Below are 71263 nucleotides of genomic sequence, written 5' to 3' on the forward strand. Positions count from 1 at the left end.
TTAAAAGGTAAAGGTTTCTGACTTTTTCTTTTTAAAGAGGATTTATATGCTTTCTTTGATTTATTTTATAAACAAATGCATACTTACCAGACAGGGACTTCACCTCTGATTTGTAATCTGCTTGCTTTCTTCACTCAGTAAGGTCTTGGGTGTCTTTTCATGTCAATCAATATTTTTCTTCCCCCCCCAAATATATCATTGTTAGTGAGTACCTGGTATTCCTCATTGTACCATAATTTGTTTAAACCAATTGTTTTATCTGAAGTCTGTTCGTTGGACGTTTAGGTTACTTTCAATTTTATTACATAAATTTTAATAAGCATCTTTTTTTAAAAAATAGAATCTATAGATTCTTCTTTTTTTTTTTTTTTTAATGTTTATTATTTATTTTTGAGAGAGAGAGACAGAGTGTGAGCAGGGGAGCGGCAAAGAGAGAGAGGAGACACAGAATCCAAAGCAACTCCAGGCTCCAAAGCTGTCAGCACAGAGCCTGATGCAGGGCTCGAACTCACGAACGCAAGATAATGACCTGAGCTGAAGTCAGACGCTTAACCGACTGAGCCACTCAGGTGCCCCAATAAGCATCTTTTTTAAAAAACATCTTTGCATGTGGCTTTTCTTGAGGTAATTGTAGATTTATATGTAGTTTTGAGAAACAGAGATCCCTTGTGTACTTTGCCCCACTCTCCCCTAATGGTAGCATTTGTAACATTATGTAACTAGGATATTGAGATTTCCTGTATTTCTGTGTTTACATGGTTTTGCATGTTTCAATTCTTCTCTTGACCTAACTTTTTTAATGTTTATTTTTGAGAGTGCGCTTGAGCAGAAGGGCAGAGGGAGAGGGAGATGAGAATCCCAAGCAGATTCAATGCTGTCACTACAGAGCCTGATGTGGGGATTGAACCCACAACTGTGAGATCACAACCTGAGCTGAATTCAAGAGTTGGACACTTAACCAACTGAACCACCAGGTGCCCTTTGAACTAAATTTCTTAAAGTGAGAGTTTTTGAGACAGAGTTTGGCCTCTTTGCCCAGATTCTGATGAAAGGGATCATTTTTCCAGATCTTTGTCAACACTACACTTGGGGATATGTTTTGGATATCCCTCTGTAACTCAAGATTACTTTTCTTCTGGTACATTTCTAAATGGTTTTGCTTTTGACATTTAAATAAATATCGTCTGTTTGAACTTAACTTTGGTATAAGATGTGAGGAAGGAATTGGATTTATCTAACATTTCTCTTTTTTCTAAATGGTTAGCCAGTTGCCCTTATTGAGATCATCAAATAGTTGTCCCGATTATCAAAATAGTTGTAAAGGAATTAAAAAAAAAAGACATGCATATTTGAAACTACTTACTGATGTAGGGCCAAGGCCTTCTGAGTATGAAGGAGATGGAAGAACTTTGTACCCATGTATAAAATCCCAGGAAAAAACCTGATTGGCTTTGGTTAGGTCATGATGCCTATCTCTTAGACCTGTTACCACACAGCCAGGGGCTGTTAGGTCGGTACATCAGCACATGATCAGAATAGTTCTCAAAAGGAAGTGAAGAGGGATATATTTTAGAGTAAAGTAAAGGGTATATTGCAAGCCCCCCCCCCCCAAGGGGCAATCAATCAACGGGTTGCAATGTTTAGAACATTTTATTAAAGTACAAAATTGTTGAAATTAAGTGAAATGGAAAAACATAGTAAATATTTACAAAAACATTGATAATACCACTCAAGTCACACAACATGTAAAAATGCAGAAAGGCCTTAAAAAGTTTGTAAGTTGAAAATTATAGAGATTTCCCAAAGTGGTTATAACTGCTCACTGCTGAGTATGGCACTCATAGAAGATCTTTGAATGCTGTCCTCCACTTTTCTGCAATCCAGTGCTCCCTAGACATTTGTTCTTTGGGAGATTTGGACTTGGAGACAGCCCAAGGGGACAAGTCAAGAGCTGAGACAGTCACATAACTTATGGTCTAATTTTCTTCATCCTATTGACTGTGTTGAGGTTATGCAGACACAGCCAAGGTGTTTTCTTCAGCCTCTGCTAATATTCAAAAGGATATAAAGAATATGAGTAATTGCTTGAGCCGAAATTCAGCACATAAAAGGCTGAGTGGGGAGTATTTGTATTAGAACTATAAAGTTCTATCTGATGGAAAATTACCTAAATTTTAAGGTAAAACAGAATTAATCATGCTCTATCTCATATTTACGGAAAGTAGGAAACTGAAAGGAGACAGAATAGACACTTTTATAACAATTTTAGCTTAATGAATGGTCAGTAAACTGTATTATGCTGAAGTGACCACACAACTATCTCTAGAGTCCAGAAGAATTTAAAATCAGATTCTAAAGACAAAAGAAAAGACAGTCAAAACATAGACAAAGCAGAGAAGAAAACAATGCCCATGAGGTGGTCACTATTTAGACAGTATTATAAAAAGGGAAGGGATACTTGGGCTTTACACACTTCACTTTGATGATTCGGCATTAAAACTACCTTCCCCAAATGAAATTCAGAAGGGAGGAAATTAAGGGATTCAGGTAACTCTAAAATCAGTCTTGGGCTCAATAAGACCATTACTTAAAATAATCACATTTTAGAACAGATCATCTTCATCTGATTCTTCGAGGTACTTTATAGGTTTCTTTGCCCGTCCAGATTTGGCCCGAGGAGCCACAGCTGAGTCTAAGTCCAGATGGAAATCCTCACTCTCCCCCTTGGATTTCTACAAGAGGAAGTCCATGTAATTTGCACAATGTTAGTCTGACAGCAACATTTCACTGGAAAAACTATATCAACAGACTATAATTCAAGAAGTTTCCCACCTTCTAATAAGTAGTAAGAAATAGATCTAAGGCTAGTCTCTCATTGACTAAGTGGCATATTTTTAAATGTAACTGTGATACAGTAAGTAAAAGCTAAATGGATTAGGAGATTTAAATTTATTTTCTTAAAAAATGTGTCAGATTAAGAGCAAATCTTAATTATGCATTTTAAAACAGCTATAGCAAACAGACGAACTAGGATAAATACTCACCTTGCTTGTGACTGTCTTAGAAATCATTTTCTCAAAATTAGAGTCAGAATCATCAGAAGTGGATGGCTTCCTTTTGCGGCGATTTTTGGTTTTGGGAGGATCAGGCTTTTGAGAGACATCAGAATTCAAGCCTGGCTCCTTTTTGGTTCCTTTTGGTGCAGCCCTTTTTTTGGCACCTGTAGTGGAGGTGGAAGACTGACCTGCAAGTCAACACAGGCATTCATTCATCATGTCCACGCTAGATGGATTATTCTACTGTGGACTTTCTTTAGCAAGCTGTTGAATGCTTACATTTAACATAGGAAAAAATCTAATAGAGCTGAAAGTACATTAGAGAATCAAAACTATTCTTAAGTATTTTTAAGTAGGCTCCTATTTTACTAGGCGGGGCTTGAACTCATGCCCCTGAGATCAAGACCTGAGCTGAGATCAAGAGTGGAACACTTAACCAACTGAGCCATCCAGGAGCCTCAGCATCTAATTTTTTTATAGGTATGTTTTACATTAAACCTTTGCAACTGTTTATAAACCTTATCCCTGTCATAGATAATGAGATAGATAACACCTGGCATTTTGAGATATATGCTGATTTTAGACCTTCTGACCACCAGTTTTGATCACAAAGATCTAAATATTTGCTTTCACTTGGGAAAGGTTTAATTTCAATATTAATAGTAATTTTTGGGAATAAAAAATTGAATTCATTTGTGGTAGCCAGCTTCTTAATCCTAACATTAACCCTTTTGAAAGACTGAGGCTCACTTTTTGCTGCTGTCTTCTTCACCGCTACCTTCTTTTTAGAAACAGGGTTTATGATTTCAGTTTCAGCTGAGAAATCAGCGGCCGGAGAATCTAGAGAAGGTGGTACACTGTCCTTGGCACCACCAGCATCAAGGTCCATTACTTCAAATGGAAAGGAAAATAGCACATATAAGCAACACACAAAAATCCATTTCCTTCTCTGAGTTCCCATTTAAATACCAAGTCTGTGACTTTTCTAGAATATTTAAAACATACTCTTACAACTTTGTTCTAATTTCTGGATTCTTCATCAGCAGATATTTTTTGTACCTCTAGCACCCAGCAAGCATGTGATGACTTTCAGTATATTAAGTATAGAACCTGTTTCTGTGCAAAACTAACCCTAATGAACAACATCAACGCAATGCTAACAAGAACCCACATTTATCTTCCAAGGCAGGACTCGGATAACGTAGTCCAGATTAGAACCCACTAGACCCAAGTGCCCCAGTGAAGCAGACATCTCACTATTTTTAATTAAATACATACCTGATGTGGCACTCTTCTGTGGCTTCAGTTCTTTGTTAGTAGGTCTAGAATAAAGAAGAAACCATCAACATCCTGACAACCAATTCTACATGTGTCAAAGAATGTATCATTGACTATTGACAATAATCACGATGATAAGATTCATGTTAGAGAAGATACTTACACTGGTGGGGAAGTTTTGGTCTTAACTGGGCTAACATCTGATGGGACAAAATCCTCATCTTGAGTTTTTTCATCAAAATCTGAGAAATCATCATCTGAATCCAAATCCACTGTAAATTTGGTTTTTGCTATAAAAAACATACATCAAAGAATAAAAGAGGGGCACAGAAATATGTAATTCACAGATTGCTATAACAATTCATGAAGATTTAAGCTTTAGTTTAATATCCTAAAAGATGCTGTAGTTTTTTAAAAACTTAGTAATTACCGCTCTAGTATATAATAATTTCTGGGATTTGTGCCCTGAAATACACTGGCCCAGATCTTGCAACATATCTAGCATGTTGTTCGCTTGTGCTTACTTGCTGCTCTCCGTGGCTCTATCTCTCGTGGGGGAACATCAAAGTCACTTTCATTACTGCTCATATCTGATTCTGAATCAGACCAGGGGTTTCTCTTCTTTCCTTTTTTGACTGGTTTAAATGGCAACGTAGTTTGCTTCTTTGTCTTGGTACCTAGAAGGGAGATAGGAATTAACCACTTTCATATATTCTTAGCCACACTTTTCTCCATCTACCATCCATCCATCTTTCAAGTATTTATTGAGCTCTGTGCTAGTATTGAGAATACAACGGTGAATGGAAACGGATAGTCCCTCTTCCTATCGAGCTTATATAGCTTGGTCATCTAATCCCATAAATAAATATAATGTGTCTATGTAGGGTATGAGGCATGTGTGTATGTATTTAAATAAGAAGACTGTTCCAAGAAATGCTTGAGCTGAGACCTCAAGTTTAGAATGAACTAGTTGAAGGCAAGTGGGTAATGAAATATTACAGCGCAGAAAATAGCATGTACAAAGGACCTGTGGGGAAAACAGTACATTTAGGAAAATGAAAGAAATCCATTATGGCTAGAAAACAGAAGTTGCAGGGAGAGAGGCTGGTCTTGTTAAGCCTTTACATTTTTAAATTTTTATTTATTACTTATTTAAGTAAGCTGTACATCCAATGTGGGGCTTGAACCCATGACCTCAAGATCAAGAGTTGCATGCTCTACGGATTAAGCCATTCAGGAACCCCAAGGATTTTGTTTTAAACAGGGAACCAATATAACCAGATTTGAATTTTAAAAAGTTCTCTCAGGTTGCAGGGTAGTGATTGGAAAGGGGCAAGAATAGATGCAAGATCAACAGAAGGTTATTGTTGAAGTCAAGGCAAGGGAGACAATTCAAACAGAAAAGAATGGCTAGGATGAAACCTTGAAGGTGTTTAACGGCCGAGTAAGGAGGTTTAAAGTCACTAGTCCTGGCCCAAAGAGAAGGGCAGCACCCTCACTGATCTTATACCATCCTTCATATTCTTGTCAGTATACCTATCTACGTCAGATTTCCTAGTTGAATCTAATCTTATCCAGCATCCTCCAACAATCTGGTTTTCTATCTCTCCATCATCTAGTTTAAGTTTTTTTGTTCTGTTTTTTTTACTATTTCCCAATATGAGCGTGCCCCTCGGCCCCCATTGAGGAGGTCTTCTCATTGTCCCATGCATATTATATGCCCATTTTTCTTTTCCTAATCTAGAATACCTAAATCTTATCCACTCTTCAGGACTGTAACCCAAGTTTTACCTCTCTCACAAAGCCTCTACAATGTACATGCACCCACACTGATCTCGCCTTTCTCTCAGTTCCTACAATGGCTAGTATATATTGCTTTAACTTTCTTGATAAACCTCTTGAAGGTAAACACCATGCTCTCCCACTTCTTGTGCCCTCACATTATTTGAGAGTAATGGGAACATGAATGCTCAAAACATTCAACTGATTCATTGGTTTTATATGCTAACCGACTGCTAGCTAGGTTTAAAGTTAATATAATTTTGCACAATTTGGCATGCTTTTATTACTTCTTTAGTTTGATACTAAGATGTTTTCATCTGTTTTATTCATCTTTTCATTCCCCACAGAACTGAGCACACATTATCTATTAAAAGTAGATATTTGGGGCGCCTGGGTGGCTTAGTTGGTTGAGTGTCTGAATCTTGATTTTGGCTCAGGTCATGCTCAGGTTGTGGGATTGAGCCCCATATCGGGCTCCACACTGAGCATGGAGCCTGCTTGAGATTCTCTCTCTCTCTGCCTCTCTCCCCCTCTCGCACATGCTATCTCAAAGTAAAAACAAGTAGACAGTCAAGGTTAGATTTACAGATCAATCAAAGGAATTGAGTTGAGAATCCATAAATAAACCTTAATATTTATGACTAACTGATTTTTGACAAGGGTGAAGATAATTTAATAGGGAAAAAAGGTTTTTCAATATGGTGCTGGGACAACTGGATATCCACATGCAAAAGAATGAAGTTGGACTCCTTCCTAATGCCACATACAAAAATTAATTCACAATTCATCAGAGACCTAAAAGTAAGAGCTAAAACTAAAACTCTTAGAAGAAAACATAGGGGTGAATCTTCATGACCTTGGACTTGGCAAAAGATTAGATATGATACCAAAAACACAAGCAACAAAAGGAAAAAAAGAAGATAATTTAGATTTCATCACAATTAAAAACTTGTGCTTCCTATCAGCAATAGGCAAAGTATGGAAAGAGCCCAAATGTCCATCAATGGATGAATGGATAAAGAAGATGTGGTGTGTGTGTGTGTGTGTGTGTATGTAAATTAAACTAACTTGTATGTAAATTAAAAAAATAAATTACATTAAAAACAATAGAATAAACTGTTCTTAGAGGTTGAAAAGTTAAAAAAACAAAACAAAACTTGTGCTTCAAAGGACATCATCAAGAAAATAAAAAAAATAATCTATAGGAGAAAATATTTGAGAATTATGTATCTGATAAAGGACTGGCATCTAGAATACATAAAGAAATCTTACAATAAACTCAACAACAACAAAAGACAACTCAATTAAAAAAATGGGCGGGCTGCCTGGGTGGCTCAGTCAGTTAAGTGTTGGACTTTAGCTCAGGTCATGATATGGCAGTTCGTGAGTTTGAGCCCCACATAGGGCTCTGTGCTGACAGCACAGAGCCTTGAGCCTGCTTCAGATTCTGTGTCTCTCTCTCACTCTGCCCCCCACCCCACCCCCACACTCTGTTACACTCTCTCTCTCTCAAAAATAAATAAACATTAAAAAAAATTTTTTGGGGGTGGGTGCCTGGGTGGTTCAGTCAGTTAAGCAACTGAATTCGGGCTCAGGTCATGTTCTTGCAGTTCGTGAGTTCGAGCCCCGCGTTGGGCTCTGTGCTGACAGCTCAAAGCCTGGAGCCTGCTTCAGATTCTGTGTCTCCCTTTCTCTCTCTGCCCCTCCCCTGCTCGCGCTCTGTCTCTGTCTCTCTCAAAAATAAATAAACATTAAAAAAAAATTTTTTTTTAATAAAAATAAAGGGGCGCTTAGGTGGTTCAGTCGGTTGGGCATCCAACTTCGGCTCAGGTCATGATCTTGCGGGGAGTTTGAGCCCCTAGGTGGGCTCTGTGCTGACAGCTCAGAGCCTGGAGCCTATTTCAGATTCTGGGTCTCCCTCTCTCTCTCAATAAACATTAAGAAAAAAGATTTTTAAAAAATGGGCCAAGGGTCTGAATAGGTATTTTTCCAAAGAAATATAAAAGGCCAACAAGCAACATGAAAAGATACTCAACTCAATCATTAGCTAATAGGGAAATGCAAACCAAAACCACAGTGAGATAACCACTTCATATCCACTAGCATGGCTAGAATGAAAAAGAGTGACAATGAATTAACAGTGTTGGTGAAGATGTGGAGAAACTGGAACCCTTCTACATTGCTGGAAGGAATGTAAAATGGTGCAGCTGCTCTGAAAAACAGTGCAGAGGGTTCTTCAAAATGTTGAACATAAAAAATCCTATCACCCCACACAATTCCACTCCTACGTATCTATCCAAAAGAAATCAAAGCATTAAGTCCACGGGGGCACCTGGGTGGCTCAGTCAGTTAAGCACCTGACTCCTGATCTCAGCTCAGTTCTTGATGTCAGAGTCGTGAGTACAAGCCCCTGGGTTGGGCTCCACACCCAGCGTGGAGCCTACTTAAAAACAAACAAACCCATGAAGTCCACATAAATACTTATATGTGAATGTTCATAGCAGTGTTCACAATACCCAAAAAGTGGAAACAAGCCAGATACCTATCAACCAATGAACAAATAAAATGTATATCCATACTGTGAAATACTATTTGGCAATAAAAAAGAATGAAGTATTGATACATGTTACTACATGGACCACCCTTGTAAGTATGCTAAGTGAAAAAAGCCAGGCACAATAGACCACGTATATATGATTCCATTCATATGAAATGTCCAGAGTAAGTAAATCTAGAGACACAAAGTAGATTAATGATTGCATAGGGGGAGGGGAAATTGGGAGGAAACAGAGAGAGTGACCATTAATGGGTAAAGTGTTTCTTTTTGGGACAAAAAAGTGTTTTAAAACTGTTGAGTATACTGAAATGATTGAAGGTATACTTTAAATGGATGAATTTGATATGTGAATTTTTTTTTCTTAATTTTTTTAAATCTTTTTTTATTTTTGAGAGAGAGAGAGAGAGTGTGAGCGGGGGAGGAACAGAGAGAGAGGGCGACACAGAATCTGAAGCAGGCTCCAGGCTCCAAGCTGTCAGCACAGAGCCCGACGTGGGGCTCGAACCCACAAACTGTGAGATCATGACCTGAGCTGAAGTCGGTCACTTAACCGACTGAGCCACCAGGCGCCCCTGGTATGTGAATATCTTAATGAAGAACTTAAAAAAAGTAGATACTCAGTGAGGGCATAATCAAATGGCTAGTAAAATTCTTTTTTAAAAAATATTTATTTTTGAGAGAGAGAGAGAGAGAGAGAGAGCAAGCGAGCGCGCACAAGCTGGGAAGGGGCAGAGAGAGGGGTGGGGGGGGCGGGTGGAAGACACAGAATCTGAAGCAGGCTCCAGGGTCTGCGCTGTCAGCACAGAGCCCAATGAGGGGCTCGAACCCACAAACTGTGACATGACCTGAGCCTAAGCCGGACACTTAACCAACTGAGCCACCCAGGCGTCCCTGTGTAGTAAAATTCTTAAATTTAATTTACTGGGTGCTACTTATAACCCAGACATGGTTATATGGTATTCAACTATAGGGGTAATACAAACATGACTAAGATGTGCTCACTGTTCTCAAGAAGCTTTATATAATATACATCAAGGCCTTTTAACTGGCTAGAAAGTGAAATCTAATAAACTGAGTGTGTTTTCTTTAGATTCCCAACTAAGGAATTCAAGTTGCCAAATTAACGAATTATTTCAAAATGATCTCTTCTAAAATAAATCAAATCCAAGGACAGTGTTAGGGAGGTTCAAGTAAACTTCAGACATAGTCCTCCATCATGTTAGTACTGAACATGTATGCAGAATATACTAGGTAACAGACAAAATTTAATCTCAACTCTATAATTTTACTTAAAATGTTTTAATACCTGGCTCTCTTTTCTGTTTCTTCTCCAACCTTTGTTTCAGACCTTCTAGTTCCATACCATCCTCTTGAGGGCTCCCTTCAGTGTTTTCACTCTAATAAGAGAGAGCAAGACAAAGATGGTCAAGTTCTGTCAACTTATTATTTGGAATAATGTAAGGTCAAATATACAAATATATATCTGGTCAAAGAGTGATTTTTTTCTTTAAGTTTTGGTTAAGAGCTATGAATAAAGGTATGGGCATGACTTTTTCAAGATACTTAAACACCAAAAAAAAAAAAAAAAAAAAAAAAAATTAGGTTCACAGGAAAGACAAGTTTTGATTAAATATAGGATAACTTACAAACTATGGGCTTAGAAATTTTATAATATCATTTATTCAATTTTAAGTTGAAATAGGTTTCAAGTATTTTAGTGTATAACTTTTCAAGAGTATTACCTTAATTTTCTTTTTAATTTTCTTTTCTGCCTCTGCTTTCATCTCTATGGTCACTCGGGGGATGACTCTTTTCCCACATGGAGAAGGCAAAACTTCAGCCATCTGTATTTTTTTCCCCTTTGCTTTCCCCCCTTTCCCAGGGAGTCCTATTTGCTCTTCTTGTTTTTCCTTTGTTTCAACAGCCTACAAAGGGGTAAAAGAAAGCAAGTTTATAAGCCAACAAAGACAATACAAAATCTAGGCTAGTTATAGGAATAGAATAAAAGGCAATAGTCAAACTGATTTCAATCTGTACATCTTAATATAAAAATTTTTAAAAATTTTATGTATGTATGCAATCTCTAAATCCAGTGTGGGGCTTGAACTCAGGACTTCAAGATCAAGAGTCACATGTTCTTCTGACTGAGCCAGCCAGGCACCCCACATCTTAAGGTAAATTTGTGATAAACTATACAACTAAGTATATCACCAATAATAGTGAATATATAACTAAGGCCCACTTTGACAAGTGTGGAGACAGAAGATTGGGTTCTACTCTTGATTCCACCATTTAAACTGCTGACGATAAAAAGGGGAAACTGGGTTAGGGATAAAATACATAGGTACATATATACATATTTGTAAACTTAAATAAGAAGTGAGAAAGGGTGGAACTCTACTTGTACATCCATACCTAAGTGTAATAATATAAAACTGCATGGTAAGCATTATAACTTAGTTTATGAAATGCTTTTCTTATCTTAAAGTAATATTGGAAAACAAAGCAAATTAGTGAGATTTAGGTAACAAAGTATCTTCTGAAACTGATTAGCTAATCCTGAAGGTAAGTATCTTTGTCCTTTTAGGTTGACTTGGGGGACTGGGTTGGTCTTCTTACACATTTAAATTCTTTATCTTCTCAGTTTCAATAAGTCAGAAATCAGCTCTTGCCCTTTGCTCTCTTTGTCCAAAACCTTCTAGGTAGTATGCTTCCCAGTATCATTTACTTTATCCTAACAATCCGTTCTTTTATGTGTTATCTTGGAATGTTTCCTTATGCCTCTTATATCCTTTCTATTTGCCAATTGTGAAATTTCTTGACAAAGAGGTATACTGCTGGAATGTACTATTTCATTAATAATAACTCTTGGGGCACCTGGGTGGCTCAATCTGTTAAGCGTCTGACTCTTGATTCGGTCTGGTCAAGATCTCGCAGTTTGTGAGTTTGAGCCCCACATCGGGCTCTGTGCTGACAGTGCAAAGCCTGCTTGGGATTCTCTCTCTCCCTGCCTCTCTCTGCCCCTCTCCCATGCTCGCTCTCGCTTTCTCAAAAACAAATAAATAACCTTAAAAATAATTAAAAAAATAAAACAAAAACTCTAACGCAGACATTATAAACGACACACCTCCAGCTCTTCAATAAAAGCAGCTAGGTCTTCTTTCCACAAATCTGATGGACTCTTTCTCTTTAATGTTTCTAGCTCTTGTTCCTTCATAAGATAGTCAGAAAATTAAGAGTTAATTTATGGGCATAAATAAATAGTACATAATTTTCATGAAGCAGTTTTTACTTTCACTACTAAAACAACTAAGCGACATGTACCCTCTACCAATAACTCACTTTTTCATTTCTCAGCTTGCACAGTTCATCCTTCTTTTCCTTGGTGAGATACCAAAGAGGCATATCAAGAAGGTAGTTGAAGGTTGGTCCAGAATCTTTTACAGAGTCACCCTTTTCGGCTTCATTTTCATTGTCACTCTCTTCATTTTCTTCTTCATCTGGTACCTAAAGGAGGAATTAAAATGTAGCTTTAACAGGACATGTGAAACAGAGACAGATTATACACAGTCTTTGATAACATAGAAAAATGCTAACCAAGAGATTACCTTTTGCTGGGCTTCTTTCCAAGCCTTCACAGGATCAGAATCATAACCCCTCTGAATCAGAACTTTAATTAATTCCTTCTTTGGCTTATTTTCTATTAAAATAAAAGTAAACATAGATAATGGGTTTGAGCATGAGTTGTACCATATTAATTCAAAAGATTAAAACTAAAAATTAAATGGTCTTTGTCTTACATAAATTTGTATATCCTGGTATAGAGAGAAGTCTTCTCCCCAAACCACTGTGGATGTAAATTACCACAAGGCAGGCAGTCAAATCATGTATGAGACTGTTAACCTAATCATAACTCTTAAAAGAATAGAAGACAATCATACCTTTATTTCTGATAAGTCTCTAGGTCAATTATACTCCCTTATTAACGTTTCAACATTTCGTTGGGCAAGTTTTTAGTGCCACCAACCCAACCATTGGTTTCTCCATGCTGCATCCATTTCCTTTTTCTCTTCCAAGGACTATTACAGCCAATTTATTACTCTTTGAGGGATATTGATATTTCAGAATGAATTTCTGAGTGCCATATTTTATTAATTAATTTGATACAGATTACATGTTTAGGCCCTCTACATTTTTATACTCAAGAAGACTGGATAATCACATTATTTCATCTAAATACAACCTTTACTTTTAGTTTTCTTTGAGTCATGTCCAATATTACTCATTTTAGCCTCGCCTTAAGCAACAGTCTTATGAAATTAGGGAGCTGACAGTTAATGTTATTAGTTTTAAAAATATTCATGAAATTGAACATTTAACTATGAAGTTAAACATTTTTGTGTACCACCAGAAAATTATTCTGTGATCACAAGGAACTCATGTTGCCATGTTTTGGGACTTGCTCCTATAACCCATAAGTTAGTTACCTAGCTTTCCTACTTAGCCCTGGACAGGGTTGAGCTATTTCTTTTAACCTTCCTTATGCTCCAGCTTTTATCAAAACTGTTTACTTCCTGGTTACTTAAACCCTGACTTAGGTGCTTCTAGAAGGTCTTTTAAAAAAAATTTTTTCTGAGACATAACTCAGTCTTCAGTACACAATTTACTTGTAATATAAGCCATTTATAAGCTTCCTTCTAGTCTCTTTTTTTCCCTATCAGACAGACCTAACTTCTCTTCTCTTTACACAGGTACTTTTTCTAGCTCTCTATTCTAAATGTCAACTAAATATTGATTTCTCAAGATAGTCTAAGAAGAGCTATCTTTTTCAAACTATAAATGCCTAGGTATTTAAAATAAATGCTTGTATAAGTAACCAGTTGAACTAAATGGATTTTGCCCTCCCTCCCCACTATTATTCTCTCTAAAAATGTTTAAAGTTTGGCATAATTGTATAGACAGTTATTATTCCAAAAACATACCAATGATTATTTTGCCATCTATTTTCTCTAAGATAAAGCGAGCCTGATTGTTCAGTTTAGCAGATTCAGCACCAAGCATTCCTAGTAGCCATTCTTTTCTTAATCCATAATACTTAAGCCTGAGTTCAAAGAAGTCTCTTAGAATATCCAACACTGTGTCATATTTCTTTAAACATCCTACATGGTCAAAAAGCACCTAGAAAAGAAAAACAAGATTAGAGACAAGAACAGATAAATTGGCTAAACTTTAATGGTTTTAGAGAAATGAATTTATTCTTCGGAAATATAAAAGTATTCTAGGATATCCTTTTAAAACTGGTGGATCTTTAATACAAATCGAAACATATGGATCTCTCATAAAATAAGACATACCATAGAGTTGCATGTGAGACTAGTCTGGAGTTTGAAGACTTTGTGTAGTCCCACTCTCTCTGCCTCTGCCAATTTCTCTTCAGTCATCTTCACAACAAACTTCACAGTGGTGTCTGTATGGTATTCCCTATAATCGGTTATGAGAGGTGGTGTCTTCTCAGTGCCATTCAACATGGGTTCTAGAACCTGTTCTTTATATGTCTAAAGAAAGATAGAATAATCTTTTTGTTAAGTGTCTAAAACACAGGCTTATGAGTATTTAACAAGCTGTAGTACAAAGTGTTTCCTCGATCATAAAAATCAAAGAAAAAAAACCCCACAGTTACGTACTTGGGTCCATGTTCTGATGGGAAGTTCTGAGATTTCAATGGTTGTGGAATTAAGAATAGCCACTTCACCACTAATCACATATTGATTTGGAGCCAGCTCTTCAATCGTACCCCTGAAGTTCTTGTAACTTGGAAGCTAAATTGGTATTTTAAAGAAGAACAGGTTTTCTAAATGTGACACTAAAAACAGAAATCCCCACAGCATTAAACAATAAATCTAATGAATATTAAAGTATGAAATAAATTTTATGTGTCCTCTTTAATCATATAGCCTGATGAATTGAAACCAGATGAAAACGAAGGATCCTGATACACACAGAATACTTACCATTGGCAAAGGTTCTTCTCCATCCATCAGACGCCTGATATTATTTACAACTTCACGAATATCAAAGTTCGGGATTTTGCAGGACCACCCAGTACCGATTCCTTCAGCACCATTTATCAGCACCATGGGTATAATAGGAATGTACCATTCAGGTTCAACACGTTGATTGTCATCATATAAAAACTTTAATGTATGATCATCTTTTGGTGGAAATAACAACCGAGCCAAAGGGCTAAAGAAAACAATCAAAGAATGTTATTTTATAAAAATACTGGCTTTGATACTTAACTTGTGAAGGACAAGTATTGTCTCATATCTATGCATAAAACCTTCCATATTACCTTGGCTTTAATTGCTGACCAGTAATTGTTTAACAGTATTTATTGAGCGCTTTGTATGTGCTAGGCACTGCAGACATAAAGTCTCTAAGGAGCTCACAGTCTACTACAGGGAGATAGACAATGCACATACATTTTGTCAGGTGGTGGGGTAAATGCTAAGAACAAAGAAAAAGTAGGTAAAAGTGATTGAGTGTGCTAAGGAACGGTCACACGTTCTGAAAGGATAATATTAGAGCAGAGAAGAAATTGAGAGAATGAGCCATCATGCGGTTATCTGGAGAAGGAGTAGTGTAAGCAGAGGGACCAGTAAGTTAAAGGACCTGAAAGGTGTGCTTGGCACATTTGTGTATAGGCAGAGGCCAGGTGTGTTCGGAACAGCAATAGTATGAGATGGAATCAAACCATATGGGGAGTGGGCACATAGATCATGTAGGTCCTTTAGATTTTGCTCTAAACGAAGCAGTTGGAAGGTTCTGAACCAGAGTGGCCTATTTAAAAAAAATCAACTGGCTACTATAAGGATGAAGCATGAAGGATAAAGAACGAAAGAAGGATGGTAGACTATATTAAAATACTTTAGGTAAACAGAATGCCTTAGTATTTTTCTAATGCAAAACCCATAGGATTTGCTGATGAATTGGATACCAATGTGAAAAAAGGTGACTACAAGGTTTTTAGTCTGAGAATTAGAACGATAGCATCCCATTTACTGAGACAGGAAGGCTAAGAATTTTGTTTTGGACTTCGGTTTGAGATGCTTATAAGATATCCAAGAAGTAAATTTTGAGAGGGTAGGCAGCTCTACGAGATTCAGGTTGGGACTGTGAGTCTAGATGGATGGGCTATCATCCATGGATAGGAAGTTGAGTGTAGCTAGTGGAAAGAGAGCTAATGAAGGAGCTTTGGGGGCAGGCCAGAAGTTAGAGGCTGGGAAGATGAGAAAGACCAGCCAAGAAGACGAATGAGGAAAGCCAACAGTCTAGTGTTTTAGAGTCCAAATAAAGAAGAGTTTCAAGGAGGGTGAAGTGATTAAGTATCCAATGCTGCTGGAAGGTTAAATAAGGTGACAGCTGAAAATCGACCATTCATAGTGTACTTTCCATAGACTTAGAAAGGAAGTAAGATTTCAGCTGTGGTATTTCAGAGGAATTAAACTCTTTACTCTGACTCCAAGTCCACAGCACGGTTTTTCAACCTGAGCATTGACATTATGGGTCAGATTATTTTTTGCTGTGGGGGACTGTCCTATGCATCATAGGGTGTATCTCTGGCCACTGCCTTCTAGATGTAGCACAGCTGCCCTAGTCATGACAATCAAAAATGTCTCCAGACACTACTATGTCTTCTGGGAGATGGGGTGGCAGTGCAAAAATCTATCCTGGTTGAGAACCACTGCTCAATAGGATGAAAGAGAAGAAAACATAAGAGACGGAAGTAAAAACATTTAGTTTGGCAAGGAAACAACTAAGAAATTCAAAGTCATGGCTGTCAAACTGAAATAGAATTTAGACTTTCTACTGATCATAAAGAGTAGCATAATTAAACTTTAATAAGCTAGTTAAAAAAAATTAATACTCTAAGCATTTACATCTAAAGCACATTTTCTGATTAACTGAATTTATATATTTTTGGCCAACTAATTATTTCAAAATTAGAAATGGCAATTCACTAGAAATTGAAAGCATACCCACCTGAGCATTGTGAAGATGTATCGAGGACTAGCAGAATCCTTACCACCATGCAGCCTGGTACCAAACTGACCAATGGGTTGCAAGAGGTTCAGATTATTGCTACCCACAAAATTCTGAGCCAAATTGATAATGGTCATCATTAGTGACATCTGGAGGTGGAAAAAGATTCATTAATCTGATCTGTAGGCTCTTAATAATAAAAATATCATTATAACTAAACCTCACTATAATTGTGTACGGTTTTATGAGGCATAGATGTTTATTGATTCTTCCCAGATAAATACATGGCAGACGTACCTAAACCTAAGACTTCTGGCTCCAAGTTGAGGGCTCTTGCCTTCTAATAGTTTTTATCAAGTCCTACTTAACCTTGAAGGCATAGCTCTTCTCTTCACCCTCAGCAGAATGAAATATTTCCACCTTTGTGTTACAACACTTTGCTCATTTCTATTCTAGCATGCATCACTTTATTCTGTAGTTGCGTGAATGCGTGTTGGTCCTCTGGTTAAATTGTGATTATACTTTGAAGTAAAGAACATATTTGATTTTTAAATATATACCTGGTGCATGGTAAGCATTCAACAAATGTTTGTTGTGTGAACATTTTGATTAAAAGTGACAAGCAAGACAATCATTACATTTTAAAGTACTAGAAACTGTGGCACGTGGGTAGCTCAGTTGGTTAAGCATCTGACTTCAGCTGAGGTCATGGTCTTGCGGCTCGTTAGTTTGAGCCCCACATCATGCTCTGTACTGACAGCTCAGAGCCTGGAGGCTGCTTTCGGATTCTGTGCCTCCCTTTCTGTCTGCCCCTCCCCAACTCATGCTCTGCCTCTGTTTCTCTCTCAAGAATAAATAAAACATTGAATGCATGGGTGCCTGGGTTGAGTGTCCAACTTCAGGAGAGGTCATGATCTCATGGCTTGTGAGTTCCAGCCCTGCATTAGGCTCGCTGCTGTCAGTGTAGAGAGGGCTTCGGATCCTCTTTCCATGGCTTTCCCCTACCACCCTGCCCCTCACCTGCTTGCTCTCTCAAAAACTAATAACATTAAAAATATGTATACATATGGTGAATGCAAAAATGGAATTTAATCACAAAATCTATAAAAAGGAATATGTTTGTGTAAAGTCAAACAATTCAGACATATAAAAAATTGAACAGTTGTCCTTTTCAATTGACAGGGATAACCAAAGTTAACAACTGGGAGGACACCCTTGTAGACATTTTGCTTAAGGTATTGTTTTGGCATTTTCTCTGCACACACAATGGGCTGGATATTCTCAACATTAGTACACACAGATTTACTTCAGTTATGTCATTGACTCCAGGCATAGATGTGTCACAATCTAAAACAATTTGCCAATTGATAGCCATTTTCGATGTCTAAATTTTAGAATCAGTTATATTAAACATCACTAAATATCTCTGAATATTGATCTTTGCAGATTTATGAGTAACCTATCAGGATATCATTTTTAGAAATAGATTTGTTAGGTCCAAGGGTAAACACATTCATAATTTGACAGATTTCAGCAAATTGTCCTCTACTGTGGATGAACCAGTGTTCATATCACTAAGTACTCTCATTAAGTGTTTGGAAAATGATATTACAGGTATTAATGTTATAATGCTTTCTGGAAACATTATGGATTGTGTTTACCTCACCATGATGATAAGAGGACATCTCTGCCACTGACCCAGCTAACTGAGCAACCTTCACCTCTCGCTTGTCATTCCGTTTGAAACAGGTAAACAAAACCTTTCTTTGACCTGGTTTCAAACCTTCAAAATGAAAGAAGTGCAAATATTAGTATCCTCAGTTTAGCCATTTCTGGACATTGATCTCTGTGTATGATAGAAACAGGCTAACGAATTGGAACTCACCATCCACCATAGATGGAATAGATCTCTCGTTATCAGAATTTGAGAACAGGATAAGTTCCTTGTTTATGAAGTCATTATATGTCAGATATGTGGTAGTTTGCCCATACAAGTAATCCTGAGGGACCAAAGAGAGTATTACATGATCTAGTTTAAAATAAAAAAGATTAAAAAAAAAAAAAAGATCACTGGTCTTAACAATATTTAACACCAAAAAAATCTTTCAGCATATTATTTTTTTTCAATATATGAAATTTATTGTCAAATTGGTTTCCATACAACACCCAGTGCTCATCCCAAAAGGTGCCCTCCTTAATACCCATCACCCACCCCCCCCTCCCTCCCACCTCCCATCAACCTTCAGTTTGTTCTCAGTTTTTAAGAGTCTCTTATGCTTTGGCTCTCTCCCACTCTAACCTCTTTTTTTTTTTTTTTCTTCCCCTCCCCCATGGGTTTCTGTTAAGTTTCTCAGGATCCACATAAGAGTGAAAACATATGGTATCTGTCTTTCTCTGTATGGCTTATTTCACTTAGCATCACACTCTCCAGTTCCATCCACGTTGCTATAAAGGGCCATATTTCATTCTTTCTCATTGCCACGTAGTACTCCATTGTGTATATAAACCACAATTTCTTTATCCATTCATCAGTTGATGGACATTTAGGCTCTTTCCATAATTTGGCTATTGTCAGCATATTATTTCTATGATAATTCTTAAGTCTCTCAAAGATACAGAATTATGCAGACATATTTTACAGGTTTTAAAGATAAAGCCAATGTAATTGCTACACAATTAGGAAAAAGTGCATTGCTTTTGCAATTTCTTTCAGGCCACAAACATTTATGTAGTAGTCTAAACAATCACATTTATATAGTTATCCATTATTAAATTTTTTACTGAAATAACTAGTCATCATTTTGTAGGATATGTAAGATTTTTTACCTCAGGAAGGCCAAGTAACTTCCGTTGCCTTCTGTCCTCCATGAAATGAGTTAACCATTCCTTTCGATCATCTATCTGTTTCTTGCTAAAGGCCTACAAATTAGAAAAAACTGATACGAATAGGTTCTAAAATATCTCTTGTATACAAACTAAGCAAACATATGGTCCCTTTCTCTAAGATATGCTTACCAAAAACATTCCATATTCTATAAAATATTCTATTATATAAAAATTTATGTTTCAATTGACTAGCTAAAGTAGTGATTTACAAAACCAGAATGTATGTATGAAACAGAACTCAAACTGACCAGGCTGATGGCAGCATCATCTTCAGGACCGGAATATTTGAATTGAATACGATGTCTTTTCATATCTGCAAAGTATTCCTTAGCCTCTTTTGATGTGCTCGTGCCCAAACCTATACAGCCAAGAATACTAAGTTACTCCATATAATCTTGTACAATGGTATATAACAAAATAAGAAGTTCTATACGGGTTTTCTTACAAACCTTTGTAGTACTTGACTTTCCATTTTTTATGATTTGGTGTAGAACTCTTCCATTCTTCAAATTCAGGAAGGCTATAGAATGCCATTTCTTGCTTGTTTTTAGACACCTGTGGTAAAGAAGATATTGCTATGGTTTTGTATACTCCTAGGTCCCCTGTATACTGTCCACCACTGGGCTTATAAGCGTATAAAGGGTTGACTAGGGCCTTAAAATATCCATTATGGTAATTTAGAAGTTAATATACCTTTACAATAGGAGTGATAAATTCTTCCAGAAAACGGTGCCGCAGAAGAGAGGGCCAGTTGTGATGGATAAAATTAATCAGCAAGCCTTTGATATGGGAACCATCTTGGTCCTAGAAATATTTGGAAAGCCAAAACACAAAAGAATTATTTTGAGACCAAAAACAAATGATTGACCTACTGGTAATTTCTCAAAAACTTTTCTATGGGGATTAAAAAAAGAAAATCTGCTCATTTAGTATGTAATATATATATGTGATGATTATAGCTCCAAGTTAAGTAATTTCCTTACATAGGAGGAAAGCAATAACCGTAAGACATGTTTAATTTAGTGTTAACAATGTAAAATATTTGAAAGCAATTCTGACCTGATCTGTCATAATCATTATCTTCCCATAACGAAGAGTCTTCAATGAATCTTCATCTTCATAGTTTTTCTTGTACTGAAGACCCACAATCTTGATGATATTGTTAATTTCAGCATTTTCCATGATCTGAAATAGACATATACCAAAAAAAGGTAATGTTTTGTTTATAAATTTGAAAAGAACAAAGAAATAGGACACTATTGTTTGGGTTTTCTTGAGCTTCAGTATTTTCAGTTATTAGCCTATACATTAGGTAAAGTCAGAAAGATCTGTTAAGATATGCTACAATGTACCCAATTTCTTAAAATAATAATAAATATCTGAAATATATTTCAAAATGCCAGTGAAGGAATGAAGTATGAGCATAAAATCCTGTATTATAAAACTGGATTTAGATTCTAAAGATGGTTCTACCTGTTTATGAGAAGCTTCTCGAACATTGAGTATTTTTCCTCTAAGCGGGAAAACCCCATATTTGTCTCTCCCAACCACGCCAAGGCCCGAAACAGCCAAAGTTTTAGCTGAGTCTCCCTCAGTCAGGATAAGTGTACACTCATTGGAGTTTCGACCCCCTAAAATAAAAATACACAAATTAAATTCTTGGCACATTTAGTTGAACCTCAAATATACTAACTCGGATGTGCTATTAATAGTTTTATGATAAAACACTAATAAGTAGATATATATTAGAACTAAAGTTCATAGTAAAAAAAAAAGTCCTAGTTTCTTAGACTAATTTCTTTTTCTTTTTAAAAAAGATTTTAAGTAATCTCCACACCCAACATGGGGCCTGAACTCACAACCCTGAGACCAAGAGTCACACACTCCACTGAGTGAGTCAGTCAGGCATCCCTCTTAGACTCATTTCTCATGATATTTATACTGTTATAGAACATTCATTTGATATATTATGTTAAAAAATGTTAGTGATGGGGTTCAGAACATAATACCCCAAAATAGGGCACGTGGCATATTGAATATTTTAAGCTGAATTGAAACAGATCATGAAACCCTCATGTGAGAGGTGCCCTCCATATACCAGAGTCAAAAGGAACATTCTTATCTCCCAGAGTGACACTGAAAAGAATCTGAACGAACAGGCCTCACGGAGCTTCCTCCCCATTTACTATACTTAGTTCATACTCTTTGCCCTTATCATATCTTTTCACTCTTCCTCAAACCTGACGTAAAAAAACCCCTCAGGTTTAACCATTTCTTTGGGTCTTCATTTTCCTATGAAGACCCAAAGCTCCTGTGTCCAGTACAATTTATATTAAATAAATTTGTATGCTTTTCATCTATTAACCTGTCTTTATCAGTTTAATTTTCAGACCCAGCCAGGGACTTAAGAGAGCTGAGGAAAACTTTTTCCTCCTCTACATTAGGTAATAGATCACTATATAGATATTCTTATTTTATACTCTTAAAAGTCATCTCAACATTACTGTAATAGCCAAAAATTAGAAGTGATCTAATTGTTCAATAACAGGGAATTGGCAGATTTTTTTTTAAAGTGATGCCTTTTTATAAAGTTAGTTAATTTATTTATTTAATAAGTAAATCTCCACCCAGTGTGGGGCTCAAACTTATGACCCTGAGATCAAAAGTCGCATGCTCTTCTGACTGAGCCAGTCAGGCGCCCCAAATTGGTTGATTTTTAACCAAGTAAAAATATCCCATTGAATATTACATGTCAAAGGAAATGCTGTTAATGAGTAAAACAAATAACTGAGCCAAAAGTTTTGAAGTTTGGAAACATTATTAGTTGTGTACCTGCATCATTGGCATCATCGAGTTTGGGAATTCCCTTGATCCTGTTATGTTTTACAGCTGAACACTTCTTGTTTAACTGGACTTGGGCCTTAAACTTCACCCAGTTTAGTATGCTTTCTACAATACCACAACCAATTGCCTGAAAATGAGAAGATTCATGTTAGGGAAGAAGAGTTCTGTCAGAACTCTAGAATACAAGTGAGCTCCTATAAAAATAAAAATAAAAATAATAATAATTCAACATTTAAAAAGAGGCAAAAAAATAATTTCCAGACATTGGATGACAGGTCTTCCTGTCTTAGGTTATCATAACTGAGGGAACTGGTTCCTTTGGGCTCATTCATTCCATAAATATATACTGACTACACACTTAACATTGTGCTAGGCACTGAGATCCATGTTGGAGATCTAGCGGTTAAAACAAATTGGTCATGGTCCTTGTCCTCATGGACTTTAAGATACAACAAGGAAGATGGAAATAAAATGAGAAATTATAAGAGTGATGAGTGTTATGGATAAGTGAAAAGTGTGGTATATCTAATAATGTACGTCCACTGTTATAATGGAACCAACTTAGTTGGGGAGAAGGGTAGAAAGTAAAGGCTTTCCTAAGGAAATGACATTGAAGATCTAAAGTAGTTAGCTAAGTAAGAGCATTCCAGGCAGGATTACCATGTGAAAAAGCTGTAAGGAAGGAAGAGTACTAATGCTTCTGAGTAATTTGAAGCCAGTAGGATGAAGCTTAGGTAACATAGGAAAAAGCTGCACTGAGGTGAGGTTGGAGATGTCAGGGTCTTATAGGCCATATTAAAGAATTTGAACTGTTTTTATTTGATTACTCAAGAGCACTACAAAAAAAGGACTGAAATGTTATAAACATCAAAAATCTATTATAGTAATACAGAAAAGAGATGATAGTGAGAAGCTATTGAGGTACCCCAAAGATGGATACCTTACTGGTTGGATTAGAGAAAAGGCAGGGGGGTAAAGAGAAGGCTCCCACCTTTGTTTATGCAAACTTTTACTAGTGTTTAGTTGGAACCTTTTACTAAAACAGGAAATAGTTTTGTTTTTGGGGAAGCTCTTTGTATAGAGGTCAGTGAGTATAACGAAAACGGAGTCAATTTTGTATGTGTCAACTGAGAGGCAACGTTAGGCATTCAATGTTTGGAAAGCAGTTAAATGGGCTGAATTCAGAAGTGATCTAAACGAAATGGTGGTATGTAATGGGGAAATTTAAGCATATGGATGGTAACTAAGGCTGTAGTAAGACCAGTGAGGTGAAAGCTATTTTTTATTTCCTTTTCAGAGGCAGAAGACCTGTGGGAGGAATCTTTGTTTTTGCAGGGCTGGGAAGGGCAATGGACAATAAAGCAAGGTGCTTCTATTTCTTATATCCGTCTAAGTACTCACAGCTTTGATGAATTTTTCACTTAAATGGCAGGTTGATCCAAAGCTCTTGACTTGTAAAGTCATGTTCTCTTTTGTCTGAGAATCAAAGGTTGGGTTTTCAATTAAGGCATTCACAAAAAATCCACATGTGATTTTTCACCTGCAGGAAAAGTTGACATTACATCACTAAAAACTTAGGTTTTATTTATAGCCCTTCTCTTCTTCCTTGTCTTTAGAAGAAGAAGAAAAAAAAAACAGGCTAAAATACCATACCTGATGTGCTTTTACTGCAACACCACCCTTGTTCTTCTTTTTAACAACCTCAACAAGTTTAGTCACAATCTGATCAGCTATATAATCAACATGTCTGCCACCCTAATGGGGAAAAATACCAAATTGTAAAGCTTAGGATCCTCAAAATTATAATAATGACCAAATATTGAAAACAATTTAATTTAGCTCTCTTTATGCCAAGGTAGCCAAATATTCAAATTCATTTTATATAAAAGAGTAACACTTCTGTGTAAAGATAAATCATGATTAATACAAAAATAAAATTACCTTGGAAGTAGCAATGCTGTTGACAAAGCTAATTTGCTGAAAGCCTTTTTCACTCATTGTTAAGCATACTTCCCACCTGGGGTTTACTTGTTCATGGATAATTTTCAACGGATTGCCAGTTTCATCTACCTTATCCTTCAAATACATATCTACATAGCTACGGAATCCTTTTACCTGCACAGGAATTAAAAGTTATGGTATTAGAAAAAAGTTGTAAAAAGTATTCAATGATAGACCATGAGGATTTTTCAAAACCAGTGAAATAATGTTCACTAATGGGCATAAGAGAATGGTCTTAAAGGGCACAAAAGGATTTATTTAGGAGACTGTTTGAGAATGACATTTCCTTTAGTGAGTTTAAAAGAGCTAAGTAAAAAGATGTGGCATACTGTTTTCTTTTCAGGAGTGTATCCAAGAAGCGATTAGAGGAAAAAAAAAATGTATATATATATATAATGAGAAAAAAAATCAGTGTTGCCTCTGATGATGACCACATAAAGTCTTTCATTGTCCTTAACACCCCAGAAAATACTTACTGGCAGCTTATTTCCATTGAGAAACACTTTGACATCTTTAGTGGATCCGGCAATATCATATGCTCTTCTGACCATTAGTGCAACAATATCTTTGTCTAGGCTTTGCATTTTAAACTTGGACAAATCAGGCTGGAAGGTAATACATGTATAATCTTCCCCATTGAAGGGCTTGAGTTCCATCTCACCAGCCCTTCCCATGTTATCCATCCACGTCTGTCAAGTAAAAAATAGGAAAGAGAAAAAATTCAAGTCTTTTCACAACGAACTAGAACTAAACACAAATTTACAAGTCCTAAAAAATAACCTAATATATGTTCATGAATAATTTTCCATGATTTAATAGCTTATAAATTTTGTTGAGTTAAACCAACCATTAATGCTGTTATACATTGCTAAAGTATTATTCATTTATTTTAAATGTTTATTTATTTATTTTTGAGAGAGAAAGAGATAGAATGAGCAGGGGAGGGGCAGAGAGAGAGGATACTAAGCAGGCTCTGTGCTGTTAGCACGGAGCCCGATGCCAGGCTCAAACTCATGAACCGGAAGATCATGACTTGAGCCTAAGTCAGATACTTAACCAACTGAGCCACCCAGGCACCCCACTGAAGTACAACTTATAATGGAGGCACAAAATACTTCTTTACTTGCCTGTTTGAACATTTTCTTGTATTCTCTACTGGCTGTTTCCACAGTAAATTTGGTACTGAATATGTTACACAATTTGGCCCCATAGCCATTTCGACCACCTGAGAAAATAAATGTAAAATACTTTGCTATCACTGTCAGTGTTAATCAATTATAGAGATGTATTCCAGTATTTCTAACTTTTATGCCACAGTCATTTAAAAGATGTGTTTTTTCAGCAACCAATATGTTCTTTATTTTCCTCAATACTCTACCTGTTACTTTCTTTTCATCATCATCATAGTTACTAGAAGTTAGGAGCTGTCCAAAGATGAGAGCTGGGACATACATCTTCTCAACTTTGTGTTCAACAACAGGAATACCTTTCCCATTATTCCATATACTAATTAGATTGTTTTCCCTAAGAAAAGAAGAAACTTTTATTGTAAAACAGATGTAAACTAGTGCTTAGTATTTTCATATTTAAATATCATTATTTCTAAAATCTATAAATTGACAAGTCTCAATTTCATTGACTCTTCTTCATGTATATATCTTCTGAAATTCAGCATGAACTACCTTTCCCATCATGCTTAGTTCCTGACACTCCTGTAATAGGAGCCAAGAGGAAAAAAGAATGAATCCTTTTCCAACACCTGGGCAGACAGCGATAATGCTAAAAAAATATGAAATTTTAAAATGTTAGGATAAACAAAGGGAAATGATTTAGGCCCAATGGAAAGGACAAAATTCAGGAACAATATTATTATAGTGCTTGCTTTTTAAAAATTATTTATTTTTTTATTTTGAGAGAGAGAGAGAGAGAGCGCACACATAAGCGGGAGACAGGCAGAGTGAGGGAGAGAATATCCCAAGTAGGTTCCACACTATGTGTGGAACCTGACGTTGGTCTCCAGGGCTCCAGAGCTCGATCTTATCACTGTGAGATCATGACCTGAGCCAAAATCAAGAGTCTGTCGCTTAACCAACTCACCCAGGCACCCCTATTATACTGCTTTGAAGAGGATCATCTGTACTGTCCCTAGCTTGCTTAGCTTTCCCACCCAACAAAGCACATTGCAAAACAAATATGAAAGGGAAAAACATTAGCAATTGTAAACTTCCCTGCTGGCCAATAAAATGGTAAAAATTTATTTGGAATTATTTCTCTCTTAGCTACTTTATGTTAATTCTCAGAAGATAGTACAGTTTTAGGTATAACCAGACACACACTATGGATCTTATTCCGAGTAGTGCTTAAGATTATCTACAAAAGACTAAAACTAGCTCATTTTCTTAAAGACTATGATATCAAGTCCTTCGGAGCAGTCAAATACATCATTAACACACTTCCTCCAAAGAACCTAAAATATAGTTTATGCCATAACTGAGCAGGCTAATAAAAAGGTGAAACATGCACCCGTGTATCCATAAAGGGACACCCAGCATTTATAACCAGAAACATTAGATCCAATTATTCTCTATCACCACCTGCTGGTTTCCAACTTGAATAGCATCATGAGAAGAAAAAGCTCTAGATTCCAGAATGCTTAGACAGAGCATTTATTGGAGATGCTTACTGAAATACTTAGGGATGAAGTGTCATAGTGTCTGTAATTTATTTTGAAATGACTTAGAAAAAATACAGATGAAGCAAATATAGCAAAGTATTGATAACTGTTGGATCTGGGTGGTAGTTATCACAGATTGTTCATTGTAACATTCTGCTTTTCTGTACTTTTGCAAGTAAGGGGGGGGGTGTGGGAAAGCCAATGTTAGTACAAGGCAAAGCAAATGCAACTAACAGTAACAATGAGCTATAACAAAACAAAAGACCATGCAAGAGACTTACGGGTCAATTGTGACTTTAATACAAGACATTTTTGGGTCCCTTTGTTTGTTGTCTGCAGCATTGACTGGAAGAAAATACACATTTGTAAGCAATTAAAGTATTTTTAAAAACATTAAGATGTAGAAAGAAAAAAAAATCTAAAACAGCACAGGAGTAATATTACCCAGGTATTAATTTAACATTTATTCATAGTGCTGCTTCTAGGAAAGAATTCAAATCGCTAGACTCCAGTAAACTGCCCCACTTTTGCCAGCTACATGGTTTGCTAGAAATGATACTTCTTATGAAGGATTTGACCGATTGATCTTTATGTGAAAGAATTTACTTACCTAGAATCTCATCAAAGATTTTGTACAACCCAGGGACAAAGGTGACTTCCCTGTAGTTAATGCCAATATCTTCATCGTAAACCCACATTTGCTAGAAATAAGGCAAAGAAATATAGTTACTTTTACCCTACATTTATTCTGTCTTATTATGATTACTGTAAAGTCTTCTGGATTAAATACTACAATATACATAGGATAACTCAGGCTGGTTCTAGTGACACTAAAAATACCTGAAGTATATAGCAAATTAACCTGGAAAAGTATACATCTTAACTACTTGGTAACTGCATTTCATTACGTGGTTTTACCTGGGTCACTAATTCCACGGAGCCAATATAGGTGTCTGGGCGGAGCAAAATATGTTCCAGTTGGGTTTTCTTTTGATAGATCCTTTCAATAGACAGTCTTTTCTTAGCATCTTCATTTTTCTTTGTTTTGTTGATTAGCATATTTTCATTTACAGGCTAGCAATTTTAGAAAATTGTAGAAAAGGGTTTTTTAATCAGAGGCTTATTAAAAACAAAAACAAAAACAAAAACAGAACACCCACCGTAATGATTTACCCACTGTAACAAATCACAATCTCTTACCAGGTATTGGTAGAGCTGACATCGTTTTGTACAAACACAGCAATTTAAGTTAATTTGCAGCAAAGCTCCCAGGGGTCGGATTGAATAAACATACATTAAGTGCACGTGACGTGAAAATAGTTTCCTTGAATGTTTTAGATGTCATCAATAAAATACACCCACTTCTCTCATACATTTCACAAATATTTGCTGAGTGCCCGCTATGTCCCAGGCACATAACAGATTCTATTCAGCATCAGTTTGGGAAGGCCATCGATTCGATCCTTGGCCAAGTTAACGTTTTGAATACAGAAGGGACATATTCCAAGCAACTCGGGCCTGCCGGCTCGTCAATAGGAACGTCGTGCAGTGCTCTGCACCTTCCAGGGTCAGGGGCAATCAATCTCATTTTCAACGGGAGGGAAGGAAAGGAAAGCATCTGTCTGTGCGGCTTAAAGTCACACGCGGACCATTATAATACATACCAGTGGAATACTGACCCTAGAGACAGTAAAACAGAACCCAACACCCCAGAAGCCAGAGTAGCCGATAATACTTCAATACTAGCACCATAAAGTGGTGTTATCCTCTTCACGATCCCGCCGAGCCCAGGAGACCCGGTCGACGCGGAATACCGGCTCCCAGCCGGCAGCGATCGGACCACAGCCCCGGAGCCTAACCCTTTGCCTGAAGCCAGAGAGATGCCGGGCCGCGCTGAACCTCCACGACCGCCCCTTTCACGAGCTATACCTGCAGTGGTGACACCTCCATGGTGACGGTCGTGAAGAGGGTCGTGCAAGCGACTAAACCGGCGGGACCCACGAGGCCACCACGGAACTAGCCGCTTCTCCACAGACGCTCGTCGGTTAGAAAAGTTCTTCCAGTCGCATTTGAACCTTCCTGGAGCCCGCCCAAACCAGATGAACCAATCCCTGACTCGCTCTCACAGGCTCCGTCTTGAGAAACCAATCATAGCTTGTTTTTTATATTCACCAATGAACGCCTGAGTTGGCCGGGGGCCTGTTTGAACAAGCCAATTAGACAAGGGAGGCGGGACTAGAGGGTTTCAAAAGGCACCACTCGGCGTCTTAGCGGAGAGACGGACAGGGAATCTGGCGAATGAGGAGGAGTCTATTTGTTCTCTCGGTGCAGACTACCCCGAAGAGACTCGGGGGGCCAGCGTGGTTTTCTGAGGTGCAGGCTGGGGCAAAAGAAGCAAGGAGAAGGGTTCCTCGCGAGCTGCTAATTTCTTTCAGATCCCTGAAATCTAAAAACCATCTCCCGTCCCGAGGCTTTTTAGCGAGAGGAACGGGAGTCCTAGCTTCATTTTCCTGAGGAAACCGAGAGCCGGCCTTCTGGGCGGATTCTGGCGTCTGCCTCAACCTCCCCTCCCAAGAATTTCTTTTCGAAGAAACCGAAGTGCCACAGTGGTGGTTTTGGGGTAGAATAGAGGGTGTGGAGAGGCCACGCAAAATGGAGAGCAGCATTCAAGTCCCCCAGTAGAGCGGCGTTGGGCTGCAAGCTGGTCAATCCAAAAGAATAGTTTGTGGTTACCGCTTCCGGAGCCGAGGACGGTGTTTAGGGGGTCATTCGAGGACAGAAACTTTTTCCTCAGAAAGCCAGTAGGATGCCCTGCTGCTTGTTGCTTTTGCTTTCCTCTGTGTTAAGTTCCCTGAATTCTGCTATGCAGACAAGCTGTTCACATTTGAGGAGGAAATGCCAAGCCAAAGACTGAAGTTGTTGGTTTTTTTTTTTTTTTTTTTTTAACTCTTCGGTGTAAACGTTTGAGTGGGTTTATTCTGCCCTTGTCAATCCACAATGTTAAAATGACAAAAGAACGTATATATATATTTTTTTATTCCCCTTACAAGATGCCAGAATAGAATAACTGCACAATTTGAACGACTACTAATTCTGTCGTCTGAACCACTTCCTTCCAATCATTCTTAACCTGAGATTCTATCCCTGCTGGGCAATTTGCCAGTCGTGCGGTCTGGATGGAGGCAGCTTTTTGGTGCTTTTGTTTTCTCTGCTGAGAAAGGAGAATAACCGTGTTACCTCAGCTGTGTGAGGATTACACAAGATAAATGTAAGATGTTTAGAATAGTAGACTAACAGTATCGGAATCAGGAAGCAAGAATCTTCCTTAGGCTGGCTTGACGATTTGTGGCTTTAATTCTTCCCCCACCCCCCCTTCTAAAAGAAATCAGAGGTCAACACATTGTTAAATCACCCCAGCATATCTAATATCTGCTGGGCTAGCAAAGCCCCAAGGAGGGCTGGTGATGGGGGGCGGGGGGAGGTTTGTCACCGGAAGTCAAGGATGGAGGTAGCCAATGGGCTAGGGCTAGGGTGATTGGAAAAGCCAAAGGAATGGAGCTTTGGCATTGCTCTGGCCCCTGTCCACTGGTCTCCCGGCCTCCAGTAATTCCAAGTGTTTCATTCCACTCTCCTCACTGCATGTGTTGATACCAGTTGGCAACTTCCAGAGCACAGGACCACCAGGGTCTCAGAGCAGTTGTAGGGAAGCCCATCCAATCCAGTAACTTCTGCTCATCCAAAGGGCTGACCAGGCCTTGGGCTCCAGGGCCAGCCATTCATTCTCTGCAGCCTCCCCAGAACAGAGGCTGGCCCTGACAGAAAACTGCCATGCTGCTTTCTACTTCCTGGAGCACAGAGGCCCCATGAGGTAGTGGTCAGTGGACATGCTTTCCCAAGGACGGCAGCCCGGCCTCTGCCTTTCTTGGCCTCTGCCTTGTAGGTCATCCCAGCCTGCAGTACCGCATGAGACCCCGTTGGGGATGAGGCAACAGGAATTTAATAAGCAGCTCTTGCCCTATTTTCTAGGACCCTGCAGTTTAGTTTGATCCTGATTCTGTGAGGCTCTGTTCCAAAAACCCAGAAGCAGAACTGTGGAGTCAAAAGGACTTGAGTCACACAGGCTTGAGTCAAAAAATTCTCCGTGAGCCTCAGTTTTCCCATGTCATTATCCTTTATCAAAAGTGCAGAGGGATAAATGAGATATGGAAGCACTTAGAACAATTTTCCAGCCCTCTAGTGGGATCATCTTGTTATGGGGAGGGTTGGGATAGGGTTGGGGCTTCTCTTTAGGACACAGGCTGTTTCTTTGTCAGTGTCTCCTCCTTTCCGGAGCCTATCACAGGGTGTCCTACATGATGTGTTGGGGGCCACTGAAGGAAGACTGGGATGGGTGGGCTTGGGAGGCAAGAAGGGGTAGGGAGTCAGTTCCAGGGGCTTTGGTGGGGAGAGGGGGCAGCTACCACATCCTCATTACTGCCTGCCTCCCTCATCTTTACAGGGAGCTCAAACTAGCTACTCCGTGCCTTGCCCCATCCCTACTACCCTGGGTCAACATTAAGTACCGGAGTCAGATTCCTGGCTACAGTACTTGGCTGGGTGTATGACCTTGGCGAGTCATTCAGTTTCATTGTGTCTCCATTTCTTCACCTAAAATGGGGATAACGAGAGTACCTCCACATAAGGGATATAACACATGTATACAGTGCTTAATGCATTGCTTGGCAAATAATAAATGCTCCAAACATGTTAGCAGTTATTACCTCTACTCCTTTTCAAGACCTTCCTCCCTCTCCCCTGCCAATTCTCCAAGTCCTCTCCTCCAAAACCAATTCAAAATTCCCCTTGTTCAGGGAATCTTCTTAGACCCTTTCTGCAAGGCCTCCTCCAGTTGTTTGGAGTACATTTGCATATGCGGATGAATTCCTTTGATAAATATTTTTTGGTTGTTTTTTTATGGGTATTTTGCATTTTCTGTCTCTCCACTCAGCAGCAGGGGGAAGGGGTCCTAAAGGAGCTGTGTCTCCATCCTCCACCAGGGAGTTCCTCTTGAAAGTGCATTATTTCTTCCCTCTAGCTGGCTGACTGAGTGAAGGGGGTTGGACTGAAAATGTGGCTCTGGATTTTGGGGATGGAGCTGGCTAGGCTAGGGTTCACTGGGAATTCCTGAATGAGGCTGGACTGGTCCAGGGTCTGGGGTGGTTAGGGCTGGGCCAACAGACCCTCTTTACCTTGAGGTTAATGACTGATAGGGTCAGATCAGTACTTTTTACCAGGGATACCAGCCTTGGGATGGAGGAGGCCAGGAGAGCCTAAAACATTCCATGGAGCTCAGCCTCTCCCTTCTGGTGGCACTGAAGGTCTGGTCCTTGGACAATTAGGGGTTTCAGACAATGGGGCAATGAGGGCCACCAAACAGAGCTGGCAGGAGAACAAGGGAAGCTCCGGTGGGGAGCAGCTCAAGATGAGAGATTAGTCCCCAATAAGTTCACACAGAGGTTTCCTTCTGCAGTCTGGCAATCCAGTGTCTATCGAAAATTTAAAAGTGTACACACCTTTTGACTCAGTAATTTATCTTCTAGGAATACTGATACATTCCCACAATTGTGTGTATATATAAAGTCATTGCAATATTATTTTTATTAGCAAAGGACTGGCAGCATGGAATAGAATGATAGGTGAAAATTTATAAAGGAAAATCTCACTAAAATGGAGCTAGGAAGCCAGAAGGGAGAACTCTCACACCCTACCATTCCTCATCAATTGCAGACCCCAACAGGAAGAGATGTACCTTGCAAATCCATGCTATAGCTACTTCATTACTACCCCAGCTGGAGGAAGAAAGATTTCCTCCTCCTCCAGCAACAGCCTAGCCAATGAGAGATTCCCACAACTGAGCCAAAGAAAAGCCACTAGGAACCCCATTTTGCTCCAATGGACTTTTTGTTTCTAATGACCCTCCCTACTCCCCCCCCACCCTTCCTCTATAAAGAAGTGGTCTTCTCCTTTGTTCTTTTTTTTTTTAATTTTATTTATTTGTTTTTTGAGAGATACAGAGAAAGCAAGCAGGAGAAGGGCAGAGAGAGAGGGAGAGCAAGAAATCCCAAGCAGGCCCCACACCGTCTGTGTGGAGCTGGATGTGGGACTGGAATTCATGAACCATGAGATCACGACCTGAGCTGAAACCAAGGGTCAGAGGCTTAATCGACTGAGCCACCCAGGTGCCCCTCTCCTTTGTTCCTTGGACTTGCCTATGGTTTTGCTGTAGCTTGCTTGTCCTGAATTGCAGTTCTCTGCTATTCCCAAATAAACCCAGTTTTGCTGGTAAAATAACTGATGGTTTTATTTTTAAGGTTAACAATATGCAGCTATTAAAGAGAATGAAGTTGGCCTAGGTGTACTGATATGGAAACATCACTAAGATATATTAAACATTTAAAAAGTGGGGCGCTGGGTGCCTCAGTCGGTTAGAAATCCGACTTTCGCTCAGGTCATGATCTCACAGTTTGTGGGTTCCAACCCTGAGTCTGGCTCTGTGCTGACAGCCTCGAGGCTGCAGCCTGCTTCGGATTCTGTGTCTCTCTCTCTCTCTGCCCCTCCCCTGCTCATGCTATCTCTCTCTCTCTCTCTCAAATAAATAAACATTAAAAAATTAAAATAAAAATTTTTAAATGAGGTGAAGAATAGTATGTAGAACAGAATCCATTTGGGTAAATGTGCATTGAAAAACTCTGGAAGGGGGGCGCCTGGGTGGCTCAGTCGGTTAAACTTCGGCTCAGGTCATGATCTCACGGTCTGTGAGTTCGAGCCCCGCGTCGGGCTCTGTGCTGACAGCTCAGAGCCTGGAGCCTGCTTCGGATTCTGTGTCTTCCTCTCTCTCTGACCCTCCCCTGTTCATGCTCTGTCTCTGTCTCAAAAATAAATAAACGTTTAAAAAAAAATTTAAAAAAAAAAAGAAAAACTCTGGAAGGAATTATAAATGGTGGAAGGGGAGGAAAACTCCTCATATTTTCCATTCTATCCCATTTGAAAATTAACAATTATAGAAGGGCACCTGGGTAGCTCAGTCAGTTAAGTGTCTGACTCTTGACTTTGGCTTTCAATCGTGGGATCGAGCCCCGTGTTGAGCTCCACACTGACAGCATGGAGCCTGCTTGGGATTCTCTCTCCCTCTCCCTCTCTGCTCCTCCTCAACACTGGTGTGCACGCCCTCGCCCCCTCCTCTCTCTCTCAAGATAAATAAATAAACTTAAAAACATTATAAACATTTATTATTTTTATAATGTAAAAATTTAGCTTAAATAAGCACAATTTAAAAAAATTTCCCTCAGTAATTGTGGATCTTGATAATCCTGTGTGTTCCTTATCTTTTGCCAGGTGACTATTTTTTTTTTTTTTAGTTTTAAAATATTTATTTATTTTTGAGAGAGAGAGATGGCGTGAGAGGAGGAGGGGCAGAGAGAGAGGGAGACACAGGATCCGAAGCCGGCTCCAGGCCCTGAGCTGTCAGCACGGAGCCTGACATGCGGGGCTCAAACTCACGGACTGGACTGTGAGATCATGACCTGAGCTGAATTCGGACACTTAACTGACTGAGCCACCCAGGCACCCCGCCATGTGACTTTCTACGTGTTTGTTTTCTTCCCTGCCCTCTGCCCTTTTCACTCCTGTCCCTTTTTCCCACCTCACTAAAAGCAAGGCATACTTGTCTAGACAAGCTTGTGTGAGAATGTAAGTTTTGTACATATAGATTTTCAATATATGTGGATCCAGTGGGGAGACTCCTTACAGAAAAACCAAACTTTGGGCCAAACTGAGGGACAGTGTGTTGTGGTGGTAAGTTGTAGCCCAGCTCTTTTTGTCACTAGTTCCATGGCCTTGAGTAAATCCCTTCCTTTCTATAGGTCTGCTTCTCTACCTGTGAACTGAAGTCTAGGTAGCCCAGCAAAATGCCTTCCACAGAGTATTAGAGAGGTAATGGTGGGGTTGGGGAGGGCAGTTAGTGGAAGTGGGGCCAGGGTTCTCTAACCCAGAGGAGCTCCACTTTTGTCTTTTTATGTCCTGTGTAAGAGTTTAGTTCTGTGTAAGATTTCATTTGAAAATGAGGATTGACTAATCACATTAAACAAACCAACCAACCCTGGGTAAATGATTGTTAAGGGCCCTTCTAATTCTAACACTGTGTAATTCCAAATATGACTTTTTGTGCACCGAGTTGTTTTCAATCAGTTGGGTTTATTTTATTTTTAAAATTTTTTTTACAGTTTATTTATTTTAGAGAGCGAGAGAGGAGGAGGGGCAGAGAGAGAGAGAGAGAGAGAGAGAGAGAAAATCCCAAGCAGACTCCACACTGCCAGCACAGAGCCCAACATGGGGCTCGAACTCATGAGCAGTGAGATCGTGACCTGAGCCGAAGTCAGATGCTTAACTGACTGAGCCACTCAGGTGCCCCTAATGTTTATTTATCTATTTTGAAAAAAAGAGAGAGAGGACGAGCAGGGGAGGGGCAGAGAGAGAGGGAGAGAATCCCAAGCAGGCTCTGTGCTATCATTGCAGAGCCTGACATGGGGCTTGATTCCACAAACCATGAGATCATGACCTGAGCTGAAATCAAGAGTCAGACACTCAACTGACTGAGCCATGCAGGCATCCCTCAATCTGCTTGAGATTGAAGAAAATCAAAGGCCTGCAACTAAATGCTGCTTACATGTTTCTCCTCCCTCTTGATCATGAAAAGAAAGAAGCTACAGAAGCAGAATGGTGGGAATTTTACAGAGCACAGAAAAGACTGTCAGTTGGAGCAGGCAGCTAGTCCTTTTCTTACTAGAAGAACCAGAAGACACAATAGGAGAAAGCCTATGTGGGCTTTTAAAATGAAGCTGTCTTGAAGCCCTTTGAATACTTAAGAAAGAAATTTTGGTATCACAATCCCAGATTTCAAGATATACTACAAAGCTGTAGTAACCAAGTAACATAAAAATAACACAGATGGATGGAAGAGAATAGAAAGCCCAGAAATAAACCCACAATTATAGGGTCAATTAATCTACAATCTTGTCTACAAAGAAGACAAGAATATGCAATGGGAAAAAGAAAGTCTCATCAACAAATGGTTTCTTACACTATGCACAAAAATAAACTCAAAATGGATTAAAGATCTAAATATGAGACCTGAGACATAAAAATCCTAGAAGAGAGCACAGGCAGTAATTTCTCTGACGTTGGCTATAGCAACATTTTTCTAGATGTCTCCTAAGGAAAGGGAAACAAAAGTAAAAATAAACTATTTATTGGGACCCAATCAAAATTAAAAGTTTCTGCACATGGGTGCCTGGCTGGCTCAGTCAGTGAAGTGTCTGACTCTTGATCTCAGTTCAGGTCATGATCTTGAGGTTCATGGGTTCCAGCCCCACGTCACGCTCCATGCTTTCAATGGGGAGCCTGCTTGGGATTCTCTCTCCCTTTCTCTCTGCCCCTCTCCTGCTCGTGTTGGTACTCTCTCTCTCAAAATAAATAAATAAAACTAAAAAAAAAAAAAAGCTTCTGCATAGCAAAGGAAACAACAAAACAAAAAGACAACTTACTGAATGGGAGAAGATATTTGCAAATGATATATCCGATAAGGGGTTAGTATCCAAAATATGTAAAGAACTTGTACAACTCAACACTAAGAAAATGAATAATCCAATTTAAAAATGAGTGTCAGAAGACATGAAGAGACATTTCTCCAAAGAAGACATACAGATAGCGAACATACACGTTGAGCATGAAAAGATGCTCAACATCACTAATCATCAGGGAAATGTAAATCAAAACCACAATGAGATATCATCTCACACCTGTCAGAATGGCTAAAATGAAAAAGAAATAAGTGTTGGCAAGGATGTGAAGAAAAAGGAACCCTTGTGCACTGTTGGTAAGAATACAAACTGGTGCAGCTACAGAGTTCCTCAAAAAATTGAAAATAGAATTACCATTAGATTCAGTAATTCCACTACTGAGTATTTACCCAAAGAATACAAAAAGGTATATGTACCCCTACGTTTACTGCAGCATTATTTATGATAGCCAAAATATGGAAGCAACCCTAGTGTCCATCTATAGAGGAAAGGATAAAGAAGATGTGGTACACACACACACACACACACACACACACACACACACACACGCACACACACTGGAATACTACTCAGCCATAAAAAGAATGAAGTCTTCCATTTGCAACAACATGGATGAATCTAGAGGGGATAATGCTAAGTGAAATAAGTCTGCCAGAGAAAGACAAATACCTTATGATTTCACTCATATGTGGAATTTAATAAACAAGACACACAATCAAAGAAAAAAAGAGACAAACAAAAACCCCAAACTCTTAAATATAGAGAACAAATACTGCAGAGGGAGGCGGGTGGGGGAGATGGGTAAAATAGGTGAAGGGGATTAAGAGTACACTTCTCGTGATGAGCATTGAATAATGTATAGAACTATTGAATCTCTATATTGTACACTTGAAACTAATATAACACTGTATATAAATTATACTAGAATTAAAAAAATTTAAAAAACAAAAAAGAATTTTGACCTGACCAATAAACATTTAGGGCAAGTAAGGAAGTATTCTATTCAAGGATGGGAAAAATTCAGGATAAGATTTGTCTATGATAAGTAAAAAAGAATAATTAATGAGAGGTATTGATGTAAGAAAGTACCATGTAAAGAAAAAGTTTCCAATTAGAGCTGGTCAAGAATAGACATTCTTAGGATCTAGGGACTTTTCTTACCACTGGAATGTTGGAGTCTAGACGACCATTTTCTGAGTATGTTGTAAGAGAGATCTCTCCAAAGTGAGGGTTATATCCAATGATCTATAAGATCCCATCTAACTTTAAGATGTTATGGTGATTTTACACAGGAGTTTATGTTTCTGTAAATTATGCTCTAAATTGTTGATAGTATTCAAACATAGTCCCATTTAACAAAGAACGACTTCTCAGAAAGCATAATCAACTAGAAAAATATAACATAGTCCCTGTCTGGAGTAGCCTCTGCCTCGAATGACCTCTGTGATGGTTAGTTTTCTGTGTCAACTTGGTTAGGTTATGGCATCCAGTTGGGTCAAACACTAACCTAGATGTTGCTGTGAAGGTAGTCTGTAGATGTAATTAGCACTTACAATCAGTAGACTTTGAAAAAAAGGATTGTAATGCCTCTGTAATGCTGGTGGGCCTCATCCAATCAGTTGAAGGCCTTAGGAGCAAAAAATGGAGGTTTCTCAGAAAAGAAAGAATTCTGTCTCAGGACTGGAACAGAAATTCCACAAGAGTCTCCAGCTGCCAGTCTGCCTACAAATTGCAGACCTGTCAGCCCCCACCATCGGAGCCATTTCCTAAAAACCATATAATACGTAAGTTTTCTGAGTGCCAATTATGTACTAGACATAGTAACCAGCCCTGTACATAATTTTCCCCCTACTCTTTACACCAACCCTTTATACTGAGGAAACCGAAGATTAAGGGGGTTAGGTAATTTCCTCTAGATTGTAAATTTCTTATCTTTTAAGACAAGATCCCACATCACTTCCCTTTGAAGTTCTCTCTAATCACGCACTCCGGGCTCCTCTGTGCTTTCTTGGCATCCAGTACATTTCTCTTTGTTACATAGCACTGATGGTTGTGTGTTTGGCTGCAGGTCTCCCTCTTCTGGCCACAAGCTCTTCTGAAGGCCTGCTCCTTTGGCACCTTCAACACCTGGTACAATGCCCACTCCCCAGGAGACCCACTGTGAATGCTATCAGTACTCTCATTGTCCACCTGGGGGCAGCATACCCAGCGGCAGGCCCTCTTGTGCTGGAGTGCCAACTCTGGAGGGACAGCCAAGCAATCAAACCCCAAAGTGAAAGGAAAGGTCCGCACATGCCTCTGTTTACTACCCCCTGGAAGCTTGGACCCACTGTACCAACAGTTTGCTCCATACTTTTGGGATTCAGTGGAAGACTCAGTACCCATTGCTGACATTGGCTGTGCTGCCTTTGGGGACACTGGGGCTGTCCCAGGGCTTTTGTAACTTGAATTCAAAGATTCAGTGAGGGAACTGATGGAATGAAAACCCAGAAGGGGCAGAAGGAGTCAGCTGCAAGAGTCCTAGAGGATACTTTTCCTGAGTAAGGCTGCATCCCCATGAAGTGAAAAGGAGGGAGAATTCTGCACTAGGGTGAATGAACCCTGGTTCTAACTGGAGTAGGTAAAGAGAAAGCCCAAGCAATCTCATTCACAAGACCCTGACCTCCAATCCTTCCCTTAGATTTTCTGTTCTTCCCAGATCACTTTTTAAAAATTAACTAATTAATTATTGAGGGGGGGGAGGGGCAGAGAAAGAGGGGACAGAGGATCCATAGCAGGCTCCCAGCAGACAGTAGACAGCCCGGATGTAGGGCTCGAACCCATGAACCGTGAGATCATGACCTGAGCCAACAGCAGGCGCTTAACCAACTGAGCCACCCAGGTGTTCCATTCCCGGATCACTTCTAAGGCTAGGGTGAGCTGGGGGTGTGGATAGATGAGGCGCTCTTACATCAACATGTCTCACCTGAGCTCAGCAGAGAGGTGGGGGCCAAGTTAAAATTGTTCCTCAATCTTCCTTCTGTTCCTCTGTCCTACCTCCACTGCCATCCCAGAGGTCCCAAAGTTCTTGAAATTCCTCACCCAGATAGGCACTTACCTGACATTCAGGAGGCCAAACAGGACAGGCACACCTAGAAGGTATGACAGGAGCAGGGTTGGATTTCCTTAGAAGAGAGAAGATTAAAACTAGGCTGGTTCTGGGGCGCCTGGGTGGCTTGGTCGGTTAAGCGTCCGACTTCAGCTCAGGTCATGATCTCACGGTCTGTGAGTTCGAGCCCCGCGTTGGGCTCTGGGCTGACAGCTCAGAGCCTGGAGCCTGTTTCAGATTCTGTGTCTCCCTCTCTCTCTGCCCCTCCCCTGTTCATGCTCTGTCTCTCTCTGTCTCAAAAATAAATAAACGTTAAAAAAAAAAATTAAGAAAAAAAAACTAGGCTGGTTCTTAGGTTATCAAGTTCAACCTCCTCATTGTACAGATGGGGAAACTGAGGCTCAGAGAGAGGTATAACAGGCAGAGAGCTGGCCTGGAGGATGGGGTGAGAAAGCCAGTATGTCTCCTAATGTGGTGGGGAATGGGGTCACTTGGACTTGCCACTTTCTACCCAGTTCTGAAATTGGCAGAAATCCCAGAGAAGGTCCTTGGGAGGTGTGATGTTTTGATAAGAAATATATATTGGTCTTTCTTTGTTCTTGGCACAGAGCTTCTAAAACCCTTGGAATTTCCTAAGTGAAGAGAGCCTTCAAGGTGTCTTTTGTTATGTTAATGAGACGACTTTTGGAAAGCCCCTAGGTAACCTGAGGCTGGGGGCCGGTTGCCAGGGAGCCACCCCAGTGGTTAGAGGGTGGGAACTGTTCCAACCCCCAACCTCTGGGGAGGGGAGAGGTGCAGGAGATTGAGTTCAATCACCATCGGCCAATGATTTAATTAATCGTGCCTCTGTAACGAAGCCTCCATAAAAGATGGGGCTCCTCCTCTCTTTCTGGGTCCCACCCATGGTTCCTCTGATTCTGACACCAATTCTGATGTGTGGGTTTTCCACTATCATCAAACAGCTAGTTCTCTGAACCCTGCCCTATTGGGTTCCCCTCCCATTCCTTAATGAGAGTCAAGGTGGGAGTAAGGGAGGAGACAGGTATTCCTAGGAGCTAGTTGCTCCCCCTCTGACTTTGGTTTGTGAACCTGGGGGTCTGATCTGAGAAAGAACACCTGGAGCTGCAGAGACATGCCCTGCCCCCCCCCGCCCCCCCCCCCCCCCCCCAGCCTATCACCCTCCAAGAGCCCTTGGGTGCTGCTGGGAGCAGACCTCTGGCCAGATGCAGGCTCTGAGACCTGGTCCAGTTTGGCAGCTACTGCCTCAGTCTCCATCTGAAGAATGAATGAGTAAATGAATGAATGAATGAATGAATGGAGAGGGGGATTCTGGACTGGGATCTTTGGTTTCATATCTATCTATGAATCTCCCCCCTCCCTCCCAAGTTCTTCATTTTGTCACATCTATTCATCTTTCTCTGCCTTCCATCTGTGTGTCCTACTCCAGATTCAGCCCCACCCTCTCGTGGCCTTCCTCTTTTTAGTACCCTTTCCCCTTGTTTCTATCCTTCTACTTCAAAGCATCATAGAATCTTAGAATCAAAAAAGGTCACAATAATGACACCACTAATTGGTGACCTGCTTTCAGGTATCTATGTCCTTACACTTATATAGGTAGCCTCATCTGATCTTCCTTAGCAGCCCTGCGGAGTGAGTAGGGACTGACATCCCCATTTTACAGATGAAGAAATTGAGGATCATTGTGGTGAAGTGACAAGCCCACAGTACATGGCTTATGACTGCAAGACCAGAGCTCCCTGCCCCACAGCCTGTGTACTTCAACCTGAGGCCAAATTTTTCTCCATTCCGGGCTGTCTGGCTTTCCCTGGCTTGGGGCCCAACTTCTGCTGCTTTTTAGATCATCAAGACTGGGTGGGGGTGAGGAACAGACTGCACAGATCTTGAGGATTACTGGCTCCAAGCATCAAGCCTCTGGACACCGGGAGGACTGAGGGGGTGAGGCTGGGAGGGATCCAAGTTTCAGGAGAGGAGAAGGTGGGGGCTATGTGGATTAGGGGTTCCAGGCAGGTTGGCCCTTCTTTCTGGGCCCCCTCAGTCCTATCCCTTTGCCCACCCGTTGTCTCCAGTCCTCATCAGCCATCTTTAGGACTACCCCTATCTCTCTCAGGACAAAGAAAATCAAAGACTGCAGTAGAAGAGGCCGCTGACAACCAGAAGCCCTGGGGGCCAACGTGGCTTCTCTCTGAGACTCTCTCTTCCCACAGCCGGGGCTAGATCTGGGCTCTGGGCTACATCCCCAGCACCCCAAATGAGGGCACCAGAATTGTCAGATGGGTGCTAGATCCTGCCAGGCAGGGAAGGCACAACAGCCTCTGGGTCGCCCAGAACCCTGACAGCTGGAGCTACTGGAGACAAGAGCTTCAGTTGCAGGGGGCAGCCTGGCAGGAGGAAGAGGTGCTGTTTGGGTTTGGGCAAACGTCTCCAAGGCTATGGCGCCTCTGGAGGTGGTATGGGCATGTCAGTAGGAGCCTGGGTTCCATTATCACACAGCTGGGTTTAAATCACATTTAGTTGCATGTGACCTTAAGCCAGTCTTTTAACTAACTACCTGGAATACCATCTACAAAATGGGTTAATAAGGTTACCATGGTGATCAATAATAATAACAGCTGACACGTATTGAGCCTTACTCTGGGCACTGTGCTAAGTGCCTCTGTGTAATGTTTCTGTAGGTTCTCAAACAACCCTATCAGACTGGGCTGCCATTAGCCCTCCTTTACAACTGAGGGTATTTAAGGATAAGAGGGAGGATGTCACTTGGCCAAAGTCACAAAGCAAGTAAATGGCAAGTCCAGGTTTTAGTGCAGGCATTTTGGCTCCAGGCTCTTAATCTCACTCACTTGGCTGGTCATGGCTAATGACCAACCCTCACTGGGTACTTAATATGTAGCAGGCACTGTTGTAAGCATTTTACACATTCTCACTCATTTAATCATGATAGCCACCCTACATAAGGGTCACTTAATGCAAAAGATGAGGACGCTGAGGCGTAGAGAGGTGTGCTCACTTATCGGAAACCTACTGCCAAGAATCCAGTCCAGGCAGGGGTGCCTGGGTGGCTCAGTCTGTTAAGCGTCTGACTTCGGTTCAGGTCATGATCTCACGGTTTGTGAGTTCGAGCCCCGTGTTGGGCTCTGTGCTGACAGCTCAGAGCCTGGAGCCTGCTTCAGATTCTGTGTCTCTCCATCTCTTGGCCCCTCCCCTGGTCATGCTCTCTGTCTCTCAATAATAAATAAATGTTAAAAAAAAAATTAAAAAAAAAAAAAGAATCCAGTCCAAGCAGCCTACTTGAGAGCCAGCAGTCTCTTAAAAAAACCAAACAAAAAAGTTGTTTCTTAAAAAAATTAAAGTACAACACACATACAGAAAAGTGCAGAAATAAGAAATGTTTAGCTCAATGGATGTTCATAAAGTGCATACACCATGTAACTAAATAATAAACATCACCTGTACCCCGTGAGGCCCTTTCTAGTAACTACTTCCACCATTCTCCCCAAAAGTAACTCCTATCCTGATTTCTAACACCATAGATTAGTTTTGTCTCTTTTTGAATTCTTTATAAATAGAATCCTACAATAGTAATCTCTTGCTCACTTTGTGATTCATCTATGTTGTTGGTATAGCAATAGTTCATTCAACCGTTGATTTATCCATTCTACTACTGATGCCAGTGTTTGGCTATTCTGAATAATGCTGCTATGAACACTCATATATGTATTTTGGAATACACACACACACACCCACACACACACTTCTAGTGGGTACATATCTCAGAGTAGAGTTGTTGGTTGTACACATTTGTTTTCTTACTGGTATTAGATGACAGTCCCCTTACTCCACACTTGGTACTCAGTCTTTAAAATTCTTACTGATCTGGGGCACTTGGGTGACTCGGTTGGTTGAGCATGCAACTCTTGACTTCGGCTCAGGTCATGATCTCATGGTTTGTGAGATAGAGTCCCAAGTCGGGCTCTGTGCTGAGAGGGCAGAGCATGTTTGGGATTCTCTCTCTCTTTCTTGCTCTCTGCCTTTCCCCTGCTCTCTCTGTGCGCATGAGGCGTGCACGCTCTCTCTCTCAAAATAAATACATAAACATTAAATTTTTTTCACCAGTCTGGTGGGAATAGAGTGGTATCTCAGTATGTTTTTCCATATCTATTTACTAAATGAGGTAAAAGCAAGCAGTCTGTACAGCTTGTCATAACAACCCTATGAGGTATGTGTGGGTATCATTCCCATTTTGCAGATGAGGAAATGGAGGCCACAGTTGCTCCCTTTCCCCTTCCTCACTTACAATACACTCGTCTTTCCTGGAAGCCCCTTCCCCACTTTTCCCGGTGGTGTTGGGATGCCTGGTTACCACCAAGTTTCGGGGGCCCCTTGGGCCAGAATGTTCTTCTGGGTAAGGAAAGAGGAAGGGCTGGGGTGAAGTCAACAGGGGTGCGGAGGCAGAAAGGATGAGGCATAAATGTGGGTGTGAGGAGATTCTGGCCCTTGGCATGGGATGAGAGGGCCGGCAGGGAGGTCTGGGAATATAGAGAAGGCATGACTGGGGATATTTGTGAACTCCCAGTGCTAGTGTGGAAAGAGGAAGTGTGCAGCCAGGGAATGAGAGCGACTGTAAATATGGGTATTGGGGATTTCTCTGGATCCCAGGGCTTCTTTCTGGGGTTTTGCTAAGTCTGAGGACTCCTCTGTGGGGTCTCTCTAAGCTTAGAACCCGTTTGAAGGGTCAGTCTGGGTTTAGCAGCCCCTTGGTAGAGTCTCTCCGGAGTTTTCTAAGAGGAAGGTAGCCCTCTGTTCCCCAGACTTGGGGGAGTAGGAGGCAGGGCCTAGAGGCCTGGAGGTCCTGTGGGAGAAGGACACGGGGTCTGCTCTGATTCTGGTCTTCTGATCTATCAGGCCAAGAGGCACCCTGGCAGGCAGATACCCTGCTCTTTGACTCAACAAGTGTCAGGGGAGGCAGGGCAAATAATTTCCCCTTCCTCACATGTGTCGCTCTCCTCCCAGAGTCCCCTCTGTGTCTGTACTTTCGCAAGCGTCATCTGCATGGATTCTCCCAGGTTGTACCTCCTTCGTCTCCTCCTACCCCAACCTTCCTTGAGTCCTTAGCCTTTAGCTCACTGGTGGTGCTCTGGCAACAGAGAAAGCATGGCTCGTGGCACTATGTCTGTAGCGGGTAGTAAATATATTTGGCTTAAGTCTTGGCTCTATTAATTACTAGCTGTATGCCCTCGAGTGAGCCTCGTCACCTCTCTGGGCAGTGACAGAACTCTCATAGGACTCAACAGCATTCACTTGGCTTGTCTCCTACACATTCTTTGACCAATGAGAAAATGATTCCATGGGTGTCAGTTGGCTTGGAAACTGCAAACTCTGGGGGGTTGGGAGCCATGCCGGCATAGGGCCTGGGACCAGGCAAAAAGACTCCAGAGGTTCTAGATTCCTAGACTGCCCAAGCTGGGAGGGGGCTCACAATTCAATGAGTTCCCCTCCCCCATTTTACAGATGATAAAACTGAAGCTGAGGAAGGAGAAGTGGCCACAAAGTTGGCAAGTGGCCAAGCTGGTTGGGCTGGAGATATGAAACCAGATCCTGGCCAGCTCAACTGCAGATGGGCTCTCCTCTCCACTCCCCATCCTCTGTCTGGGTGTCCTTTTCTCGAGCTACGTGTCCTGAGGGAAGGACCGAGGCTCTAGCCTCTGAACCAGACTTCCCTCTGTACCATGGGGTCTCTATGGAGATCCTAGCTCTCCTGATCTGTTCTCTCCAAGTATGGGGCCCCGGTGCACAAGGAGGCAGCTGTACTGATGTGCCATTGCTCAGAACACACCTGCAGCGCCCCCTGGAGGATGCTCTACCTGGGGTCTGGATATCAGCCAACCTGGAAGGGAGTTGAGCCCCCCTATTTTGGGCGGGCACAGTGGGAAGTCCAGGGCGCCAGGGAGGGGCTGGGAAGCCAAAGCTCTGGGGAGTTCTGGGGTCCATTTCCATGCCAATGCCACTTCCACTCTCCTTCTCTGCACCCATCTTGCACTCTGTACCATAGTCTTTTTCCCTCGGCAATTGTTTAGAGTACTTCTGACAGCTGTTTGGAAGGCTGTAAAACATGAGAGTTAATCATACAGACTCTGGAGCCAGACTGCATGGGGTCAGACCCCTGTTTTTCTACTTACTTGTTGTGTGACCTTGAGTAAGTTACATACCTTTCTGTACTTTAGTTTCCCTTCCCTATCTTAACAGGGGGATAACGATAACTCCCACTTCATGAGATTGTTGTGAAGTACATGAGTGAAGCACTTAGAACCATATGGCTCGTGTTAAGTGTTAGCTTTCATTATTATGTGTAGTTTTTAAAAAGTTTTTTTTTTTAATTTATTATTTATTTTTGAGCAAGATAGAGTGTGAGCAGGGGAGGGGCAGAGAGAGAAGGAGAATCTCCCTCAACGGATCTTCTGTCAGCGCAGAGCCCAACATGGGGCTTGAACTCATGAAACTGTGAGATCATGACTTGAGCTGAAATCAAGAGTCAGATGCCTAAACAACTGAGTCACCCAGGCACCCCTATTATGAGTACTTAAAAAAATTTTTTTGAGAGAGGGAGGGGGGTGGGAATATGAGAGAATACATGCGAGCAGGGGAGGGGCAGAAAAAGAGGGAGGGGGAGAATCTTAAGTATCCATGCTCAGTGCTCAGCACAGACACTCAGGACTCAATGACCTTGAGATCACAACCTGAGCGGAAATCGAATTGGATGTTTAACCAACTGAGCCACCCAGGCGCCTCATATTATATGTATTTTGTCTACTTCATCAGATACTCTCTAGAACAAGCCCATGAGATTGGGGTTTCCCTGAGGGCAGGACTATCAATTCTCAAAGAAGCCAGCCTGAACCCAGTAGAAGTTTGTAACTGAACTAACAAGGGAGCTAATGAGACTCTAAGCAATAAGCCAGGAAGGGTATGGGCTGGGAGAAGTGGGCAGGGAGTGGGAATTTTTCTCACTCTTCCATCAGGAGCATCTTCCTGGTGCCCTGGGTGTCTAGAAGCTTAGGGACAGAGAAGGATGCTGAGGGGGAGGCATAGGTTGTTTTTCTTTTCTCTCTTTTTTAAAAGTTTATCTTATCTTTTAGAATCCAGTGTAGGGCTGGAACTCACAACCCTGAGATCAAGAGTTGCATGCTCTTCTGACTGAGCCAGCCAGGCGCCCCACAGTGGTTCTTTTTCTGGTAGAGCCCTGGGCGCCCACTCCTTGGGTTCCAAAGCCCTTTCTTGGCCGTTATCTCATTTTCTCTTGCAACCCATCCTGTGGGGTAAGCCCAATTATCTTTCTTTCTTTCTTTCTTTCCTTTTAAAATAGAGGATGAGGGGCGCCTGGGTGGCTCAGTCGGTTAAGTGCCTGACTTTGGCTCAGGTCATGATCTCATGGTTCGTGAGTTCGATCTCCACATCAGGCTCTGCACTGATGGTGTGGAGCCTGCATGGATTCTCTGTCTCCCGCTTTCTCTCTGCCCCTCCCCTGTTTGTGCTTTGTCAAAAATAAATAAACATTAAAATAAAAAAAGGATGAAAATGACCCTTCAAGACCTTAAGTGTGTCCAAGGTCACACAGCTCTTCAGTGGCTGTGCTGCAGTTTGAACCCAGGTCCTCTGACTCCAAATCCTATGCCCCTTATGTAGCCTCTCCTAGACACCAGCAAGCCGTGGGAGGCATGGGGGAGACACTAAACCCAGTCCTCTGAGAACCTCCAGTCTGCCTGGGGAAACACAGGCCCTGCCTCCAGAAGAAGGAGAGGAAGAAGCAAACACACAGTGCTCACTGTATGCTGGGCGATTTGCACAAGGCTCTGTTTCTGTCTGTCCCCTCCCCATCCTTCTTTCTTTCTTATCACAAAGCCCTATTTTCCAGGTAAGGACAGTGAAGCTCAGAGTAACTTTTTTCAGGTTCCCCAATAAGTCCAGTGGCAAAGCCGGGATTAGAATCCAGGTCGGCCTGATGCTCTTTCCCCTAGCATGGAAGATGGTTGGCTCAAGAGTTACCTTCTCCATGAAGTCTTTCCAGGCGCCAGATGTAGAACTGACCACTTGTGTGTCTGGGTCCCCACAGCACCCCATGTGGATGTCTCCCAGGGCACCTGTACACTTCTTAGACTCATTTTATTTGTATGCCTGTCTCCCCTCACTAGGCAGTGAGCTCCTTGTGGGCAGGGAGTGATCTCAGCCAGCTCTGGGTCCTCGAATGTAGCACAAAGCCTGTGCACAGTGTCCAGTAAATATGTGCTGCATGAATGGTGGGGAGGTGCTTCGATGATCTACTTATGTCTATTTTCCTGCCTCTTTGGAATTATCTCAGACACTGATGTTTGGCGGTGGGGGTGGTGAACACCAGTGGATGGATAGGGGTCTGGGCACCTGTCTTACCTGGAAGCCTTTCTGGATTTCCCATACTCACCTGCACTCATGCTTCACTTCCAGGTCCTTCTCTTGGCTTCAGCCCAGCCTCTCCTGCAACTCCTTCCTCCATGTCCCAGCACCTTTAGCTCTCTCAGGTTTGCTGTCAAGGGGGCAAGTCTGGCTTTGGGGTTGGAACCCATCCTTTCAGTTCCCATTTTATTCCCACAAGCGCTTCAAGAGGCAGAATAGGTGGAGATGATGTACCTCCATTTTATAGTTAGGGACAATTCCAGCTCCAAGGGGTGGTGTCCAAGTTCATACAATACGTTGGCACCTCAGTGATGATGGAGGGGGATAGAGCTAGGGGAAGTTTTCTGAATCAGGTGCAGGCTGGGCTTCCCCTGGGGATGTAAAGAGCCTGGCTCTGTTTGCCCTTATCCAAGACAGAAAAGACCCCAGTTTGTCTGTGAGATAGCAGGGAGAGAATCCCAGAATCTTGTCCTCCGGCACTCCCCCCCCCCCCCCCCCCCCCCCCCCCCCCCCCCCCCCCCAGAACTCTCCAGATCTTCTGCAGTCTTGATAGTTGCCAGTAGGTGCCGTCAGTTTGCAACTTTTGTGTTCTGTCCCTACAAGTTCAGCTTCCAGCCCCTCTCTTCTTCCTATCACCTGGACAGTTTACACTTGGAGAAAGTGGAAGGGGGCCTACTTGCTGGGAGACTGAAAGATCGCTGTCCTGGGAGTCTGGAAGATGGTCTCTGATCTCTACTTTGGCTTGGTTACCTTGTAGCTTTATAGGCCAAGCCAAGCCAAGCCAAAAAAAAAAAAAAAAAAAAAAAAAATCCATGGTAGGTCACCTATTATGCCCTGACAGGCACCCTTACCCCTCAGGCATCCTGAAACCAGCTCCAGGACAGCAGAAAGCTTTGTGGGGGAGGATAGATGAGTACCTAGGGAACTGGGGACCAGAGAGAGAACCCAGGAGACAGGTCCCTACTCAAATGTTACTGTAGGGTCCCTCCCAATCCCAGCAGGACTGAGGTGAGCATGGGGGAAACAGGCACCAGCAGGATCTCACAGAGGGCCTAGCCAGCCCCTAGCTAGCCCAAATAGCAAAGCTGGTCAAATTAGGAAAAGACACCCCTACCTGGAAATGCTTGTCTGCCACCTGCTGGAAAACTGTCATAACAGCTACACAAATCTACAAGGGGCTACGAGAGACATAGGAGTTGTGCGATGCACAATTTGCACAACGACGGTGGCAATCTCCCTGGTCAATCTTCCTCTGGGGAGGGAGTCGGGCAGTGGAAACAAGCATCCAGGAAGGAAGAAGGGGCTTAGCACCTCCTTCCCCAGGAATTCGGTTGATACAGTTCTCTGGAAGGCAGAGTGGACCAGGGCCCAGATGAGCCCTGGGGAGATAGGGTGTGTGTGTGTGGGGGGGGGGGGGGGGAAGCTGGAAGGACAAGTGGGAAGAAAGTCTACTAACTTCTTAGGGCCATCAGGCTCTTCTGGGTCCCTCGTTGGGTGCTTGCTGCCCTTTCCCCACTTCGCTCGACTAGGTCTCCAGTGGTTGGGACTGGAAGCGCTAGGGTGGGGTGGAAAGGGCTCTGGTCAGGGAGACCGAATCCGCGGAGCCGGGAGTCCAGGCGAGGAGGTCGCGTTCTCAGTGGGGGGGACTGCAGCCGCGGGGGGGGGGGGGGGTAGGGGAGGAATCCTCCAAGGTCGGGGAATGGGGCCAAAGAGCAGCCCCTTTGCGTCTCCTCTTCTCTCTCTCCCCTCCCAGGCTTGGGTTCAGAGGCGCTCTCGGCGCCTGCCACGGCTTCCAAACTGCGCCGCTTCCTTCTGCGGCAGAAAAGGACTTTCAGATGTTGTAGCGGCGGCGGCGGCAGCGGCGGCGGCAGCGACTCAGGACAGCGCCCCCTCCCCCTAACGGCCGCCTCTCCCTCTCCCCCCGGCGCCCCCGCTCCCCCACCTCTGGGAAGGCGCTGGGGGTGTGGCCAGGGGCCGGTATAAAGTCCGGGGGAGCCGGTCCCGGGCAGCCGCTCAGCCCCCTGCCCCCCCCCGCCGCCCGCCGCCCGCCGCCCGCCGCCCGCCGCCTGGGCCGGGCCGAGGATGCGGCGCAGCGCCTCGGCGGCCAGGCTCGCTCCCCTCCAGCCCGCTTGCTAACTTCCCTGGCTCCGTCCCTGTCCGCCCGCGGGGCCGCCCCGTCTCCCCGCGCCCTCCGGGTCGGGTCCTCCAGGCGCGCCGGGCGCTGTCGCCCCGTGTCCCTGCTCTCAGTCTGCGCGCCCGTTCTTCCCTCCCACGCCCCGCGCCCGCGCCCCGTCCTAGCCCGGTCATGCTGCCCCTCTGCCTCGTGGCCGCGCTGCTGCTGGCCGCCGGGCCCGGGCCGAGCCTTGGCGACGAAGCCATCCACTGCCCGCCCTGCTCCGAGGAGAAGCTGGCGCGCTGCCGCCCCCCCGTGGGCTGCGAGGAGCTGGTGCGGGAGCCGGGCTGCGGCTGTTGCGCCACTTGTGCCCTGGGCAAGGGGATGCCCTGCGGGGTGTATACCCCCCGCTGCGGCTCGGGCCTGCGCTGCTACCCGCCCCGGGGTGTGGAGAAGCCCCTGCACACGCTGATGCACGGGCAAGGCGTGTGCATGGAGCTGGCGGAGATCGAGGCCATCCAGGAAAGCCTGCAGCCCTCTGGTAAGGTGCCCCTGCCCTTGCATGCCCTCCTCGGTGTGCTCCGCTCCTAGAAGCCCTTTCCCCATTCGGGCTGGCCTGGAAAGCCCTTGAAAATCTCCAGTGAGTTAAGAAGGCGGGTACCTGGCAGGGCTGGGCTGGCATAGGACAGGCTCACCTAAGGAAACTGCTGTTGAGTCCCTAGCAGGCTGTCGCCCCCAGCAAAGAAGACTCTGTCCCAGCCCTTCATCTCCAACCTCCTCAAGGGTGCCTATTTGGGAGGAGAGGTCTCAATGGTTGTCCCGGCTGCTGGGGTAACAGTGGAACATTATGTGACTGTGACTCGGTCCAGCCACCCAGCCTGCAAGTGAGCGGCCTAGGGCCAGATAACTATAGGATGGGTTGGGCGGTGGTGGTGGCTTTCTGTTCCTGATCCAGGGACTTCCCTCATCCTGGCCACAGGTGAAAGCCCAGGGGTCTAAGAAGCCAGGGCGTGGCCTTTTGACATCCAGGTGGGGTGGAGTGGGACATCCAAATTAGAGGGGCTTTGGTGGTGAGGGGCATCAGAGTTGCCCCTCCCTAACGCCCCTGGGCAGCTCACCTTGCTGTTTGAGAGGTATTGGGAAGACAGAGGTCTCTCTGCCAGGCCTGGACACCTCATCTTGCTCTGGTACACAGGCACCCCGTTCCTCTCTCCTGGCAGGTGTCGTCTGAGGTAGCAGAAGAGAAGCGAGTCTTGGCTCCCAGCCCAGAGCTGTAGAAACCTAACGGGTGTGGGATAGGGAGTAGAGAGAAGGGAGAGGGAGGGTGGGTGGGGGGGGCGGGGAGGAAGAGCGGGAGAGAGAGAGAGGGAGAGAGGTTTAGAGGGCCCTTTGCCCTAAACTCATTCTTACACTTTCTCCTTTTCCGTTTCTTAGCGAGCCTCTCTCAGTTTCTCCTTATAATCGTTCTCAGTCTTTCCTTCTCTCTTATTCTTTTGTTATCTCCTGCTCTGCCTCTGTCTCTAGTTTCACGACCAACATTCCCGAGTTCTCCTTTCCTCAATGACTTCCGCCTGTTATCAGTTTCTCTTTCTCTGTCTTGTTCCCTTTCTGCTTCTCTTTGTCCTCCGCCCCTTTCTGTTGCTTTCTCTCCGTGTCTCTATCACTGTTTCTCTTTCTTTGTTCCTGCCTTTCTCTGTTACTTTTGGAATCTCTCTCTCTCTGTCTGCCTTTCTGTATTTCTGCCTCTGTTTCTGGTTCCCTCTCTGACTGATTTGTTCTCCCTCTGCCTCTGTCTGTGTCTGTCTCTTTTCCTGGTGCTTGAAGCTTCCATTGTTGCAGTCCGGATGCTGGGACTCCGGCCCCAAGCTTCCTGCCCTGGGTCCCAGACCGCTCCACTTCCTCAATCCTCTGCAGCTTGTTAGCGGAGGAAAGCAGGATGCAGGGAAAACAGGAAGGAGGTGGACCCCAGGGGTCTGGGCCTCAGGCCTCTCTGCCCTTCCTGTCCCTAGGCAGTGAGAGATGGGTCAGCAGAAAACATACTAGGAGAAATGCCAGCCTGGCACCCGGCACATCTGGGAAGCGGGGGTGGGGTGGGGGGATGTCCTGAGGGAGTAAGGCACTGATCCTGGGGCACAGATGCCGGTGCCAGTGGGAGAGGAGGGGTACTCGTACCAGACCAGATTGTGAGTGAGGGCTGAGCTCCTGGGCTGAGTATAATGGGATCTCTTTCCCTTTCTATCTGCATCCTCCACCGGCCAGTGGATATGTACCAGTTTAGGATGGCTGGTAGCCTCCTCTTCTCTCGCTGACTTGAACATGGGGCAGAAGAGCCCTTAGATGGTCTCGAGCACCCCTTCCCCCCTGGCCGGGTAGGAGCTCCCTATCCTGTAGTGGAGGAAAATCTAATCCCATTGGGATAGGGGCTCTGGGGGAAATGGTATGAAGTGTGTGATTGTCCTGTGGACATCATGCAAATCGGCCTTTACATCCCCTTGGGATTACAGGTCCCAGGTCTCTAATGCCCTCCCCCCACCCCCCGCCCTCCTTGCCTGTCCTCCACCCATGCAGGGCATGCAGAGATCTGGAGAGGGGAAAGGGCAATCCTGGAGGACCCTGGGGAAACTAGGTACCGACTTGGCAAGCTGTGTCCATGCCTCCTAATCATCACAGAAGGACTCCCTGCACCATGTGAAAGGCGCCCCCTAGAGTTGTGCAACAGCCCTGCAGGGTCTCTGGTGAGAAAAGATGGCCAGAGCTTGGGACTGATCCCCACTATTCTCTCTAGCCTTCCACTGTCAATAGGCCACTGTCCCTCCTATGTCCCAAGGCATGGGCCTTCTTGCCTTGGGAATAGTTCGGCAGAGGGCATCAGGCCCCTCTTTCTGCTTTTTCCTCTTGGGGCTAAGCTTCAGCAGGTGACTGGGGGAGGGCAGCCACTTGGCATACCCCTTCCCTTGGCCTGCTATGCCCAGCTGCCTACTATTTGCCCCAGGAGTGGGTCTCCTTCTTCCATTTTAAGCCTCTACCCCCCTAAGCTCCCCATAGCCCTCCTGTCTCAGCTTTCCGAGCCAGAAAAGGTTGTGGATTAACACTGCTCAGGCCCCCAGAGGTGGGGGCAGGGTGGGACGTGTGCGTCAGAGGTCCACAATTCTGCATCAGTGTACTGACCCTTGACTCATGGAATCTGGGGGAGTGGACAGTGGGAAGATCAGCGTTTGGACTGGGGAGCTCCTAAACTGTGCTCTTGGGTCCCTCTGGGACAGGGTTAGGGAACAGACAGACTGGGTTAATTTTTAGTCAACGCAGCAAATATTGTCCCCTTTACTTCAATACTGGGAATCCAGTCATGTCATGGGAACAGGGCCTTCCCAGAAATTCTGTGCCTTGGGGGAGGTGGGAGGAGGAGCATGGCTGCTTAACATTTTTTCTTTAGTATTGGCAAAGCCGGAATTATTGGTGCCTCGGGTATCAGGAGTCTTTCCATTTAAAGACATAGGAGCTGCAGGGATAAGTCTGTCCTCCTTTGCCCCCACCCAGTCTACTGCATTTCCTCATCTATAAAATGGAGGTGACACAGGACTTGCCTCACAGGCTTGGGGTGTCTGGCATGGTGTAAGAGCTCAGTCAATTGGAGCCATGCTGAGGATGGTAATGAATAAGAGGCTGAGAGGGTTTCGGTTGACACTTCGATCCTTCTCTGATGCTGGGGCTTTGGGGGCACAGTAGGGCAAGTGAGCAAAGTAGGGGAGCATTCAGAGGAGTTGAGAGGGGTAGGGAGGAACTTCGGTGCTTTTGCTGCTGTGAACATGGAAAGGATGGGCCCGGTTTCCTTCAGTCTGAGGCTGGCAGCTTGCACAGCGGTGAGGGGATGCCCCGAGGGCCAGACCTCGAAGAAAGGGTGGGGTACTTGGCATGGGTGATCTTGGCTTCTCTAGGCAGAGTCCAGGGCGAAGGAAAAGGCCTTTCTTGCAGGGCAGGTGATCCTCCAAATTGTGGCTGAAACACCGGTGTCGGGGTGGCTGGGCCCACCCACCTCACAGCCTCACCCTGGGTGTCTTGAAGGGGACGTGGCTGGAATTGAGGAGGAATCAGGGGGATGAAACCAGGCTGCCAGAAAGAGGAAATCCTGTAGCTTTGACCATGAACTTTTCAGCCAGTGGTGCCAAAGCTGTGAAGTCTTTCCTCTCTCTGGGCTCCTTCAGTTGCTGGAGCGAAGACCAAGGTTTCCCCTGTGGCTGAGTGTTGTTGGCTTGGCTCCAAGCAGGGGCTGGAGGAGATGACCTGGCCTACCTTGGAAGTCCTGCCTCCTAAATAAGCCTGCGGAGGTCAGAAGGTCAAATCTTTCGGGGCAGGGGCGGCTAGGTCTGACTCTGGCTCCTGCTCAGAGGGGATCCCACAGGGATTGGGGTTTTTCCGGAGGGCCCCACCTGGGTGAGCAGTACCAGGTGGCTGGATTTCCTGAGTAAGCTGGGAAGTAGCAAGTACGTAACCGGCTTTGGAGTTGGGAAGGTTAACATTTTCAGAGACCCAAGGCTACGACCCTCACCCTCCCAAACCCAGTGCCTAGGGCTGGATCCTGGGGTCGATCCTCAGTATGCCTATTAAGCAAGGCTGGGCAAGGAAAAGTTACAGATTAAGTGGAAAGTCAACAGGCTATGGTGCAGGCAACGTGCCCTGCCCCGGGTCTGTGTCTGCCCAGGGCAGGGTCAGAGTGCCCGAGTGCATGTGGGGGTGCACGTGTGGACCCGTGTGTGCCTGGACACGTGACTGTTTGTATATGCTTGTGGTTCCTAAGTCCTGACCTGTCTGTCTGAGTGGGCAGCTATGGATATACGGTGTGTCCCTATGAGATTAAGGAAGCAACTACTCTCCCTATCTGGTGTGTTCTTCTTTGAGCTTAGACACAAGCTGGGGACAGACCCAGACCAGACCCGGCAGAGCAGCTGGGAGTTGGCATGGTGGTGTTAATGAAGGATTGATCTCCTCTGTGGAGTGCCCTTTTGGTGGAGAGAAGTAGTCTGGCCTCAGGCGAGAGGGGTCCAAGTATGACACTGATGAATCTCTGGACTCAAGTCTGGGTGTTCTGGAGACTTCTAGGGCTCTTCAGTTCTTCAAAAAAAGAAAAAAAGAAGCTTGCCTAACAACAACAAAAAAGTGGGGAAACCAAGGAGGGGGAGTCCAGGCATGCTGCCTGCTTAGCTTTCTCCAGATAATCCCCCTCAGTGTGGCATGGGGCCCTACCCACACAAGAGCATACACTATGCTTCCAGCCTTGCCCTATGGCCTGCGCGGCCCCAGGTTTCAGTGAGCGGACCCAGTTGTCCTCCTTAGAGATACCTCCTAAGGGAAGGGATAAACATTCCATATATCCATTAACACTCCCCCGAGTGTTAGTCATTTGTGAACTTCAACTTGTAGAGACTCAACATTGGAACACCGAGTTGCAGTTACATTTCTACTCCAGATCTCACTTTGTTCTTGAGGCCTTTATCACTCTGATGTGCCACACTTCCAGGGATGGGGGTGGGGGGAGGCTCTCTACTTCCACTTGCTAGAAAACTCTTCCTTACTTCTCGAACCTAAGAACATTCTGCTTGCCTACCAAGAGGAACAAGTGTCACTGTGCAAAGTAGTGCTTCCCTTTATAGTCAGGAAAAGAAAGCAAACGCAAAGAAAAGACAAACCCCTTTTTCAGGTTCCAAGGGTGCCCCTCGGGTTAGCATTATGGGCTGTGGCAATTGAGTCCTTGTGATCCCTTCCAGCCTTTCCCGAGGAAAATGGTGTGTGCTTTTGTTCATGTCTTAGCTTAGCCTCTGTCGTTCCAAGATTTGGTTCTAACTTCTTTTCTTTTCTTTTCTTTTCTTTTCTTTTCTTTTCTTTTCTTTTCTTTTCTTTTCTCTTCGTTTTCTTCCTTTCCTTTCCTTTCCTTTCCTTTCCTTTTTATAAAATGTTTATTTATTTATTTTGAGAGAGAGACAGAGTGAGCATGAGCGGGGGAGGGCAGAGAGACACAAGGAGAGAGAGAATCCCAAGCTATGCGATGACAGCACAGAGCCCAACATGGGGCTTGATCCCTCGAACCATGAGATCATGACCTAAATCAAAATCAAGAGTTGATTCTCAACCAACTGAGACACCCCGGGTGCCCGTGGCTCTAATTCTTTTAATCTTCCATTTCCTCTTTCACTCCAATACCCACTTCCAGACTATAGCTCTGAAACACTGTGGCCCCATCCAAAAGTCTTGTGACTTTGTGCAAGGTGGATGCAGGGGCAGGGTCACTGGCCAGTCTGGGCCAGAAAGGTTCCTTGGGAGAGCCTGGATCCTGGACCTTTTCTCTGGTTCTCACCGAGGGTTTGGTGTCTATCTACTTATGGCCCCCTTGACAATCCTGGTCTTCTGAAATGTACCCGCATCTCTTGCTACCCACATCACTGGGAGGTGTTTTCCCCTTGGTTGACCCTTAAGAACTTGATGTTGTCTCTGAGACTGGAGTCCCCTCCGGACTATCCTTCTTGGGATGTTGAATATGCAAAAGGATAGATTATATCTATCTGCTCTATTTATTCCTTACCTTTGATTCTTCTTTCTAAACCAGCCCTCCACCCGTGACAAAACCTTCTTCCCATCCTTGGTGACTCAATTTTATAAATAACCTTTGGTATGGAATCTTGACAAAGCCTTTCTGAGAGTCTCGATTCCTCGTTTCCTGGTTTCCCTTTATCTACCTACTTCCCCCCACCCCACACCCCCAGAACTAGGAGAACAAAAAGAGAACTAACCCCCCAACTAACTTTGGCTAGGCGGAAAAATACCATTTGACCCAGAGGCAGCTCTGGGACTGCTGCCATGCGTGGAGGAACCTGCTAACTCCTCAGGAAAAAAAAAAATCCTGACGCAAACCAGATGTAACCTTCTGTCTGGCTGCCAACATCTGGAATGCTGGCAGGGGCTTTGCACTCAGGCCGGCAGTGAGCTGCCAAGCCCAAGCGTTTCAGAGGTGGCTCTGAGCTGCAGAGAGGTCTTGCAACCTCTTTCTCCAGTTCAGGCCTGTATTCCAGTTTTGGCTGCCTGCAGGGTGGAGTGGTGGTTACAGTTCTGGGACTTCTGGCTCAGGTTATTCTTGAGTTCAGGTAGAGTCTTCAGGAGATCCCAGGGAGAGTGTGTGGGTCCAGCCTCACCACCTCCTATATCCAGATTCCCCAGTGCCCTGCCTCTGGGCCATAGTTGTGGACTTTCGGTGGGGTCTAAAGTCCAAGGATGGGAGATGTCGAGGTGGGGGACTGAAGTGATGTGTGAGGATGTTTTGGGTCCTGCGGCCACACAGTGTGTTGCACACACATGCGTGTGGGTGCACACTTTCTCATGCAGGCAGGCGGACACACCCACTCCCGCTTCTTCTTCCCTGTCTAGCCAATGGGGAGAGCCCTTTGGGCCAGATTTCTCATCACTCATGGAAACTCTGAGTTTGGCCATTTGGAAGAGGGGCAGCAGTGCCAACAGATCTGGGGATCCCCTGGCTGGCTCAGCCAGATGCGGAAAAGACCAGGAAAGGAGACAGGAAGAGAGAGCAGACAGAGAGGGGGATGGTAGGAGGAGCTGAATGGAGGGGGGTACGAGATCCAGGGGGGAGGCCCCTGCCTGCCTTAGACCTCCCTGCAGGGCCCAGGGGACCCTCCTGCTGTCTGCGCAGCTGCAGCTGGTGACTCATCTGAGGGCTGGACTGGGTGGGGTGAGGGACAAGTCAAGGATGTTAAGAAGATTTTCTCCTCAGGAATCCAGGAGAGCAGGGAGGAGACAGGGGTGTTATTTTCACCACCCCCCCCAGCCCAGGGTCCCCCACCCTTTCTCAGAGCCAGGCTGGAGAATCCCCTAGAAGAAAGCAGGTGGGAGGCTGGGTTGGTGTTCTGCCCTGTCCTTTCCCTGTGCTGACCTCTCTCCATCTCGGCCTGACTGCAGACAAGGATGAGGGTGACCACCCGAACAACAGCTTCAGTCCCTGCAGTGCGCATGACCGCAGGTGCCTGCAGAAGCACTTAGCCAAAATTCGAGACCGCAGCACCAGCGGGGGCAAGATGAAGGTCATCGGGGTGCCCCGGGAGGAAGCTCGGCCCGTGGTGAGGACCTCAGCCCTACAAATGCGCGTGTGCACAGGCACACACACGCCACCACCACCACCACTGGATCTGGACTATGTCATTCAGAAACATTCTTTGGATGCCTACTGTGTGCAAGATGCACCTAGTATGCATCATCAGGACCAAATCCTCATTTCATTCCTTGAAATTCCTTTCCTGGTCATCAGTTGTATACGTTGATGCAGTTGAAGTAATTTTTAAGTACTGAAATACTTTTGTACTGGTTTGTAAATAGCGGTTGCCCCAAGCCTCCTGGTGTTTCTTAGCCCTTCTCTTGGACTTGCCACCCAGACCTTTTCAGTAACTCAAGGGCTAATGCTGGCCACAGCAGGGGGCCTGCCGACCTTGCTCCAGGGTCTGGTTACTGTCCTTCCTGATGGGGGGTTCCCAGTGGATCCTTGCCTAGGTCTTACAAGTCATTAATGATATGATGTCAACTATCCCTCCTGCTTAGAAATCACCCCCTTCCCAACCATCTCCATAGGGTTCCACAACCTCTTTCCCCACAAAGTCCTTTCCATTCACAGTCCTCCTTTTTAGAAGCTCTTTGGCTCAAGATCCTCTCTTCAGTGTCCTTCTGCCCTGCCCACCGGTGTCCCCTGAACCCATTGGGCCCTGCCCAGTCTCTGGGCCTTGAGCCTCCTTTCAGGTCCTTCAGTTGTGAGCTGACCTCCAGCCTTGGTCTTCCTGCCTCTCTCCCTTCTGCTAAGCTGTTCCATCCTCCCTTCCTCCAGCCCCAAGGCTCCTGCCAGAGTGAGCTGCACCGGGCCCTGGAGCGGCTGGCCGCCTCACAGAGCCGCACCCATGAAGACCTCTACATCATCCCCATCCCCAACTGCGACCGAAATGGCAACTTCCACCCCAAGCAGGTGGGTCTTCATCACTGCTGGCTCGGTCCTGACCTGAGTTCCTGGGGGCATTCCTGGTCTCTCCACAGGAGATCCTGGTCCAGGATGGAGATCTCAGGGAGGGGAAGACCTCCCAACCCAAACCTAACCCCCTGGGCCCTCCCTCAGCCTCCTGAGCCTCAGCTTATTTTGCCCACCACACTCATTTTGGAAGTGAGGAAACTGAGGCCCGAAGTCTCAGAGTGAGTTAATGGCAGACCAGCTATCCTGCTTCCCCATCCAGGGCTATTTCCATCACCTCCGGATTCACCATTTAGCACTCCTGTCAATGTCTACCTCCCAACACACTCTCATTCCCCCTGCTCCATCCTATGAGTAGTTCTCCTTTGTCATAGAATGTCTTAGGTTTCATCTTGGAATGGAGGGGCTCGGTCAGGAAGGGCTAAGGAGGAAAATCAGCCTGCCCCTTCCCCCAGGCTGAGTAACGAAACCACCTGGGGTATAGCCAGATCTGACAGCTGGGGCAGGAGCTTTGGGTGGAAACAGAGGAAGAAGGGGGACAGGAGAGAAAACACGAATGCAGAAACCTCCATATTCCCTCATGCCCTTGGAACACGGGTTCCTCTGATAAGCCCTCAGGAGACTAGGATGTTCAGCAAGGTTGGCCTGCCTCAGCCCCATCTCTGACCCATGAGAAGTGGGCTTACTTGGGAGGGTGGCATATCTGGGCAGAGCAGCGGGGTGCCTTGTGCTGGGTGTAGCTTGGGGAATCCTGGCTGGGGTCTTCTTCAGCTCTTTGTGGGCACAAACACATGCATTCTCCCACTCTGTGCTTTATAGACAAATCCGCAAAATGGGCTGCCACTTTGAGGCCTAGACAGGAGGAGAAGGGCTGCCTCCAGGTCTGCAAATCCGAGGCTGGCATGAGGAGGGTATGGGGTGGTGTGCAATGAGTGGACGACCAGAAAGGGCTCCAGAAACCAGTGCCAAACCTGTCTGCAAGCTTTATCCCAATATAAACTTTATCCTTGTCCCAATTTTTAAAAACTGTTTTCCCTAATTAAAAAAAATGAATAGACTTTATTTTCTAGAGCACTTTTAGGCTTATAGAAAAATCGAGCATTTGTCTAGAGCATAGACAACATACTACAGACTACAGACTACAGACTACAGAACTACAGTGTTCTCATCTACCACCCCCCCCCATCAGTTTTCCCTGTTAACATCTTGTATTAGTGTGGTATATATGTTATCACAGATTAAGGAGCTAATATTGACACATTATTATTATTATTATTATTATTATTATTATTATTTTAACACTTATTTATTTTGAGAGAGAGTGTGTGTGCGAGTGGGGGAAGGCAGAGAATCCCAAGCTCTGCGCTGACAGCATGGAGTCTGACTCTGGGCTGGATCCCATGAACAGTGAGATAATGACCTGAGTCGAAATCAAGAGTTGGATGCTTAACTGACTGAGCCACCCAGATGCCCCCATTATTATTATTATTATTATTATTTTAAAATTTATTTATTTGTTTTGAGAGGGGGGAGGGGCAGAGAGAGAGAGAGAGAGAAGGAGAGAGAGAGAGAATCCCAAGCAGACTCTGAGAGGTGGGCTTGATGCGGGGCTCGAACTCACAACCATGAGATCATGAGCTAAGCTGAAATCAAAAGTTGGACGCTCAACTGACTGAGCCACCCAGGAGTCCCTAGTGTTGATACATTTATTAACTAAAGTCCATAGTTTACATTAGAGTTCATTCTTTGTGTTAATTCAGTTCTATGTGTTTTCTTCCCCCAATTTTTATCCCACTGAAAGTTCTGACACTTGACCCTTTATCTCTAGACCAGTGCTGACCTCTGAGACAACCTTCACTTCTTGGCCAAGTTCTCTCTACTTGACCTTTCCTTCTTGGCCGAGATCTCTTTATGCTGTGGGCTCAGAGGGTCCACGATCATGAAAGAGTCTCTGCCATTACAGGCCATCTTGGATCAACTGTCTGACTTGAGGGCTGGGCTGGGGTTGGGGCAGGCTGCCTGGGAACTGACTTCTCCCACCCTTGTCTTGACAGTGTCACCCGGCCTTAGATGGGCAGCGCGGCAAGTGCTGGTGTGTGGACCGGAAGACAGGAGTGAAACTTCCAGGGGGCCTGGAACCAAAAGGGGAGCTGGACTGCCACCAGTTGGCTGACAGCTTCCGCGAGTGAGCCCTGCCAGGAGGCAGGGGGCTCAGTGCTCCCTGTCACCCCATCCCCTAGAGGCTGCAGAGCTGACCTGGAGCCTGGGTCTGAGTCCTGGCTCTGTCTCTGGCCCAGAAATTTCCCTTTGTGTATGTATGTGTGTGTGTATGGGTGTGCCCTTGGGATGAGCCAAAGCCTAGGGGTGTCCTCTCTGGGCTTAGATAGCCTGAGAGGTCTGAGAGTGGCAATAGGGAGCCCTTGTGTTTCCAAATTGATCCTGGACTCATTCATTCATTCATTCATTCATCCAGCCACTCATCTAAAAACATTTATTGACAACATACTACAGGCCAGCTCTAGTTTTTAGCCCTGGGGGCTCTTATTCTGACTTTCTCTGATTTGGGGATGTGAGGCTACTTCCTCTAAGCTGAGCATAAGCTTGTGGGGGAAGAGAAGTCTCATGTCCGGAATCAGAGGAGGGAGGTAGACATGTACTTTGACCATCGTTCCTTGTACCATTGTCCCTCCCCTCAATCTAGTCAGAGGGTGGAGGCTGTAAGGAAGGTGTGGGTGGCAGATGATTCAGTGGTGAGGAGTCCCAGACCCACTCCCAAAGATCAAGCCTGCCAGGGTGCCCTTCCTCTCTTCCTTAGTTCCCTCCAGGGGGAAGGACCTATAGAGACAAGCCCAACTTTGGGTCTGGTGTGCTGTCTACTTGGTGGCCTGGCAGCCCAGACCCTGCTTTGGGGGAGGGAAGAGGGTCAGAAGAAGGCATGTGGGACAGAGGGCTGGGGAGGTGGGCCCCATCTCTGAACAGTCAGGGTGGGAGGAAAGAATGTACAATCGAACTGCATGTGCCTGATGGAGAAGAGACACACATGCTCGGGGGTGAAGGACTTGCCCGGTGTCCTGCTTCCTCCCCTGTTTTCGTCACAGCCACAGAGTCACCAAGATGACTCTGTCCTTCTAGTGGCTCCCTGCCTGTGGCCTTGCCTCCTTCCCTATACCTCCCTACCCTCCAGGCATTTCTGGCTTGACTGGATGGAAGGAGACTTAGGGACCTACCAGTTGATCATGATGTCTTGTCTTTTTTTTTTTTTTTTAACAAAACAGAACAAAACAACAACAAAAAAACTAGGCAATTGTGTTTGGTTGATTTATTTATAATCAGAGACAGGGTTGCGCCAGGGGTGGGAAGGCGGGGTCATCATGTAGTCCCCAGACCTGTCCTACATGGTAAAACAACTGCAGAGTCGACCAGCTCATCTTCTTCCCTGCAGCCTCTTCCCAGGGGGCTTCCCTAGAGTCATGCTGTCTGTGTTCAGACTCCGGTGAGCAAAAAATGGCTTCTGAAGGAAGACAAGCAGAGGCAGCCCTGTGGGACCAGAGCTGTTTCTGGGATCATCTGGTGTGTGAAGCTGGGCTATTTCCTAGGGAATCAGGCAGACTGGATTTGCATCTGGATTTGATGTATTAATTTAGTGAAGGAGACATTTCCCTGAAGTTGGGGAGAGGGGGTAGACTCTCCAACGCATTCCACAGCTCTGACTGCCTAGATTCCTTAATGGGGTGGTTGTGTTGAGATTTGATTCTGCAAGGTTAGGAGTGGGGCCATCTTTGATCTTGCTGTCCTGAGCTCACCAGGCTGTGGGCTCTTGGTGCCAGACCCAGATTTTGTGCCCATGTGGTATGACTGGATTTCTGGTTGTGTCCCAATGTCCCTCTTCCCCATCTCTGTGTTCTGTGTGTGTGACACTGATCTGGGTGGGGGCCCCTTCTCGGGAGGTCATGGGCAGGGTGAAGGCCCTGTGCACCAAGTGTGCGGCACTCTGGGGGAGCCCCCTCCTGATGGGTTGTCTTCTGGGTTCCTAGCCCCTCCCCAGTTCCAGAGGCACGCCCAGGCCTTTCGATTTCATTGGCCCCTGATGAGGTGGCCCCTGTACTATCTGTATCTTGAAACTGGGGCTGCAATCCTCCTCCCCTTAGCTCTGCCCCAGTGGCAGCATTCCGCAGCCATCTGGTCTCCCTGAGGCACCACAGGACACTGCCAGCAGTAGGAGATAACAAAGTGACCTTGGTTCCCTGACCACCCTTCATGGAATCCAGTACTTCTTGGGCTGAAGCCAAGGCATGTTGGAGTAGCATATCAGCTTTCACTGACACGTAGACCCTTAAGTTCTAGGTCCTTAAATCAAATAAATGTAGGGATAGCATCTCTTTCCCTAAAGCATCTTTGTAAATTCCCCTTTTTTCTCCAGCCCCCTCCTCTCAGTGCTGTACCTTGGCAGTGGGCACTAAGAGATCCTTTTCCTTTCCTGGGCTTCCAAAGAAAGCTGGATCTGCTTGGGAAGTAGCTGCATATATGGCCTGGGGTATGCCTCTGTGATATTTGTGGTATATGTGTGTGTGTGTGTGTGTGTGCATGCGCGAGTACACACATGCGTGTGAATATAGCAAAGCGATGCCTTTGAATGTACAAAGCGAGACGTGAGTGTATGGGCTTTTACAGGGCATGTATACCTGATCCGGGCGTGTGAAGAGGACACACTAATTTGAGAGGCATGTCTGCGTGGGTTGTGAATCTGAGTGTGAATGTGTGTGATGTGAGGAGGGAGGGACTAGAGAAATTCACAGAGTGTGTTGCTACTTCCCTCCTGGCTGTGAATGAGTGGCCTTCGCTCATTAGGCGTCCCCACTGCAGGATGTGTGGGGAGCTCTAGCACCAAAGAATAGCGAATGTGCACCTTGAGAGAGGGAATTCAACATCCTACAGAAACACTGCCCCCCACCCACCCCTGGCGCTTGCCTCCCCGATCCCAGAAGCAGGTCCTAGGTGTCCAAAAAGAAGGAAATAAAAGCAGCTCTGTGTCACGGTGGACACCCTCTACCACTGCCAGGCTAGAGGAAGTAAACTGCCCTGGGGAGTGTCACAGCAGGGAGAATCAGGCTCCAGAGAGGAATTGCTGGTCTCATTTGCACCTAACGCCACCCCCACCCCCCCATCACCGCCCCAGCCATGACCTCCAAATACCCTTTAATGGTCACTCTAATAGTCACAGGGCATCGGCATCTCTGGCAGAAGTGGAAGGGAGGAGGTGGCAAGGACTAAACTCTCGTGTCCTGGTGGCGCTTACCCAGATAAACTTAAAACTGAGGTCCTTGAGTGCTCCGCTCTCCTCCCCAAGAAGTGTTATGCCCCTCCACTGTGGCTTGGAGTGGGGGTGGGGGTGGGTGGGAGGCACCCCATCAGGATCCCTTAGCACATTGGTGCCCATCTACATACATCAGGCATTTGGTTTCCATTTCCCAGCTCATTAGTGGAGATCAAGCCCTGCTGTTGCTGAGGGTTGGGGGCTGGGTTTTCTGCTGGCAAGCAAGCAGGGTGGGAGTAGGGAGAAAAAAGGGGAGACTTGGACAGACTCCAGTATTGGATTCAGGCAGGGGCATCTCTGGAGAGTTGGCCAAGCTTCCTGGCCCCTCCTCCTACGAAGGCCCCTGGGTTCCGGCCACTGCAAACTCCTTCCAGGAAAAGGCCGCTTGTCCCAACCCCTCTGCCCTCTGGGCCAGACTGGGCTATACCAAGCTGCTCCAGGAATGTCATGAGGCATGCAGGACTTGGGGTGCCTGCTTGGCCCCCCTTCCTGGGGAGGGGGAATATGGCTGTGGGGTAAATGACCCTAAACATTCCCAGCCAGAGAAACTCCCCCTGCATTCCAGACTCCTATGGCAATGTCACCTCTGACCTAGAAGGAGAAGGCAAGATGATGTGGTTGGATGGAGCTCGGAGGCAGGCTGACAGCTGGGATGCTGGGTCAGTTGTGGGTTGGGTTGTGGGGTTGTCAGAGGGAAGAGGGGAGGAGGGGGGGTTTGTGAGTCAGGGGAGAGGGTCAATAGGGTAGGAGGCATATTCATGGGGGAGGAGGGAGTTAATGGGAACAATAAGTGGAGGAGAGACAATGGGGCAGGACTTTGAACACACCCACGGGGGAACAGACACCACTTCAGCCAGCCAAGGGTCTAATTAGATCCTCACTGTCAGAGTGATCTGTCCCCTCTATGTCTGAGGCCCCAGGGGCTGGGGAGAGGTAGGGTCAGGGAGTAGAAGTGGGGGTGCAGAGGATAATTAGAAACATTCTCTACTGAGTGAGCAGGCGCCACCAAGCCCACTTCTCCCCTCACCGCCCTCCTCTCTTCCCCAGGTCCCCCACCCCCTTCCCTAGGACCCGGACATTTCCAGCCAGACTAGGGGAGGGGTTGGTGGAGCCTGGGAGTAGAAACCCAGTGGGATTGGCTTCCCGGGCCCTTACACAGTCTCTAAAGTGCAAACAACATATTTTCGCCATGCAACGGTATTTAATTACACATAAAAACAGAGCCATTAAACTGAAATTAAACCCTTGTTGGAATCACTTAATTCAGGGCATGACAAATTGCTTTCAGTGGAGGCGGCAGTGAAGTCCCCCAGGGAGAGATGGAGATTAGCGGCTTCCATGGCTGGCTGGGTCCCCTCATTCTCTTTAAAGCCTGGCTCTCTTGCCAGCTCTAAATTCTGAAATTGGGATCAACCCTCTTCCTAAAGACCACCCAAGCCAAGGGAAGCCTCTAGGTTTGTTTAGGATGATAGAAATGGAGGTTTGGGGAATCTCAGAATCACTGTCCAACCCAGTTTTAGACAACACTCCTCCATTTTATTGATGGGGAAGTTGAGACCCGAGTGCCAAAGTCCTCTGGAACCAGGATTAGAACCCTGGCAACAAGCCATGCCCAGGAAGGCTGCTTTTTTCAGGCTTTGTATCCTTTCGCCCTGAACCTGGAGACAGGAGTTGGGACTGAGCAGGTGAGGGTTCCAGAACCAGAGCAGGCCCTAGTTGGGGAGGGTAGATTTCCAGGACTGGGCTCCCACCTGATCCAAGTCTAGAGATGGCAGGGAAGCCAAAATGGTGGCTCCGGTTGCTTACCACCTGGGTGAGGTTGGGCAGGTGGGACTTTCTTCTCCTATGAGCCATAGTTTGCTCATCTGTTGAAGGGGTTGGCGATTCCTGTTAAGACGGGTGGGTGGGATGCTTGAACAGGGCTTGGGGCTGAGTCCAGTAGGTGGACCTATTAGACTTCCTTCTCAGGACCTCTGCTTCCCCATTTGTGATAAGATCCAGTTAGGACCTGGTGGTTTCTAGGACCTCGCTTGCTCTGACTCTCTTCTGTTTGCAGCCCTTTCTTCTCCTTCCAGGCCCCTCTTTCCTTAGGTTTCTCTCTCTCCTCTGTGGTCTGCTCTTCTAACACGGACAGAGGTCTGGGGTCTGTACTACTGCCCCCTAAATTTCCCCTGCCTCACCTAGTCTTCCAGTGACTGTGTGAGGCCCACCTGGGAGGTGAAAGGAGATCACATGGGAAAGGGGCTGCACTCTGGAGAGGGGCTGGGGGGTGGAATGTGTGCACAGCCTCCCTCCCCCATGTGCCTCTATGATCTGGGACCCTGCTCTCCTGATTGAAACCAGATGGGTCTACTGCAGGCCGGAGGCATCTTAGAAGTCCATTCTCTCAATGCACCCCGCCCCCCCTCCCAAAACAGGAGTTGGGTATAGACTAAGGGAAGGTGGGGATGTGGGGGCTTCTCTTTGCTGGGGCTAGGAGAGAGAGGCCTTTCCCTTTTCCCTACTCTACCCACTAGTGGCCTGTGAACTTTTCTATTAGCTCAGGAAGGGTGGCAGTGGGACGCTGGCCGGCTGAGGACAAGTCTCTCACTGAGGCTTGGGTGGACAGCAAGCCCCCTCCCCATCATCCGACAGCCTCCTCTGGGAGCGGCACCCCCTCCCCCACCTCTGCAGTGAAGTTCAGCTGTAGGCTGTCAAGTAGGGGCTGACTATGTCTGTACCCTGTCTCCTGCAGTGGCCTCAAGGTCATTCCCCTTCCCCTTGGCCTCCTAGGCCTTGGTAGACAGAGAGGTTCCTGTGTTGGGGGTTGGGGTGGAAGGGCTGGGGCCCAGGGTTCCCGTCATTGCAGGCCTGGCAGCGACCGGGCCGCAGATGGCTCCCCCGCCAGCCTGGCGGCCAGCACAAATGCTTTACAGCTGTACCTCTATCGGCTTGCCCCGAAGAGTCTAGAGACAGAGGCAGGAAGCTGGGGGACCCAGAGGGGCACACATAGATTGCTGGCGTGGGTCTGAGACAGGCCAACACAGCTGCCCGGCAAAGCCAGGTTGCTGAGAAAGCGAGAATGGCAATGGAAACTGGGACCCTGAAACTGCAGAAAAAGCGTCCTTACATGCAGGGGCTGGAATGGGGGCTCCCTGGGGAAGGATCATGTTGGGGGGGTGGGTGCTGCCAGGGCCAGGGCTCAGGGGCCCGGCCTGGCTCCTGGGTCCTGGTCCCTGAGCAGAGCCGGAGCTTCTAAATTGGAACAGCAGGGAGGGAAGCCCAGTCTTGTCCCTACCCAGGGGAAATTGGACCAGACTGCTCAGGAAATAAATTGAATTTTCCAGCATCATGGAAGGTTAGTCGGACAATAGAGGTTTTTTCCCCCAAAAAACATAAGAAAAAAAAAAAAGTCCAGTTGCCTTTGGCTGAGCTGTTGCCCAACTTCGTTTCTCAGCCTCAGTTCAAGGCTTCCCATTCAAAGTGACATGTGACTGCTCAGTGACCCTGGCCTGATCGCTGGCCCTGTGAGGGGTCAGGCCAGGCCATCCCGGAACTGTGACCACCCCCACCTCCGAAAGCCCTGGGCAGGTCCCGCCCCATGCAATGAGGGAGAGGCTGTGGTAAAGACAAAAACCCTCCCCCAAAGAGATTTCGAATTTAGGGGGCAGTGAGTCCTAGATCCCAGGCAGTAGGCCCAGAAGGGTTTATATTGAAATGTAAACTGAGACTTGAAAAGTTTTGAAAAGTTTTCTTTTTTGGGGACAGTGGTGGGGAAGGTTGCCTTTAAAATGCAAAGGGTTTTTGTAAACCCCTGCATGGGGATGTTCTTGGGGCTCTAATGAGGGGAGCAGGCCCACAGGCTGGGGAACGGAGGGCCAGCCTCCGTTTACGCAGTCTGCAGACGGTAGCCTTGCAGAGGACTCTGCGCCCTGGCAGAGGAAGGGAGGGTCAGCACAATCCAAAGCAGAGGGCAGGTCTGGAGTGGGGGGAGAGCAGAGGCTGCCCCCAGGCAGATCCCAAAGTTCCAGGCTGGGAGATAAGGTGGGGGAGACCACACAGGAAGCTCTGGGGAGAGCCCCGGGGAATATCTCAGCTGGAGAGGAGTGTGTATGGGGGGAGAGAGGGTGGCTCTAGCCTGGTGGCTGAGAACGGTCACTATCAAGAAGACCAGGGCTGAGAGCAGCCTTTAAGGTCTTCTCTAGTTCACCCATTACACAGTGGGGGAAACGGAGGCCTAGTGGGGTCTGTGACTTGCTTGTCTGAAGGCATAAATGAGCTGGTGGCAGCAGTGGATTAGAACTCAGGGCAATGTTCTATTTGTACCATCTCCTGGGGAGGCCAGGGGGGTATTTGGGCATCTACCTTTTTTCCATAAGAAAGGACTCTTCAGGTACCAGAAAGGGGAAGCTAAGTAAGGCTATAGTTGGGGAAGAAGGAAGGAGGTCCTGAGGGAAGATTTTGGGATTCTGGGTGGGAGGTTATAGGGGGAGATGTGCCACTTTCCAGGCAGAAAGAGGGAGGGGCAACTTTGTCAACATCCGGAGTGGCCTGGGGCTAGGGACCTAATCCCTGATGGAAGAGGAGGGGTTTGGCAGAGACACTAGGAAGAGGGACAGACAACCCTGTCCTGGTGAATGTATGTAGAGGCAGGGGATTGGACTTAATGACCTCGGGTTCAATAAGCTCCAAATGTCATCATTATTATCATCGTCACCGTGGGTTTGGGTCCAGATTGCTTGGGTTCAAATCTCGCTCCGCTATTTATTATGGTTGCACCCTGGGAAACTGACTTAATCTCCTAATCCACAATTCTATATGTATCAAACAAGGTTAAGTAATGGTACTTATGCAGTGGTGTCGTCAAGATTCAATGAGCCCACATATGGCAAAGCTTCTAGCAAATGCTACAGGCATGATGTGTGCCAGGCACTGTTTTAGGTGCTGGGAGTTCAGCTTTCCTCATGGAGCTCCTGCTCCAGTGGCATGGTACTTGGAATATATTGAATGCTCAATGACAGATTGATACGAGTGCCATCCTTCTCAATAATGCACGTTTGTACATTCACGTTCAGTGTCTCTTTAGGCTTCCCACAACCTTAATTTTGTGAGGTGGGTATTATAGTGCCCAGAGAAGTGACTTGTCCTAAACCATGAAGCTTGTCAGTGGCAGTGGGGACCTGCCACTCAGCTCTGCCTGACCACCCGGGCTTCTAATTCTTGATGCAGAAGAGGGAAGTGGGGGGGGGGGGGCGGTGAACTAGGCAAAGATATGTCCCATCTCAGTGTTAATGCGGCATCACATCTCATGTTGTAGAGGAGAGAACATCTTTCCCGGGGCACATACAGACCTCTTCTCCATTCCCTGCCCAACCCCGGTGTGCCTAATCCTGCACCGCTCACACGAGAGCTCAGCACATGTTTGGTGAATGAGTGAATGATAAATTGAATGGCATTCTCCCTTCTCCTTCCCCTCTTGTTCTCTGGTTCCCTCCTCCTGGCTTGCCTTCCCTGGCCCCCAGTCCTGCTGCCAGTCAAGCTCCACTTGACTACCTTGCTAAGACTCGATTGCAGGGAGTAAAGGCTGAGATACCTTCTAGGAAGCAGAGACTTACCGAATAAGCCCCTCTACCTCCAAGGGCGAGGGTCAGGAAGAAGAGAGCCCCAGCCAGGCGGGCACAGGGGGACTGTGGGAGTGGGGAGCTCAGCTGGGGGAAGATTGAATTGTGTCCCTCCAAATTCACAAGCCCTAACCCCAGTGTGATTGTATCTGGAGATAGTATTTTTAGGAGCTAATTAAGGTTAACTGAGATCAGAAGAATGGGGTCTCCATCTGATAGACTTGGTAGCCTTATTAAGAAGAGAAGAGAGGGATGCCTAGGGTGGCTCAGTCAGTTAAGCATCCGACTCTTGATTTCAGCTCAGGCCATGATCTCATGATGCGTGGGATTGAGCCCTGAGTCAGGCTCTGTGCTGACAGCATGGAGCCTGCTTGGGATTCTCTCTCTCTCTCTCTCTCTCTCTCAAAATATATAAATAAACTTAAAAAAAAGAAGAGAGCTCTCTCTCTAGAAGCACACACTGCAGAAAGGCCATGCGCGCAAATGACGAGAAGGTGGCTGTCTGCAAGCCAGGGAGAGAGCTCTCACCAGAATCCAACCATGCTGGTACTTCGGGTTCCAGAACAGTGACAGAGTAAGTGTCTGTTGTTTAGGCCACCCAGTATCATGTTATGGCTGTCTGAAGAGACCCACACCAGTGGGATTGGGATGCCTTGGTCCTGCTCTTTCGCATGTGGCCCTTCCATGTCAGAGGAACCAAGGACTCAGGGCTAGATCAAGTAGGTTCCTGCCCCAGCCTGTCTCCTTAGGCTCTTATCTCTTTCCTGGCCTAAAGTCCAAATTCTCACGGCTTCCTCTTCTTTTTTTTTTTTAAATTTTTTTTTTTTTTCAACATTTTTTATTTATTTTTGGGACAGAGAGAGACAGAGCATGAACGGGGGAGGGGCAGAGAGAGAGGGAGACACAGAATCGGAAACAGGCTCCAGGCTCCGAGCCATCAGCCCAGAGCCTGACGCGG

General features: G+C 44.9%; 2 protein-coding genes across 2 annotated transcripts; one reads left to right on the top strand and one right to left on the bottom strand.

The window, feature by feature from the left end:
• Nucleotides 1-1674: 1674 nt before the first annotated feature.
• TOP2A (DNA topoisomerase II alpha) lies at nt 1675-29175 on the bottom strand. The gene is given in 36 exon segments (XM_042916138.1): nt 1675-2732; nt 3045-3244; nt 3807-3947; nt 4335-4378; nt 4498-4624; nt 4859-5011; nt 9980-10070; nt 10416-10598; nt 11801-11884; nt 12016-12180; nt 12282-12373; nt 13656-13851; nt 14028-14228; nt 14358-14492; nt 14685-14916; nt 16717-16865; nt 18378-18499; nt 18602-18716; nt 19543-19635; nt 19851-19960; nt 20052-20157; nt 20296-20406; nt 20662-20787; nt 21076-21233; nt 22435-22573; nt 23848-23964; nt 23966-23986; nt 24100-24201; nt 24388-24561; nt 24924-25136; nt 25575-25672; nt 25826-25971; nt 27403-27466; nt 27732-27822; nt 28040-28195; nt 29051-29175. Coding segments are annotated over 36 exon segments (4605 nt in total). The 5' UTR covers nt 29072-29175; the 3' UTR covers nt 1675-2603.
• A 21135-nt stretch (nt 29176-50310) lies between these two features.
• Nucleotides 50311-62691, top strand: IGFBP4 (insulin like growth factor binding protein 4). The gene is made up of 4 exons (XM_042916096.1): nt 50311-50925; nt 58344-58501; nt 59257-59391; nt 61446-62691. Exons 1-4 carry the CDS (start codon nt 50577-50579, stop codon nt 61578-61580), a joined length of 777 nt encoding a protein of 258 aa, XP_042772030.1. The 5' UTR covers nt 50311-50576; the 3' UTR covers nt 61581-62691.
• The last annotated feature ends 8572 nt before the right edge of the window (nt 62692-71263 follow it).

The sequence above is a fragment of the Panthera leo genome, chromosome E1 (assembly GCF_018350215.1).
Source record: "Panthera leo isolate Ple1 chromosome E1, P.leo_Ple1_pat1.1, whole genome shotgun sequence".
NCBI lineage: Eukaryota > Metazoa > Chordata > Mammalia > Carnivora > Felidae > Panthera > Panthera leo.

Excerpts from the sequence above, each read along its gene's own strand:
- IGFBP4 (XM_042916096.1), top strand. The coding sequence starts at position 50,577 with ATGCTGCCCCTCTGCCTCGTGGCCGCGCTGCTGCTGGCCGCCGGGCCC. Across the intron at positions 50,926-58,343 it reads GGAAAGCCTGCAGCCCTCTG|ACAAGGATGAGGGTGACCAC; the intron begins GTAAGGTGCCCC and ends GCCTGACTGCAG. Across the intron at positions 59,392-61,445 it reads GCAACTTCCACCCCAAGCAG|TGTCACCCGGCCTTAGATGG; the intron begins GTGGGTCTTCAT and ends TTGTCTTGACAG.